General features: G+C 44.4%; 1 protein-coding gene across 1 annotated transcript; it reads right to left on the bottom strand.

The window, feature by feature from the left end:
* Positions 1-27,105: 27,105 nt before the first annotated feature.
* Positions 27,106-62,903, bottom strand: LOC311235197 (DNA excision repair protein ERCC-6-like). Its single transcript, XM_084322569.1, has 3 exons — positions 62,730-62,903; positions 47,225-47,269; positions 27,106-31,298 (listed from the first exon to the last, which is right to left on the bottom strand). The coding sequence occupies exons 1-3, from the start codon at positions 62,789-62,791 to the stop codon at positions 27,770-27,772; spliced, it is 3,636 nt and encodes a 1,211-aa protein (XP_084178695.1). The 5' UTR covers positions 62,792-62,903; the 3' UTR covers positions 27,106-27,769.
* Between the last annotated feature and the right edge of the window lie 9,186 nt (positions 62,904-72,089).

Genomic DNA, 72,089 nt, shown 5'->3' with positions numbered 1-72,089 from the left:
ACTGCTACTGCACTATCTCGCGTACGTGCACGCGTACTGAATAAACCACAAATGTACCTCTAATACCAGTATTAGTCTGACCACACCCCTCATCAGCTTACCTTCATAAGCAGGTGTGTGGTCACCTGCTCTCCTCCTTCTCGCTTTCACCACAAGGAAGAGGTGCCTCGGTAGATCCCCACACTTGACACCATGATGGAAGAAATTGGATTAGGAACAGCTTGGGAAACAAGGATACGTTGACATCATATCTTTATTTTCTCTCTCACTATTTTCGAGAAAATACGGCGATATTGTCTTCGTACTGGAGTGTCTAGAAGATGATGATCATTCTACAAACCCTCCACCGGTTTTCGTATTGGGAGCACGCCGCTGCATGCTTCTCAACTGCAGTTCCTTGCTGTGTTTGTTGGGGTGAAACCTGTCAGGCCGCAGCTGAACTGTCGGACATGCCGCTGTTGTGAGGAGCGGTGCGTTCCAGGTTGGGTGAGTAGTGTTTGCTGGCGGGCTCCACTTGTCTGTTAGTGCTATGGGGGCTACTTGACAAAGTTTATGGAAACCGGCCCCAGGCTAGGGTCCTTTGTTTAGCCGTCTAGGCGACAGAAGGCCTTGGTCTGGCGACCATTATAGTTTTAACTAGTGGGCCGCGACCATTGACACTGGTGATCCCTGTGTGTTCTGGACGAGTGGATTCTCTCTGTCACCGTGTTAAGACCCCATCTTTCATATCCAAATGAGAGTATTCCTTCACGAGGGGATATGTGCATGTAATGTGCGATAGCGGCAGATTCATGTTCAAAGTCAGCTATACAGGCCAGTTGGTACTGTGCTGATTCCGCCGGACGTGTTAATGTCACCGTTGTGAAGCGGTGTTGACGTCTTGTTTTCTCTTTTCTCTTAAAAAGTGAGGAGGGTTCAGAACGGCGGCCTGTCTGGGTGAGTGTTATGTCATTGTTTACATGTTCATAGCTTACGGTTAGCCGGTCGGTGGCCTGGCGCGGGGTAGCTTGGCTTCTCGCGCGCCGCCGGGAGCTCGCTCCTGATCGCGTGCGTCGTAGATCGGCGTCTCGCGAGCGGAAGCAATAGCACCCGAACGGTTGGAGCAGCCGTTAGCTTGATGCTATTCTGTTGAACGTGCTTTGATTTTAACATGTTTTACACTCTTGACCACGACGTCATCCTTGACAGGGGATGTTCGTCGACCCTGCCTGAGCCTAGACGGGGATTGCGTCAACAAAGAGGACTGTAGCGACTGGTGGAGCGGCGACGCTGCCCGGATCGAACAACACGGGACGGCTGTGTTCTACGGTGGCTTGTGACTGCACTTCGCTGATCTGCGTTCCGGGCAGGTACGGGGTTGGCCAGACCTCATAACACGTCTTCTGGTTTTACCTTGCTAAATGTATTGTGAATAACGGTGTTTTTTCCCAAAACGTGTGTTGTTGCAATGCATTTGAGATACGTTGCGGGTTGTGTGTGAGCTGTTTTTGTCACTGGCAGTTAGCTTCTCCGTGCAGGTCGTGATGTATTGATCTGGTTGTTGTGTGAGAAACATCATGGTGTTTATGTGTACCGTGTACTCACTACTAAGGCAACTAACCTATGAAGCTATGCTTGGTGACGAGTGAGTAAAAGAATGTTCTTTCTCAGACTGTAATGACAATGAACAGTGAGTTCACACATTAACAGGTTTTCCTGTTTTAACTGGCCGTATTGAGGGTAAAATAGGAGGATTGTGTTTCCCCCCCCGGTTCCCTGGGGACTTTATCACCTCCTATCAGACATGTTGTGCATTAATTGTGTCTTTTGTGTGGTAGGGATACGATGTAACTCTCAGCTTGATTGCTGAGGTTGTGCTAAATCTGCTGGAGAAACTTATTTCCTAAAGGGAAATTGGTTTGGTTGCTGTCATGTGTGCTTAGCAAGGCCTGTGGTCGATACTAATCAAGAATGATGTATTCTCTCATTGTGAAAAAAACGGCGTTCCTCTGTTGAGTGTTTTTGCCATTTTTTGTAGGTGATGATGGGTTGTGTGTGTCATGTGACCTACAACTGGGTTGTACTGGCCACAGAAGCACATGTGTATGTTGGACCGGGGTTCTTAGAACCCTCTCTATTCTGTGTTTTTCCTTAGTAAAAATCAGATAGCAGGTTAGCTCGTGCGCTGTGTGGAGCTGTGAAACGCTTCATAGAGCTGACTATGACTGTGTCATATTCTCTTTTTGTCGTTACGTCGTATCATGGGTGTGGGGTCGTAAAGGGGTGAACTGGTAACCTTTCCTCTCCCCATTGTTCTGTCGGTCAGGGGTACACCCCCTGTCCTTCAAGGTTCCCGTCACGTGGCGGTTCGGCACGTTACGGGGGGGGGGGGGGGGGGGGGGAGGGAGTTCCTGGTCCCACGGCCTGGTATATTGGGCGTGTGCACCGCAGGAATTCCCCCGCCATAGAGTACGTCACTGTGCGCGTCTCTGTTGGTAGGACTTCCGTGTGCTGTTCAGGTCCATGTGATGGATCTGTTTTCAGGGGGGGTGGTCAGGGCTCCTCCTCACCAAGCGCCTACTCAGGCCTTCTGTGAGTTCGGACTCCTTCTTCCATGTGAGGAAGCCTCCATCAGAGTACAGAGCCTTCCTCCTCAGATTGTCAAAGTGAGTGGACCCTCTAGAAGGGTCCTTTTCTATTGTATGTATATTCGATTCAATTCGTTTATTGAGTGTGTATGGGTTCGGTGCCTCTTCCCCGGAGGCCCTAAAACCAGTTTTTTACATGGCTCAAGGTGCAATATATTCTTTTCAATCTGTACAGCTCGCGTGGGAAGTCTCTCTGGGGATCCCCGTCTCTTTCCTATGGGAGGGTGGTGGGATGTAAAAATGTGAACATTTTTTACCCCGGCTGTGTAGACTGGGATACATACTGTTGATGCTTCCTTCTTTCTATTCCAGAAGTGTTGGAGTTAGGGAGTGTCACACCCCTCTTGTCGTTCCCCTGGGCGCCTTGGGGATTCAATGACAGGTCTAAATAGCCTGTTCATTGATGGGGGTGTGTCCCGACGCACGTATAGTGCTAGCTTGCTGTAAACAGGCGATTGACTGGCACGCCTTAGTTGCTTGTGGTTGAAACAGCGTTTTTATAAAGCAACTGAGATGGGGGTTTTTCCTCTTCCGGCGACCACATCCCATGACCTGGGTGGGTTGTCGACGGATTCTCGTTCATGTCTGGGGGATGATGACGGGATGGATCTGAACATATGTAGTGGGGTCTCACGCCCTTGGGGTGGGCCACCAGGCGCGGTTCGTCCCGACGTCTGGGTGGCGCCTTCTTTTCATGTTAAGATCAACACGCATATCTGCCCTTCTCCTGGAGTAGGCATGTCGGCGTGGTTAGGGCACGGGACTGGTTCTGGTCACGCTGGTCCAGATCAGTTGAACCCGTTGTCCGCCGGGGATGCAGATCTGCTGTTCTGGTACCCTGAGGGACTTGGGCTTTTTTCAGGGGGAAAAATGCCAGGTCGGTCTGGGTGTCACAGGGTTAAGCGCTATGGAGACCCTGGTTGGGTATGTTTTTACTCAGCACTGTCGTCATGGCTTACAGCCATGCCATTCTGTACGCGCTCGATCTCGTCGGATCTCGGCCGCTACACAGGTTGGTCCTGGTTAGTACTTGGTTGGGAGACCGCCGGGGAATACCAGGTACGGTGTGCTTAGGGGCTGGTTCTCCATTATTTTTCGCTCCTCTCTCACGCATGGCGAAGAGGGGCCTGTGGGGGTGGTTTTTTGACCTCCTCTGGTGACCCTGTGCTTCCCGTACCGCCAGGCCCGGTCCGAAGTGATGTTTGCGACCCGTAGGCCTGGGTTAACCCTTTTTGGAAACTGAAACACTTGTACTGCGGTATAGCCGGTGTATACCCGCAGGTGTGTTTTGGAGTTTTTTCTTGAGGGGTTATAGGAACAACCACCGCATTGGGTAACACCGAGGTGGTTGATTCCCTGGTGTGTTGGAGCAGTGTCAACTCCCGGGTTCACCGTTTGAGGGTGCCCCTGCACGTTCATGACGTCTGCCAATCGTGTCAGCCTTCTCTGCCTCGACCCCTCTGGGTGGGGGTTGTTAAATGGAGGCTTGGTCATGCAACACCGCCAGCTTACGCTCCTTCCGCCGGGGCGGCTGTGTTCAGCTGTCCCCTCTGGCGCCTGTCTCGTCCGCAGTCTCCAGGCTAGGGTTAACAGCCTGTTGCCTGGTTTTTCCCCGGTGCGCTGCCTGCTTCCGTTGGTTAACCTTTTTTGTGTGCTTACGGCCATGCTGACTGCCTATTCTGCAGGGTCAGTGTGCCAGGCGGTGTACTATTGGGGGGACGGGGCCCGCTCGGCTTACGGCCATACCGACCTGAACACGCCCGGTCTCGTCCGATCTCGGAAGCTGGGCAGGTTCTGGCCTGGTTGGTTCCGCCTGGGAATACCAGGTGCAGTAACTGAGGGGCCTTTGTCCGAATACGCTGGCGATGTGGGGGGCGGGGCACTACGTGCCCACCTGGTGGGGTCTTGATGCTGGCATCATGGACTTCTCCGGGCCCCCATTCCAGGGAGTCCAGTCCTTTTGGTGGGTCTGGGTCTTCCTTCGTGCTCCGCTGCTACGGCCTTGCCACGGGGTTGGGTTTGCCCTTGACCCCGTGATTCTGGGGGCAGTAACGAGGTTGTTCCTCCGTTCGTTCCCGGGTGGCATGCGGGTTGTGCGTGTGTGTAGTCGTGGGGTCAAGCCACGGTCTGCTCACCCTGTGCGTTGAGTTGCTTGAGTGCCTCTTCGCACGGTCGGGTCCGTCGCCCTCCCGTGACGTCCCTAATAGGGGGGCTACCCTCCATTAGGGGGGGTCGGGGGGGCTCGGCCCTCCCTGTTCTGATGGTTTTGGGGGGCTGTCAGCGGGGTGTATTTGTCAGCCAAGTGGCTCCGCTTGGCCTCCCTTGTGCAGTAGCGATGCCAAGCTAAGCCACTAACGATACAGAACGTTAGGTTATGACTATAACCAAGTTCTGTTAGTTAGGGGCGATGCTTGGCATCGGACGCCGCTGCAGCCCTTGTCCTCACCTTGTGGTGAAAGCTTGGGAAGGAGGAGAGCAGGTGACCACACACCTGCTTATGAAGGTAAGCTGATGAGGGGTGTGGTCAGACTAATACTGGTATTAGAGGTACATTTGTGGTTTATTCAGTACGCGTGCACGTACGCGAGATAGTGCAGTAGCAGTAGCGATGCCAAGCATCGCCCCTAACTAACAGAACTTGGTTATAGTCATAACCTAACGTTAATTTCCTCATAGGGGCGTGTTTGTCACAGATGGATGAGAACAGTTTCATAAATAATTGTAAGGCATTCTCTGTACTCGTTAGTTCAGTCACATTATCCCATTGTATCTCGTTCAAGTCTTCAACAAACACATTTTCATTGAAATTATTGTACATTCTCTTGTATATAACTTTAGGCCCAGCTTTTGGCACCTTAGTTTTCCTTGCTACTGCAATGATGTTATGATCACTAAAGCCTACTGGCACAGATACTACTTTTGAACACATCTCCACAGAGTTTGTGAAAATGTGATCAATGCAAGTTGAAGATCTTCCTGTGCACCTGATGTTAACTCTGGTTGGTGCATTCACAATCTGTGATAGATTGCACACATTGGCCACATCACTTAATTTCTTTTTTAATGTACATGTTTTGGAGAACCAGTCAATATTAAGGTCTCCAACAAAATATATTTCTCTGTCAATATCAGTGACTATTTGTAGCATCTTGCATATATCTTCAAGGTACTGTATGTTTGAGCCCGGTGGTCTGTAGCAGCAGCCTATTAGAATTGGTTTAAGGTGAGGTAGATGAACCTGTAGCCATAGCATTTCCACACCAGGTGCACTTAGATCTATTCGTACTTTAACAGGTATATGTTCTTGAATATAAAAAGCAACACCTCCTCCATGCTTATTTCTATCAAGCCTGTATAAATTATACCCTTGTATTGCAACCTGATTGTCATCTATTGATGTGTCTAGATGTGTCTCAGATAGGGCTGTAATATGTAAAGCATTTTCAAATAGGACAGAACGTTAGGTTATGACTATAACCAAGTTCTGTTAGTTAGGGGCGATGCTTGGCATCACTACTGCACTATCTCGCGTACGTGCACGCGTACTGAATAAACCACAAATGTACCTCTAATACCAGTATTAGTCTGACCACACCCCTCATCAGCTTACCTTCATAAGCAGGTGTGTGGTCACCTGCTCTCCTCCTTCCCAAGCTTTCACCACAAGGTGAGGACAAGGGCTGCAGCGGCCGTCTGATGCCAAGCATCGCCCCTAACTAACAGAACTTGGTTATAGTCATAACCTAACGTTCTGTATCGTTAGTGGCTTAGCTTGGCATCACTACTGCACAAGGGAGGCCAAGCGGAGCCACTTGGCTGACAAATACACCCCGCTGACAGCCCCCCAAACCATCAGAACAGGGAGGGCCGAGCCCCCCCGACCCCCCCTAATGGAGGGTAGCCCCCCTATTAGGGACGTCACGGGAGGGCGACGGACCCGACCGTGCGAAGAGGCACTCAAGCAACTCAACGCACAGGGTGAGCAGACCGTGGCTTGACCCCACGACTACACACACGCACAACCCGCATGCCACCCGGGAACGAACGGAGGAACAACCTCGTTACTGCCCCCAGAATCACGGGGTCAAGGGCAAACCCAACCCCGTGGCAAGGCCGTAGCAGCGGAGCACGAAGGAAGACCCAGACCCACCAAAAGGACTGGACTCCCTAGAATGGGGGCCCGGAGAAGTCCATGATGCCAGCATCAAGACCCCACCAGGTGGGCACGTAGTGCCCCGCCCCCCACATCGCCAGCGTATTCGGACAAAGGCCCCTCAGTTACTGCACCTGGTATTCCCAGGCGGAACCAACCAGGCCAGAACCTGCCCAGCTTCCGAGATCGGACGAGATCGGGCGTGTTCAGGTCGGTATGGCCGTAAGCCGAACGGGCCCCGTCCCCCCAATAGTACACCGCCTGGCACACTGACCCTGCAGAACAGGCAGTCAGCATGGCCGTAAGCACACAAAAAAGGTTAACCAACGGAAGCAGGCAGCGCACCGGGGAAAAACCAGGCAACAGGCTGTTAACCCTAGCCTGGAGACTGCGGACGAGACAGGCGCCAGAGGGGACAGCTGAACACAGCCGCCCCGGCGGAAGGAGCGTAAGCTGGCGGTGTTGCATGACCAAGCCTCCATTTAACAACCCCCACCCAGAGGGGTCGAGGCAGAGAAGGCTGACACGATTGGCAGACGTCATGAACGTGCAGGGGCACCCTCAAACGGTGAACCCGGGAGTTGACACTGCTCCAACACACCAGGGAACCAACCACCTCGGTGTTACCCAATGCGGTGGTTGTTCCTATAACCCCTCAAGAAAAAACTCCAAAACACACCTGCGGGTATACACCGGCTATACCGCAGTACAAGTGTTTCAGTTTCCAAAAAGGGTTAACCCAGGCCTACGGGTCGCAAACATCACTTCGGACCGGGCCTGGCGGTACGGGAAGCACAGGGTCACCAGAGGAGGTCAAAAAACCACCCCCACAGGCCCCTCTTCGCCATGCGTGAGAGAGGAGCGAAAAATAATGGAGAACCAGCCCCTAAGCACACCGTACCCGGTATTCCCCGGCGGTCTCCCAACCAAGTACTAACCAGGACCAACCTGTGTAGCGGCCGAGATCCGACGAGATCGAGCGCGTACAGAATGGCATGGCTGTAAGCCATGACGACAGTGCTGAGTAAAAACATACCCAACCAGGGTCTCCATAGCGCTTAACCCTGAGACACCCAGACCGACCTGGCATTTTTCCCCCTGAAAAAAGCCCAAGTCCCTCAGGGTACCAGAACAGCAGATCTGCATCCCCGGCGGACAACGGGTTCAACTGATCTGGACCAGCGTGACCAGAACCAGTCCCGTGCCCTAACCACGCCGACATGCCTACTCCAGGAGAAGGGCAGATATGCGTGTTGATCTTAACATGAAAAGAAGGCGCCACCCAGACGTTCGGACGAACCGCGCCGGTGGCCCACCCCAAGGGCGTGAGACCCCACTACATATGTTCAGATCCATCCCGTCATCATCCCCCAGACATGAACGAGAATCCGTCGACAACCCACCCAGGTCATGGGATGTGGTCGTCGGAAGAGGAAAAACCCCCATCTCAGTTGCTTTATAAAAACGCTGTTTCAACCACAAGCAACCAAGGCGTGCCAGTCAATCGCCTGTTTACAGCGAGCTAGCACTATACGTGCGTCGGGACACACCCCCATCAATGAACAGGCTATTTAGACCTGTCATTGAATCCCCAAGGCGACCAGGGGAACGACAAGAGGGGTGTGACACTCCCTAACTCCAACACTTCTGGAATAGAAAGAAGGAAGCATCAACAGTATGTATCCCAGTCTACACAGCCGGGGTAAAAAATGTTCACATTTTCACATCCCACCACCCTCCCATAGGAAAGAGACGGGGATCCCCAGAGAGACTTCCCACGCGAGCTGTACAGATTGAAAAGAATATATTGCACCTTGAGCCATGTAAAAAACTGGTTTTAGGGCCTCCGGGGAAGAGGCACTGAACCCATACACACTCAATAAACGAATTGAATCGAATATACATACAATAGAAAAGGACCCTTCTAGAGGGTCCACTCACTTTGACAATCTGAGGAGGAAGGCTCTGTACTCTGATGGAGGCTTCCTCACATGGAAGAAAGAGTCCGAACTCACAGAAGGCCTGAATAGGCGCTTGGTGAGGAGGAGCCCTGACCACCCCCCCTGAAAACAGATCCATCACATGGACCTGAACAGCACACGGAAGTCCTACCAACAGAGACGCGCACGGTGACGTACTCTATGGCGGGGGAATTCCTGCGGTGCACACGCCCAATATACCAGGCCGTGGGACCAGGAACTCCCTCCCCCCCCCCCCCCCCCCCCCCCGTAACGTGCCGAACCGCCACGTGACGGGAACCTTGAAGGACAGGGGGTGTACCCCTGACCGACAGAACAATGGGGAGAGGAAAGGTTACCAGTTCACCCCTTTACGACCCCACACCCATGATACGACGTAACGACAAAAAGAGAATATGACACAGTCATAGTCAGCTCTATGAAGCGTTTCACAGCTCCACAAAGCGCATGAGCTAACCTGCTATCTGATTTTTACTAAGGAAAAACACAGAATAGAGAGGGCTCTAAGAACCCCGGTCCAACATACACATGTGCTTCTGTGGCCAGTACAACCCAGTTGTAGGTCACATGACACACACAACCCATCATCACCTACAAAAAATGGCAAAAAACACTCAACAGAGGAACGCCGTTTTTTTCACAATGAGAGAATACATCATTCTTGATTAGTATCGACCACAGGCCTTGCTAAGCACACATGACAGCAACCAAACCAATTTCCCTTTAGGAAATAAGTTTCTCCAGCAGATCTAGCACAACCTCAGCAATCAAGCTAAGAGTTACATCGTATCCCTACCACACAAAAGACACAATTAATGCACAACATGTCTGATAGGAGGTGATAAAGTCCCCAGGGAACCGGGGGGGGAAACACAATCCTCCTATTTTACCCTCAATACGGCCAGTTAAAACAGGAAAACCTGTTAATGTGTGAACTCACTGTTCATTGTCATTACAGTCTGAGAAAGAACATTCTTTTACTCACTTGTCACCAAGCATAGCTTCATAGGTTAGTTGCCTTAGTAGTGAGTACACGGTACACATAAACACCATGATGTTTCTCACACAACAACCAGATCAATACATCACGATCTGCACGGAGAAGCTAACCGCCAGTGACAAAAACAGCTCACACATAACCCGCAACGTATCCCAAATGCATTGCAACAACACACGTTTTGGGAAAAAACACCGTTATTCACAATACATTTAGCAAAGTAAAACCAGAAGACGTGTTATGAGGTCTGGCCAACCCCGTACCTACCCGGAACGCAGATCAGCGAAGTGCAGTCACAAGACACCGTAGAACACAGCCGTCCTGTGTTGTTCGATCCGGGCAGCGTCGCCGCTCCAACCAGTCGCTACAGTCCTCTTTGTTGACGCAATCCCCGTCCAGGCTCGGGCAGGGTCGACGAACATCCCCTGTCAAGGATGACGTCGTGGTCAAGAGTGTAAAACATGTTAAAATCAAAGCACGTTCAACAGAATAGCATCAAGCTAACGGCCGCTCCAACCGTTCGGGTGCTATTGCTTCCGCTCGCGAGACGCCGATCTAACGACGCACGCGATCAGAAGCGAGCTCCCGGCGGCGCGCGAGAAGCCAAGCTACCCCGCGCCAGGCCACTGACCGGCTAACCGTAAGCTATGAACATGTAAACAATGACATAACACTCACCCAGACAGGCCGCCGTTCTGAACCCCTCCTCACTTTTTAAGAGAAAAGAGAAAACAAGACGTCAACACCGCTTCACAACGGTGACATTACCACGTCCGGCGGAATCAGCACAGTACCAACTGGCCTGTATAGCTGACTTTGAACATGAATCTGCCGCTATCGCACATTACATGCACATATCCCCTCGTGAAGGAATACTCTCATTTGGATATGAAAGATGGGGTCTTAACACGGTGACAGAGAGAATCCACTCGTCCAGAACACACAGGGATCACCAGTGTCAATGGTCGCGGCCCACTAGTTAAAACTATAATGGTCTCCAGACCAAGGCCTCCTGTCGCCTAGGCGGCTAAACAAAGGACCCTAGCCTGGGGCCGGTTTCCATAAACTTTGTCAAGTAGCCCCCATAGCACTAACAGACAAGTGGAGCCCGCCAGCAAACACTACTCACCCAACCTGGAACGCACCGCTCCTCACAACAGCGGCATGTCCGACAGTTCAGCTGTGGCCTGACAGGTTTCACCCCAACAAACACAGCAAGGAACTGCAGTTGAGAAGCATGCAGCGGCGTGCTCCCAATACGAAAACCGGCGGAGGGTTTTTAGAATGATCATCATCTTCTAGACACTCCAGTACGAAGACAATATCGCCGTATTTTCTCGAAAATAGTGAGAGAGAAAATAAAGATATGATGTCAACGTATCCTTGTTTCCCAAGCTGTTCCTAATCCAATTTCTTCCATCATGGTGTCAAGTGTGGGGATCTACCGAGGCACCTCTTCCTTGTGGTGAAAGCGAGAAGGAGGAGAGCAGGTGACCACACACCTGCTTATGAAGGTAAGCTGATGAGGGGTGTGGTCAGACTAATACTGGTATTAGAGGTACATTTGTGGTTTATTCAGTACGCGTGCACGTACGCGAGATAGTGCAGTAGTGATGCCAAGCTAAGCCACTAACGATACAGAACTCAGTTCTTGTACCTTGTTTTTTAGACTACAAATATTTAGATGGGCAATTCTTAGTCCCTTCTTCGGTAGTTGTAAAGTCATTATGACATTATGATGGATGATCACTCTTCGGTCTTGAACCCTGTGGAAGGTCCACTTGATCAGGGGCAGGGACCCCCAGAGTTGACTGGGTGGGCACTCTGTTCCTCTGATGTCGCCTGGGGCTTACTGAGCGCCCCTCCTGTCACACCATGTTCACCTGCTGGTGGCCTGCTGGCCATCTCTGGCATGGCACCTGCTTTGGTTGAGACTTGGAGGCTTTGTTGTTGGCCAGGTGGCTGTTGAATATCTTCCTGGTCATCAGCCCGCTTCTTTACTGGTGGGCTGGTCCCAGATTCTGAGCTTAGTGATCCAATTTCCCTCTGTCGCTTCGCGCTTATGTCCTTTGCAGGTTGGAAATAAGATCGAATTGATGATGGGTCAACTTCTTTCTTACTTCCAGAAGAGTTGGGTCGTTGACGGGTTGTCCTGGTGTTCTCTTTGACAGGTTTGTCCTGACTCTCTTCATGTCCTTTCATTGCTCTCTTGGTCTCCTTCTTTTTCTTATTCTTCTGTTTGTTTTTCTTCTTGGTCACGTCTGTAGCTACAGTAGGGACCTCATCTCCTTTCCCCTCCAATATACAAGGCCGTGGGACCAGGAACCCCCCCCCCCCCCCCCCCGTAACGTGCCGAAACGCCACGTGACGGGAACCTTGAAGGACAGGGGGTGTACCCCTGACCGACAGAAACAAGGGGGAGAGGAAAGGTTACCAGTTCACCCCTTTACGACCCCACACCCATGATACGATGTAATGACAAAAAGAGAATATGACACAGTCATAGTCAGCTCTATGAAGCGTTTGACAGCTCCACACAGCGCATGAGCTAACCTGCTATCTGATTTTTACTAAGGAAAAACACAGAATAGAGAGGGCTCTAAGAGCCCCGGTCCAACATACACATGTGCTTCTGTGGCCAGTCCAACCCAGTTGTAGGTCACAAGACACACACAACCCATCATCACCTACAAAAAATGGCAAAAACACTCAACAGAGGAACGCCGTTTTTCACAATGAGAGAATACATCATTCTCGATTAGTATCGGCCACAGGCCTTGCTAAGCACACACGACAGCGACCAAACCATTTTCTTTTAGGAAAATAAAGTTTCTCCAGCAGTTTTAGCACAACCTCAGCAATCAAGCTAAGGGTTACATCGCATCCCTACCACACAAAAGACACAATTAGTGCACAAACATGTCTGATAGGAGGATGAAAAAGTCCCCAGGGAACCGGGGGGAAACACAATCCTCTTATTTCACCCTCAATACGGCCAGTTAAAACAGGAAAACCTGTTAATATGTGAACACACTGTTCATTGTCATCACAGGCTGAGAAAAGAACATTCTTTTACTCACTTGTCACCAAGCATAGCTTCATAGGTTAGTTACCTTAGTTGTGAGTACACGGTACATATAAACACCATGATGTTTCTCACACAACAACCAGATCATTACATCCCGATTTGCACGGAGAAGCTAACTGCCAGTGACAAAAACAGCTCACACATAACCCGCAACGTATCCTAAATGCATTGCAGCAACACACGTTTTGGGAAAAACATCGTTATTCACAATACATTTAGAAAAGTAAAACCAGAAGACGTGTTATAAGGTCTGGTCAAACCTGTTCCTACCCGGAACGCAGATCAGCGAAGTGCAGTCACAGACACCGTAGGAACACAGCCGCTCCTGTGTTGTTCGAACTGGGCAGCGTCGCCGCTCCAACCCGCACTACAGTCCTCTTTGTTGATGCAACCTTGCCGTCCTGGCTCAGGGCAGGGTCGACGAAACATCCCCTGTCAAGGATGACGTCGTAGTCAAGAGTGTAAAACATGTTAAATACAAAGCACGTTCAACAGAATAGCATCAAGCTAACGGCCGCTCCAACCGTTCGGGCGCTACTGCTCCTGCTCGCGAGACGCCGAGCTAACGGCGCACGCGACCAGAAGCGAGCTCACGGCGGCGCGCGAGAAGCCAAAGCTACCCCGCGCCAGGCCATGGCCTATAGCAGCAAGCTAACGTTACCTAGCGATCACGACATGCTAGCACCGAAGCTAACAGCTGACTGGCTAACAGTAGGCCCACTAAACAGGCCATGCAGCGATCCCAGCAGGCTAACGCAGCAGTTAACAGCTGACTGGCTAACCGTAAGCTAAGCAGCTATCACCTGAACATGTAAACAATGACATAACACTCACCCAGACAGGCCGCCGTTCTGAACCTCTCCTCACTTTTTAAGAGAAAAGAGAAAACAAGATGTCAACACCGCTTCACAACGGTGATTTTACCAACACCCGACGGAATCAGCACAATACCAACTGGCCTGTGTAGCTGACTTGAACACGGATCTGCCGCTATCGCACATCCACATGCACATATCCCCTCGTGAAGGAATACTCTCATTTGGATATGAAAGATGGGGCCTTAACACGGTGACAGAGAGAATCCACTCGTCCAGAACACACAGGGATCACCAGTGTTAATGGTCGCGGCCCACTAGTTAAAACTATAATGGTCTTCAGACCAAGGCCTTCTGTCGCCTAGGTGGCTGAACAAAGGACCCTAGCCTGGGGCCGGTTTCCATAAACATTGTCATGTAGCCCCCATAGCACTAACAGACAAGTGGAGCCTGCCAGCAAAACACTACTCACCCAACCTGGAACGCACCGCTTCTCACAACAGCGGCATGTCCGACAGTTCAGCTGTGGCCTGACAGGTTTCACCCCAACAAACACAGCAAGGAACTGCAGTTGAGAAGCATGCAGCGGCGTGCTCCCAATACGAAAACCGGTGGAGGATTTTTAGAATGATCAACATCTTCCAGACACTCCAGTACGAAGACAATATCGCCGTATTTTCTCGAAAATAGTGAGAGAGAAAATAAAGATATGATGTCAACGTATCCTTGTTTCCCAAAGCTGCTCCTAATCCTTTCCATCATGGTGTCAAGTGTGGGGATCTACCGAGGCACTTCTTCCTTGTGGTGAAAGCGAGAAGGAGGCGAGTGGGTGGCCCCACCCCTGCTTATATGGGTAAGCTGATAGGGGTGTGGTCAGACGAATATTGGGATTAAAGGTACATTGTGGTCTTTATTCAGTGCGCGTGCACATATGCGAGATAGTGCAGAGAGCGATGCCGAGCGAGAGCGATACGATACAGAACTCCTATATCTATATGAATTGAAAATGGGGGACCCTGATGGAAACAAGACAAACGTCTTTCTCAGGTCTGCATCCCCTTAACAATTGTATGTATTGAGCCGTACTGTATTGTACCCATTCTGCAATCTGTTAAATAAAGTTTTCATTCATTCATTCATTCTCCCTCTCCACGTTGCGTCCGTTCACCTCCACCACGTCTGGCCCGAGCCCGCTGGCACCACCTGGTGGACGGAACACAGAGCTGCACTCAGAGCTGATTGATTGATTGATTGATTGATTGAAAATGTTATTAACAGATTGCAGAATGGGTACAATACAGTACGGCTCAATACACACAATTGTTAAGGGGATGCAGACCAGAGAAAGACTTTCGCCTTGTTTACATCAGGGTCCCCCATTTTCAATTCATAGTGACATTTATGACATATACGACATACAGGAGATGTATATCATGACATACATGACATACAGGTATATAGTACTGTTACATTTGACACACAAGATATGCAAATATACAGTACTTTAAACAGAGATCCTAACAGAAAATATATACACCGCTCATTTACATTTAGTCATTTAGCTGAACGTTTTTATCCAAGTCAGCAGGAAGGATGAATGAATGAATGAATGAATGAATGAATGAAATGAATGAATGAATGAATGAATGAAAACTTTATTTAACAGATTGCAGAATGGGTACAATACAGTACGGAAGGGTACAACTCTTACAGCTGAGTAACAATGTTCATCAAACAGTGCTGAAACTTGGGTGCTGCAGTGTTGAGTGCATAGTAGTAAACGTACGTAGTAGAAAAGACTCACACACATCCCAAGTATAGTCACGGGTGCTCGACTCAAATAGATATGTAAAGTTGTGGAAAAAAAAGTCGGCACACCGTCTGCCGTGTTCCCAAGTTTAATATACTGTGGCCTTTGTCAAGTCAAATAATTGATGGCAATGAAAACCTGACTTGTGTACTGTAAAACCCAATACAAATATTGTTTAAAATAAAAAAAACAAGAGCAAGACGCTTAACCCCTAACTGCTCCCGATGAGCAGGTTGGCACCTTGCGTGGTCGCCTCTGCCGTCGGTGTGTGAATGTGGAGGAACAAAAATTGTAAAGCGCTTTGGATAAAAGCTGCTCTATAAATGCACCATTTACGATTTAATGTATATATTCATTATGACGTTAGATCATTCTTGGTATAAAAGTAGTGATGCACGATATATCGGCCGATATATCGTCGACACACTTCTTGCATGTTTTGGCCTTAAATAGTTTCAAAATATCAGTCATTTCTGAAAATAAGTTACAAAAGTAAAAAAAATTATGCGTTTTGGAAAATAGCTCTTTATTTGATTATCATAAAAAAGTGTTTTCTATACAGAGATATCGACATCGGTAAATATCGGTATCGGCCAGAACAGCAATATTAATATCGGTTATCGGTATCGGCCACAATTTTCACATCGGTGCATCACTATATAAAAGGCATCCATTATAGATCCAGTATAACAGTATGGAGTAGGGATGCACCGATCCGATATTGATATCGGATATCGGCCCCGAAAATAGCTAGATCGGGTATCGGAGACACTTTAAATATATATATTTTTATTGTTTTTTATATGTTTATATTTAATTTAATAATAAATAACAATTCAGTACATTTATATCTATGTCAAGCCTGATGTTGCCTTGCACAAAAGAATGATCCCAGTCTCTTCCACACAGTGAGGCATACAGTTTATTAATTGAACAATGGGTATCGGATCGGTACTCGGTATCGGCCGATACCCAAAGCCCAGGTATATCGGTATCAGTATCGGGACTGAAAGAGTCGGATCGGTGCATCCCTATAGTATGGAGTACCTGGCTAATGAATGTCCCGGGCTCATCCTGAACACAGCCCAGGTGGAACCCGAACCCGGTCTCCTCTCGGTCCAGGACACAGAGTCTGGGACAGGGGAGGGAGACGTCCTCTCTGCCTCCGTGTCCGTTCTGGTCGTCCAGGCGGCGGGACACGGTCTTTACCCCGTCCTCTCTGCCTCCGTGTCCCTTCTGGTCGTCCAGGCGGCGGGACACGGTCTTTACCCCGTCCTCTCTGCCTCCGTGTCCCTTCTGGTCGTCCAGGCGGCGGGACACGGTCTTTACCCCGTCCTCTCTGCCTCCGTGTCCCGTCTGGTCGTCCAGGCGGTGGGACACGGTCTTTACCCCGTCCTCTCTGCCTCCGTGTCCCGTCTGGTCGTCCAGGCGGTGGGACACAGTCTTTACCCCGTCCTCTCTGCCTCCGTGTCCCTTCTGGTCGTCCAGGCGGCGGGACACAGTCTTTACCCCGTCCTCTCTGCCTCCGTGTCCCGTCTGGTCGTCCAGGCTGTGGGACACGGTCTTTACCTTGTCCTCTCTGCCTCCGTGTCCCTTCTGGTCGTCCAGGCGGTGGGACACGGTCTTTACCCCGTCCTCTCTGCCTCCGTGTCCCTTCTGGTCGTCCAGGCGGTGGGACACGGTCTTTACCCCGTCCTCTCTGCCTCCGTGTCCCTTCTGGTCGTCCAGGCGGTGGGACACGGTCTTCACCCCGTCCTCTCTGCCTCTGTGTCCCTTCTGGTCGTCCAGGCGGCGGGACACAGTCTTTACCCCGTCCTCTCTGCCTCCGTGTCCCTTCTGGTCGTCCAGGCGGTGGGACACGGTCTTTACCCCGTCCTCTCTGCCTCCGTGTCCCTTCTGGTCGTCCAGGCGGCGGGACACGGTCTTTACCCCGTCCTCTCTGCCTCCGTGTCCCTTCTGGTCGTCCAGGCGGTGGGACACGGTCTTTACCCCGTCCTCTCTGCCTCTGTGTCCCTTCTGGTCGTCCAGGCGGTGGGACACGGTCTTTACCCCGTCCTCTCTGCCTCCGTGTCCCTTCTGGTCGTCCAGGCGGCGGGACACGGTCTTTACCCCGTCCTCTCTGCCTCCGTGTCCCTTCTGGTCGTCCAGGCGGTGGGACACGGTCTTTACCCCGTCCTCTCTGCCTCTGTGTCCCTTCTGGTCGTCCAGGCGGTGGGACACGGTCTTTACCCCGTCCTCTCTGCCTCCGTGTCCCTTCTGGTCGTCCAGGCGGCGGGACACGGTCTTTACCCCGTCCTCTCTGCCTCCGTGTCCCTTCTGGTCGTCCAGGCGGCGGGACACGGTCTTTACCCCGTCCTCTCTGCCTCTGTGTCCCTTCTGGTCGTCCAGGCGGTGGGACACGGTCTTTACCCCGTCCTCTCTGCCTCCGTGTCCCTTCTGGTCGTCCAGGCGGCGGGACACGGTCTTTACCCCATCGTCCTTCTTTGGCAGGTAGACCTCATGGAACAACAGTGGAGATATGCCCAGCTATACAAGAGGAAGACAGGCGATCAGAGATGAGTTAGACATGTCCTGTTACTTAAACTACTACAGTAGGTAGAGATGTAATGTTATATAATATATTAGACATGTAATGTTATAATACTACAGTATGTTAGAGATGTAATGTTATACAATATATTAGAGATGTAATGTTATAAACGGGGCTACCGTGGACAGGGTGAGCAGCTTCAAGTACCTGGGGGTCCACATCTCAGAGGACCTGACATGGACAACACACATAGACGATAGCGGCACGGTGGTGTAGTGGTTAACACTGTCGCCTCACAGCAAGAAGGTCCAGGGTTCGATTCCCGCTTGGGGACCAGGTTTCCATGATGCCAGTTACCCAGGTGGGGTATCTCCCGGGCCTTTCTGTGTGGAGTTTGCATGTGCTCGCAAGGGTTTCCCCCCCGATAAGATAAACCCAATGGAAAAACATGCACAACAACAGATCGCTAACGCTGTGGCGTCCTTGACGAAGACGGACAGGAGCACTTGGATTGGTCCCCTGGCGCGGCTCACGTTGACGCCTGTCTGCTCCCGGCTGCCCTTGGGGGGGAAGGACGATGGTCGCGGCCAATCAGAGGAACCCGGAAACCGAATTCCGTTGCGGAAAGGATACACGCGGCTACCATATGTATGATTAGCAACAACACAGATTTGTATGGATTTTCAGTTTTTTTTTATTGAAAAAAATACAATCTTTTATTCAACTTCAGCCCTGATCATAACACCACATATTCATTTTATAATTCTAACCCTTTAAATGCCAGTGTGTGTGATGGCATATATTTGCAATATATCAAATGCAAAGTAGATTTTTCTGGGGGGGGTTATTACAGGCTAGCATGTGTCAATGATTAGCAGTTTGTGTGTGTGTGTGTGTGTGTGTGTGTGTGTGTGTGTGTGTGTGTGTGTGTGTGTGTGTGTGTGTGTGTGTGTGTGTGTGTGTGTGTGAGAGAGCAAGAGAGAGAGAGAGCTAGTTATCCAACTTGTGTGAGTTGCAGTGATCTTCTGGTTGTTCCCCACCTAGGTTATCCAACTATTGCGCTGGTGCAACTAGAAACACTGGCCTGGCCTGCTTCTAAGTTCAGTGGCCTGACTGCATTAAATCATCTGGCGATCCCGACCCTGCTATAGGCCACCAAGAGTTTCAGAGCTTGGGGGACGCCCCGGAAAAGACTGTCCCCCAAAACTGTGGAGGTGGACTTGGGGATGGAGAGAAGGATCTTAGATCTCAGGGACAAAGATCAGGGTCAGTATAGGTGTATTGGTAAATATTTAGAAAATGCATTTGTTATTAAGATAGAATATTCCTTTATTGACCCACTTGTGTTTATGTTTTTATTTTTATGTTTATTAGGATCCCCATTAGTCATCATCAACGTGTTGACTATTCTTCCTGGGCTCCTCACAGATACACATACAAATATGAAACATTCAGTATAAATCAGTTATATATCACATACATAATAATAAAAAAAATTAACAAAAGGTCATAGGTGAATCCATTTCACCATACCTTTAGAACAAAAACAAAGTAAACAGAAGAAGTTTGGATAACTGCAGCTACACTCATGCATGACATAATATTGATTTCCTTCCGGATTATGGCTCCTTTAAATTTCTTTTTGAAACTGTCCAATTGTTTTCCATCCGTTTGATATGTAATGGGATCCTATTCCAATATGTTATGGCTCAATGCATTGCAGTTTTCTTGAGAGTGTTGGTTCTAGGCAGAGGTAGGGTAAAGCGACTACTTGAAGCATGTCTGATATTATGGTCATGTCTATCATTTGCGGATAAAAGCATAGAATACAATTGAGTGGGTTTACCCAAGGTACATAAGTTGTTATATGTATGTTCTTTAAAAACCAAATCAAACTGCATGCTAGTCTCTCCTCCACCCTCATCCACGACAGTCTAGCATGCATTCCCTCCACACTATTCCTTATAGAGCAGTGAAGAGTGAGGCGGGCAGCTCTATTTTGAGTGAGGTGGAGTTTACTAAGCTCTTGCTTTGACGCGCGGCTAGACCAAATTGCTGGGCAGTAGTCAAGATGGGACAAGACTAAAGATTGTACTACCATTTTAATTGTTGTATTCGTTAGGAGGCAAGCATTTCTTCTAATTATGGAGATGTTTCTACTCATCCTTGTAACCATGTTATTAATCTGAGTAGATCATAATAGCGCCTCGTCAATAGTTACACCCAACAGTTTGTCCTCCTTCACTTGTTCAATACCAGTGTCTTGTAATGAGAGACTCAGTCTATGATCTGACCTTAAGGCATATTTAGAGCTGAGTATAAGACATTTTGTTTTTGAGTCTGTTTTCAGTTATCCAATTCGAAATCATAAATAATTCACTCTGAAGTATCTTATTCACTCGTTCTGTGCTCTCAGTGGATGCATATAGTTGTATCATCAGCATAAATCGCCATACCTGCACTTTTCGATACACAAGGCATATCGTTTACAAATATAGAGTGAAGGAGGGGTCCAAGACAACTTCCTTGGGGAATACCACACTGGAGTGTTACCATATTTGACATGGAACCATTAAATATAACACATTGTTGTCTATTAGACAAGTAGCTTCTCATCCAGTCCATGGCAGTGTCTTCAAACCCATGTGTATCATTTCAATAATAATAGGTCATGATCTATGATGTCGAAAGCTGCACTGAAATCCAAGAGCACTGTACCCACAACTAACTTCCTATCGATCAGTTGTAGCCAGCTATCTGTAAGAGATGTTAAAGCAGTTCCTGTAGAGTATCCTACTTTGTATGCATGCTGGAAATCAGAATTAATGTTTTCGTTGAAATACTTTTGAATCGGCTTGAAAACAATTCCTTCCAATAACTTACCTATTACTGGTAAAATACTAATAGGCCTACTGTTTGAACCTGTACATGGCTCTTTACAGTTCTTAGTGGAGTTACTTTAGCTATTTTCCAAAGCTGAGGAAAGACCCTCTCTTCAAAACATAAATTAAATATACGGGATAGTGGCTTAGCCACACATTTAGCAGACATTTGTAGTAGTTTTCCATTCAGATTATCAACACTGCACGGTTTATCTGGTTTAAGTATAGGAGGAGCTTTTCAATTATTATCATTTGGACTTGTGCTCCTGAATTTAAATAGGCATTTCTTGTCATACATAATGTTTTTTAATTACAGAGTCTGACAGCTTACCACTCATTGGCAAGATTTGATTTCTAATTGTGTTTACCTTGGAAACAAAGTAGTTGTTGAAATGGGTTGCAATGTCAAATGGTTTAGTGATGAATATACCATCTGACTCAACAAATGATGGCGTTTTGCCCATTTTATTTCTACCCATAGCTTCATTCAACGTTTTCCATAGTCTCTTACTGTCCCCTTTACACTCCTCCAATCTGGTTTGATAATGTTTTTTCTTCTGCCTATTCATTTTGGTTATTTTGTTTCTCAATGAGCGGTAAACTTGCCAATCTTCTGGATTATCTAATGCAATAGCTACTGTTTTCAGCCGGTCTCTTTCTCTTTTGATTGCTCTGACGGAGAGCTTCTTTACAGGAGCGGGTGACGTGGTGCTGGTCAGAGACATCTGTAAATAATTCCATAAACTTCTCTAATGCAGCCTCTGTATGCATCATATCTAGCACAGTATTTCATAGTAAATTTTTTACATCATTAATAAACTCATGCTCAGAAAATGTCTTATATATTCTTTTATTAATTATTTTGGATCCTACTTAGGAACCTTCGTCTTTAAGGTTAATGCAATAATGTTGTGGTCACTGAAGCCCACAGGCTCAGATACAACTTTTGAAAAAATGTCTGGGGCGTTCGTAAAACAATAGTCTATACAGGTCGATGAGACTGATCCTGCACGATTATTAATTCTTGTTGGTACATCATTTGAAACAAATACAGCGGCCGCATCATTCAGTTTCTTCTTCGGTGTACAACTACCAATCAATATTCATATCTCCTATAACATACAGATTTCATTATCTCCGTCGGTTACATTCTGCAGCATTGTACATATATTGTCTAAGTATACAATGCTAGAGCCTGGTGGCCTATAGGCTATAGCAACAGCATATCGGCAATGGTTTCAAATAAGGCATGTGAACTTGTAGCCATAAGGCCTCCACCCCTGTAATACTTAAGTCCTTTCTTACTTTAACCTGTTCCACCCCAGGTGAAAATCAGTAAAAATGTATACCTAGGTAAATGGAATATTGCTCCACTTCTACAAGGGCTATTTGCATATTCTTGGTATCTAGGAACATCTATGGACCTCAATGAATGTATTCTCAGTGTCAGAAATATTGTGTCTATTACTAGGCTTGCTTAAATTCTGATGAAACAAAGGAAAATATGAATTATGATTTTTCTTTTCATCTTTGACAGTGAATAAAACCATGATAATAATGACCAAACTTAATTCATTAATAACATTCAGTACCCTCTTGAGATCATGTGTACAAAAGATCTAAGGAAATTAATAAAGGGAATATGATCAAATTGAAGGTTTTGTATATACAGTACTGAATTCTCCCATCCGGACCAATGCAATTTGAAATATTATTATAGAATATATGCTTATACATTACCTTATTATAGCCAATTCGCACATTTATATATATATACATATAGTATCTTTCAAATGGCCGAGTTCAATTTGGATATAGTATCACCAGGCGTGCATAATAACATATACTGATATTTAATGTAATCGACTGTACTTTTTTATTTCTCCCACAGTGTAATCATTTTGTAACTAATTTCAGATCTAATTATTCCTACATGATTACAATAGTGTGGAGAAACTGACTGCGTTTCAATATTTGTCAAAAACGTTACCTTTTGTAGCTTATTATCGCGAATCATAACAATTATTGATATGATTAATTCAGAACGCCGAACTTTGAACGACCATAGCGGACCACAGGAAGTGTATTCCAACACTGGCAGATAGCTAGCGAGGTCCTCTTGAAAATGGCCGCAAAAAGATTCCAATTCCGATCGTTCAACATGTTCATTTCCGCTTCCGGGTCAAAAACGCGAGTTGAAAATAAAAACTTAAAATGATATAAACTAACTTTTAACCTATTGCTAAACTATTGCCAACCTAACGTTTTACATTCTACATGTATTTGTGACATAGTAGTGATAATAATACTTGAAAACGTTTGATTTTAAAAACGTTAATTTATTGCATCACTCATAAAAATATTAATATATGATAATAATGTCAAAAAGGGGTCGGTACCGTCCCCGTGGGGTGGAACAGGCCGGGATATGATTTTGGACATAGAGAGCAATGCCCCCTCCATATTTGTCTCTCTCTAATCTAAAAATATTATATCCTTGTATATTCAGTGTGTATCCTCTATTATTTCATCTATCTCTGAAATGGCCATTATGTGTAAGCTGTTATCTAGAATTATAGAGCTCAGCTCGTGCACCTTATTCTTCAAGCTACAAATATTAAAATGAGCAAGTCTTGGACCCTTTTTAGGTATTTTTAAGTGACATTGTCATGATTTAGAAATTAAATGAAAAAAGATAATAAGATTAAAAACTGGAAAACCTTATTCCTCAGACTACACACAGCATTCAAATTAGCAAGTAACATTCCCTTCTTTGGCAGATTAACATAATGTGACACTATTGTCATGTGTTCATAATTAGGTCATAACAGACATATACCTTTCAAAAGTCAGTGATTCTATTATGCTCTGGGGTGCGAATTATCAGCTTGTCATGCCTGAGAAAGGCAATCTCACCCCCCTCCCGGGCTTCCCTCAATTTAGAGAGTAGCTCTTTCCTTTTCATTCTGACTGCGTCAGTGTAATCTTCATTAATGTAGATGTTTGTATTTTGTCTCTCCAAAACCACTGATCTGTCCTTGAACCTCAAGAACTTCACCACTATGGGCAGGGACGTGCACAGGACTTTAGAGGGGCAGGTGCTCAAAGGCTGAAAAGGGCACTATACCTGTGTGTGATTTAACCGAGCGCGCGTAGCGCGTGAGCCCGATTTTTAAGGGCCCTTTTTATGCTTTTTGTGGTGTTTTGGTGATCAAATATTGAACTATAATAATCAGTGCAGGAGCTCACTTATCCTTGAAAGACACTTTTATCACTGACTTAAAAGGCCAATACATCTCCACAAATGTTCAGGGGGGAGGGAATAAGTGCTTACCCTACAGACCCCAAGAAGTGCTGTATATTCTGTATTGTTTAATATAAATGCATTTTTTATTCCAATCCCGATTTGTATTAGAGATTCCCAAATCCCATCGGACTTGACTTCTTCGTGTCCCTCAATGAGTGTAATACCAGGATTCAACTGTATGCGCCACAGCGGTTTCTATCATCATCACCACCCACACTATGCATAAAATATAGGTCCGCGAAGAGGCACGCTGAGGAGGCCGTGCAAACTGCAATGGAATATGGGGCATCGCTCTCTCTTTACCTAATATTTTGATTCTATCCTGACATTTTTCAGTTGGAAGGGCGGTCTATATGCGTAACGGCAAAAACAAATTAAAATATTTTTATTTTTTTTAAATGGCACTTTTTTTTTATGAGGCTCAAAAAGGCAGGTGCTCAAGCACCCCTTGGGCTCTATGTGTGCACGTGCCTGACTATGGGTCTGGTTCTGGTGTTGTGAGCGGCTGGCTTCCCAGTGCGGTGAGCTCGCTCAATCTCGATGCCTCGTTGAAGCTTGAGCTCGTCCACAAGAACGTCCTTCACCTTTTCCTCGGTTTGCGCCCAGGTCTCCTCACCGATGCCGTCAAGAACCAAAATTGCTCCTTCTCGATTGTCCTTCTGCATATTCCATTTAGTCAGTGACAGCTGACAGGCCGTCACTATTTCTCAAGATGTCGGCTTGCATAGACTTACAATATGTACTGTTTCACATTGAGTTTTCATATATCTATATCCTTTTGAGTAAATTGAAGAATCTATTGGTAAAGATTTAGAAAATGCATTTGTTATTAAGATAGAATATTCATTTATTGACCTGCTTGTGTTGCATGAGTCATAACAGCAACACATTTCTGTTGATTTGGCTGCTCTCCAGTATCTTGATTTGAAATGCTGTAGTGACAAGGTTAACCCTTTCACTACCACACTACAAAAAGGTTAACCCTTTCACTACCACACTACAGAAGGCTAACTGTCGTTGCATGCCGTTCCACCAGGTCTTGAGCAGGAGCACACACATGCACGGATTTGTGCACACAAGAATGCGTTCCACTCGACTGTGCGCCAAGTACCCACCTGGCTACTTTGTATAACAATAGCTCAGGTAAATGTCAGGTGTGTTCAAATACATACAGTTGGACCATTCACACAACCTGTGAATGAAATGTGTTCCATTCCAAGCGGCAATTAGGCATCGTCTTTATTCTCGTGTTTGACCTAGGCCCCGCCTTGCTCTGTTCATATGCTGCTTAAATCGGCTGTCTTTAACCTGAATTTGCAAGGCAATATTTACAAAAACTAAACTAAAACTAGTAATTTCCTATACAAACATGTTTCCTACTAGTGATGCACATAATAATCAAAATAAGCGGGAGCGTGCATGCACGTGACGTCATTAAAACATAGTGCAACCAGAGATAAAATCACCACTGCCCGTCTGCAGGGGCGGGGCTACTTGGGCTCAAGCCCCGAATGTTTTCTGAAAAGCCCAGAATCTATTAAAAAAATATATATATATATTATAATTTTTTTTGGACAATTAATCATTGTTACATGAAAATATGTTTGCACCAGATTTAGCAGAAGCTAATTTCCATCTGTAGTCTATCCAGCTGCTAACTGTATTTGAGTGAGTTAAGTCTTGGTGTTATGGTAGACTCAGACCTAAGCTTTAAATCACAATCAACAAATTGACAAAAACATAATTCTTCCACCTTAGAAACATAGCTTTTGAGATCTAAGACCCATCCCCAGTGATAACACAGGCTGCCGGCATGTCTTTATGAATGGAAATATCGAATAAAAGAAACAACAATGAAAACCCGACTATACTCTGGTTTTCGGGGGTCCTGGCGCTCAACGTTCGGCGAGTTAACCCTAGATCTTAGATCCTAATATGAAAAACGATGTGATTTAATGTTCTATGTCTTACCTTGACTTTGTCTATTTTACTGCTATCTATTTTATACTTTATGTCTACACTTTATGCATTGCTCTTGATCTGCCAATGTTGTGCTCATCTTTTTGTACTGCTGTGAAGCACTTTGAGCTGCAATTCTTGTATGAAAAGTGCTATACAAACAGTGTATTATTATTATAAATTATTATAGTTTGCTTCATTAATTAAAGGGTGTGAATTTAAGTGTTCTCTAGTGCCTTTTGTCTGCTTTAAGGTGGTGGTATAAGTTAAAGGTTGTGGTGTCGAAGTAAAAAAAATCTATCTGGGCTAAGCCCCGGATCTCCTACAATCCTAAATCCGCCCCTGCCCGTCTGTAGTGTGGTAGTGAAAGGTTAACCTTCGGTAGTGTGGTAGTGAAAGGGTTAAAGGGCAGCCATTTCATTGTTCTGAAGTATAAAAGTGCTACAACATGTTTCACCCAATATGGATGTAAAGCCCTCATATTATAGCTGAAAGTGTTTAAAGTTTTGTTGCATTTGTAAAATATAAAGTACATGTACATTACAGTGAAATGCTTGGTTCTGTACGAGCCTCCTGAGATTGTGCTGTGTACAATAAAAAAAGGCCGAACACTATAAAGAATAGACAATATACAAAACTAACATGTACAAAATGCAAAAACGAGGTAGTGCAAATCTTTTAGGAATAAATAGATCAAATATGGTGTAATGTTGTGTGTACTTGTTTCAAAGTAGAGTACGGTGTCAAAACAACGGTTTCACTCTACTCAGACTTACCGACTGCACTGTAGATGGACCCTTATGTGGAGTGAAACTTTTAATTATTATTTCATCAGGAACACATGCATTTTCCCGTACACAGCATGTGATGCAATTGCCCATCGAGTCATACTAAAGGTGAATACAGACATACTGGTACCATGGGTCAAATATACAAAAGGGACACAAAATAGAATCACTTGTTTACAATAAGAATTTATTAGAAATAACAATGTTTTACAAGTAACATTTCTGTATTATAAAGTTGATAAATCTTGTGATCTATGCAACAAAAAAGAGATACATATTATGCATATTTTCAACAATTCTATATGACTTGCATACGTTTTTGAAAAGAAAATATTATATTTAGGCTAGATAATTATTATAGATAAATAAACCTTTAGAAACTAGGCGGTACATTAGTTAAGCAGTGTTCCTGGCTCCAATAAGCGCAGCTAATTGGTCCCATTGTAACATCGAAGGATAAGCTATTCTGAACAGGGACCTATTTTGCCCTTCTTTCCCCTTTACAACAGATCAACTGAACATGTGACTTACATAGGCCTAAGTAAAAGACATTTTTCAAGATTTTTTATTTTTTTTTGCAAAGACAACAAAATATCCTATTTTATCATGTTCCATTTTAACTTCAGAACAAAATCAAAACAATGGAAAAACAGTCTGGATAAATTGGATATTAAATGATTGAATGATACACATGGTATAATAGCCTATATCTTTGCTGATAAAAGTTCTGTGTTGCTCTTAAGTCTCCTCAAATTCCTTCGCCGTATGAATCCCACCTTCCTGGCAACTTAACCACAGAAGCTTCTTTTGAAAGAACCAGAAAAGGCCCGGATCTCAGTTCTTTGTTCTCTGACTTAGCTGACGGTAGAGTTGTATCGTCATGAGCTGGATCTCAGGATCACCACTGGAGATGTCAATTGCTCTCAAAAAGAGGTCCAGGGCATCATGGAGTTTCCCTTCCCCATAGCACTGTTTTCCTCGTTTGACAAGGGATTCATAGCTCCCATCTTCTGCTGCAGAGAGGAGCTTGCTGCTATTGACATCTTTCACTTGATCTGAACCCGTGTTGTTAACTGCGTCAGTTGTAGATTCCTCCAGCTCACTATCTGCCTCCTCTCCTAATTCCATTTCAGAGGCCGAAGGCACAGAGTCATTGGAGTCATATGCGCTCTCTTCTTCCTCGCTCTCTGCGTCCCGCATTTCCCCACTGGGCTCCTCTTCACGAGGAGAGACATTGTTCATGTCCTCTGAAACATCATCATCCATGCCCTCTAAAACCTCATCTTCGACGTCTTCGTCGAGGTTCTCAATCATGGACATCACGAGGGAGCGTCTTGAGGCCACGGAGGTGTTCCCTCCAAAGCTTTTCCTGGCCTTGGATGGAAGGGGTCCAGATCGAACTGATTTTGGAGTGGAAGCGGCTCCCAGTCCTTTGAAAGTGTCATCAAGTTCATTCGCCATCGACTGTGGCCTGTCGTCGTCCTCCTCCTCCTCACTATCGTAAATCAGTGCTGGTCTCTTCTTTTTAGTAGTGGTAAACGAGTCGTCGTCAGAGACGTCCTGTTCAGTGACACAGGAGGCACTGGCACTTTGCACACATTCTCCAACGCTTTTCACAAAGAGTGCTTCGTCTACATTGAAACTCCCTTCCATCTGTAGCTTCAATAATAAGTGACTCTCCTGGGCATGGGTTTCCTGTTCTGTGATGATCTCGTCATCTTGGAACATGTCAGTCTCACTGTCCTCCAGCTGCAAATTGAAGTTCCCGTTGAAGGAATTATTCTTTGAATGTTGTGGTCCTTCAATCACCTCTTGAACAGAGGCATCAGCTGCCTCAACATCGCTCAGTACTTCCTCTAAAAACTTGCCCACGGGAGCACCACTAAAATCACCAGATCCAGGTTGGGTCAGGTCCACCAGCTCAAGTGACGTGTTGAGCTCGTCATCATGGTTGTGAAAGGAAGGGCTGGGCTTTTCCTTTTTCGGCCTCTTCTCAACAGCTAAGGTAACATAGTCACCCACTGCCGAAAACGATGTTTCCATCACCTCTTGTACAGATTCATCAGCTGCCTCAACATCACTTGGTGCTTCCTCGTTAGACTTGCCCACTAGATCACTAGATCCAGGTTGGGTCAGGTCCACCAGCTCAAGTGACGTGTTGAGCTTGTCATAGTGGTTGTGAAAGGAAGGGCTGGGCTTTTCCTTTTTCTGCCTCTTCTCATTCGACCTCCCCGTGTTGTCTTGAGCCGGTTGTCTCAGCCATGCTGGTTCTGCGCTGGATGCCATGTTATCGGCAAGTTGCATTTTTAACTCGGACTCCATCTTCATCAGCTCTTGAGCTTTCTGAACCCTTTGCTCAATGTATTGGTGAGACTGCTGATCTTCGGGGTCGTCTTCATGGTTGTTTACTTCCATGGAGAACATCAGGTCATGATCGGAGATCCCAAACATTTCCATGGTGTGAAGGTAGGCGATGTGTTCATCTAATTCAGGATCAGTCAGTCTGTGCCTCGAGTGCAGTGACTGCAGCTGTAGCTGTGTTGACGAGGATCGTGTGTCCTGTACTGTGAAGAGCTCTTTTAGCTCTTGCTTGCTGAAATACCTGAATGGATTCTTCTTGTCTCCAGTGGTCTGCCTAATCAGGGAGTCTTTGAACACCTGCCGCCTGTATATTTTCTCCTCCACAGTCCCACATGTGATCAGTCTGTATATGACAACATTTTGCGTCTGTCCGATGCGATAAGCCCTGTCGACGGCCTGGGCGTCTGTGGCCGGATTCCAGCTAGGGTCGAAGATCACAACTCTGTCTGCTGCGGTCAGTGTGATGCCGACCCCACCTACTTGGGTAGTCAGGAGGAAGACCGAATACCGCTTGTCCGTCTGGAAGCGTGAGATGCGCTTCTCCCTCTCGGCAAGTTGAGTTATTGTGCCGTCAAGCCTCACAGTCTTGAAACCTCTGTTCTTCAGGACACGCTCAAGTATGTCAAGGATCATCCTGAAATGTGCAAAAACAAGCACGCGGTGACCTTCTTCTCTGAGTCTTTCAAGAAGTGCAATGAGAAATACAAGCTTCCCAGACTCTGATATCAGGGTTTCATCAGGTACGTTGGCAATGCTGTTTTTAGCAAGCTCATTCTCATCATCTTGGAGGTCTGTGGATGCCTTTTTGTCAAGGCCTAAGTGGGCGATGGCTGCCTGAGACAAGAGCCTTGGGTGGTCACACAGTTTCTTCAAGACGTTCAGTTCTGCAAGAGGTGACTTGGTGGTCATCAGCAGCTCCTTGATGTGGTCCAATGAAATAAACTGCTGGTAAAAGTCTTCCTGAACTGGGCTTAAGTATGTCCAGACAATTAGGTCATTCTTCCTTGTGAGGTCTGGCATTTCTGCACCAGCACCCTTTGAATAATTTGGGGCTTCTTTTTTCATCTGCACATCTGCTTTTGTCCTCCTGAGGAAGTATGGCTTTATTATCGCCGTCAGGTTCTCGGACATCTTGAATCCCAGAGCTTTCTCTCCTGGAGTTGCATCCTTCTCCCTTGCACGTGTGATGGGGTTCTCATACTCTGTTTTGAAAGTCTTCGACGTGCCAAGAAGTGCTCCTTGGCAGGCAAAATCAAAGAGAGCCCACAATTCTCTCAGGTTATTCTGTACAGGGGTGCCTGTGAGAAGAACACGGTTGTTGGATGGTATGGCGGCGGCACTTTTGGCTGTTTTCGTCGAAGAAGACTTTATCTTGTGCGCCTCATCCAGGATCACATAGTCCCATGTGAATTCCTGTCCATTGTAAGATGCAAGCTGCTGCCAGTTGTTGATCAGCATTTGGTATGTAGTGATGATCACACCACCTCTCCGCTGAATCTTCTCCAAGTTGCCATTTCGCTGTGTTTTGCTGATGCCGTGAAACTCTTTGACCCTCATTCCGGGAGTCCATTTGGCGAACTCTTTGGTCCAGGTTTGAATGAGTGAGGTTGGCATGACAAGCAGAGTACGTTTAACATGGTCAGCGTCGTACATGCCAGAGAGGAATGATATCACCTGGATCGTTTTGCCAAGACCCATGTCATCAGCTAGGATGCCCCCTTTACGGCCATCTCTGTACAGGCTGTACAAAAAGGCCACTCCTTCTATCTGGTGATCGTACAGGTTGCCATACAGTTTCTTGTAAAGCATGAGGCCACTTTTGTTGACATCAACAAACTCATCATCATCACTCTCAGAGTCTTGCTGTGCTATAATTTCCTCAAGTTTCTTTATTCTACTTTTCACTTTCTCGTTTGGGAAACTCTTGTGAGCCAGTTTGAAGAGTTCCAGCGCTTTAGAGATGTTTCCTTGTCTGGAAGCATCTTTTCCATCCTTGATGTACCTGTAAAAGAAAAAAGGACATGTCAGTAATGTAAGATAATGTAACCCAAAACCAAAAGGTACTTAAAAGTACTTTCGACTTTCATTTTTCCCAGAGCCAATAATATTATAGAATAGATGATTGACGTTTGGTTGCCTGCTAATGTGAACGATAAGAGTAAACGAACTCACTAGCCGCTAGGGCTGATCCATGATGACAGAAATCATAATTATTTTGATTGATATTTAAATCACAATTATTAACACTTTGGGTGCCTAGAAACGATTTACAACGTCTTTCCCGGCCATGCTCAAGGTGCCGAGGACGCTGTACAGCGTCTTTGATCTGTTTACATCTTTTTTCGATTTTCCCCGTCTGAACTTCACCGCCGAGCTTTTGGAAGAAAATTTTAACCGGAAACTGCATTTCCTCTCAAATTTCACTAGGTGGCAGTGTCCCCCTATTTTCTAACACTATCACAATAGGGGGAATATTGTACCCCACAATGAATCTGGCATTTGATTGGCCAGCATACCTGGCCAATGTAACCACAGGTATAAAACGTTAGCGCGATCCCAGAATCTACGAGGTTTTGGAGGAGAGAGAGAGAGAGAGATAGATAGAGCGATAGAGAGAGAGAGAGAGATTGAGAGAGAGATTTGAATTGAGATCAGCCTATAGTCTATATTTATAGTGTTATACAGTATAGTGGTAGTATCAGACTAATTGTAAGGTTTCAGCTGTGCTTTAGAAAGTACTTAGTCGTGCTAAGTAGTAGTACTATTCGAGGGATTAGTGTGTAGTCTAGGTAGTATATTTCAGTAGTAGTAATAGTAGTTTGATCAGTTAGTAGTTTCATTTAGATTATTAGATCAGTATGAAGAGACGTAGTGTAGGAAAGCGAGGGGACAATCCGGCGGCGGGTCGCTTTGTTCAGACGAAGCTGGCGTTTGGACCCGCGGTTGTTCAAGCAGCAGCAGCACCAACAGCACCAACGTCTTTGGTAGCTCCGATCGGAGAGAGCCGTGAGACCGTTGCTGGGCCCAGTAACGCGTCTCGCCCCGGGACCGGGAGCGGCTCTACCCGACGCAGTTCGAGGAAGAGGAAGGCTGCCGCTGTGGTCATAGCTTCTTCATGCGAGTCAGGGGACAGCGATTCGACCGCCCACGAATCTGATGGGAGCGCCGATTGGGAACCACCAGGTAATTACACGGTCTTATATATATATATATATATATATATGTGTGTGTGTGAAACGTGTATTTGATGATTTACATACTGTGACTATGTAACGTTAGTTCGACAAACCAATGGCGATATGCATGTGATTGTGTGTGTGTGTGAAACGTGTATTTGATGATTTACATACTGTGACTATGTAACGTTAGTTCGACAAACCAACGCCGGCGATATGCATGTGATTGTGTGTGTGTGAAACGTGTATTTGATGATTTACCTACCGCTTATTCTGTGACTATGTAACGTTAGTTTGCCAAACCTAACGCTGATATGAATTTATTATATTCTAGCTCCGGAATCATCTGACGATGATCTCGGCTTGGGTCGGAGGTATGAGTCTGATTCATCGCACGATTCAGACGTGGGAGTCGGACACGGTGGTGGTCGACGGGGCAACGGTACGTCATGTTTACTAATGCAATGTGAATATTGTTTTGTGCATGTTCAAATCGATAGTTGAATGATATAGGATATAGTAGGGATGTAGTACAGGCCACGCGACCATGTGCTACAGTTAGGTTGTCTTGTGTGCGTGTGTGTGTGTGTGTGCATGTGCACGCCCTTTGAAGTGGCTCTTTGAAGTGTGTAGCTATCATGTAAGTGATAATAGTTGCATGCTGGGCATGATACGACGTGGTGGTGGTGGTCGACGTGGTAATTGGTATGTTGCAATGTGAATATTGTTTTGTGCATGTTCAAATCGATAGTTGAATGATATAGGATATAGTAGGCATGTAGTACAGGCCACGCTACCATGTGCTACAGTTAGGTTGTCTTGTGTGCGTGTGTGTGTGTGTGTGTGCATGTGCACGCCCTTTGAAGTGGCTCTTTGAAGTGTGTAGCTATCATGTAAGTGATAATAGTTGCATGCTGGGCATGATACGACGTGGTGGTGGTGGTCGACGTGGTAATTGGTATGTTGCAATGTGAATATTGTTTTGTGCATGTTCAAATCGATAGTTGAATGATATAGGATATAGTAGGCATGTAGTACAGGCCACGCTACCATGTGCTACAGTTAGGTTGTCTTGTGTGCGTGTGTGTGTGTGTGTGCATGTGCACGCCCTTTGAAGTGGCTCTTTGAAGTGTGTAGCTATCATGTAAGTGATAATAGTTGCATGCTGGGCATGATACGACGTGGTGGTGGTGGTCGACGTGGTAATTGGTATGTTGCAATGTGAATATTGTTTTGTGCATGTTCAAATCGATAGTTGAATGATATAGGATATAGTAGGCATGTACAGGCCACTACATTTAGTTACATGGATGTGTGTGTGTGTGTGTGTGTAGATGCCTCACCCCATGCCATTTGATGTGTGTGTGTATGTGTGTGTGTGTGTGTGCAGTGTGTGTACACACACACACACACACAAGATCAAAAGACATGCATCCTCTCCAACACCTTTGAACTTCGCAGTACATGGTGAGGCCTCTATATGCAAATTCCATTGATTACAGCACACACATACACAATGGCATGGGCACATGGCGAGGCCTATATTTAAATGCATGGTTGTGTAGCATATGTAAAATTCCATTGATTACAACACACACACATGTACATGCTTTGATGGCCGCTGATTTATTTTGTGTTCACACAGCAGAACACTCCGAAACCGAATCCGGGGCCAATACACCAACATGCTTGGGTATGTACTAACTACATTTATGTATGTGTAAATGTATTACTATTGTGTTTTGTGAGACTTACTTACTGAATGAATTTAATCCAATTCAGATTCTGGCGCAGACCCTGCAGATAGTGATGCTGAGACTGGCAACGACATAGGATCACATTCTACTCCTGCAGGTAATTGTACATGGTGGTGACTGGCTGCTGCTAGAGCCTGGGCCTGGTGGTAGCTGGCTGCTGCTAGAGCCTGGGCCTGGTGGTGACTGGCTGCTGCTAGAGCCTGGGCCTGGTGGTGACTGGCTGCTGCAGGGCCTGGGCCTGGTGGTGACTGGCTGCTGCAGGGCCTGGGCCTGGTGGTGACTGGCTGCTGCAGGGCCTGGTCTGGTGGTGATGGTGGTAAATACAATGACAATGCGTTGCCCTAGTGTAATGTATTACATCATGTGATTCTAGAACTGGATGCTAGTCTGGACATGCCGGAACCTGTTGCAGGGCGGAAACGCACATCTAAGAGCGGTAAGTTGGCCTCACTCTGCACACCACTTCCAGCTCTGACCTCTGACCCCCACACCACGTCCAGCTCTGACATCTGAACCCCACACACACTCACTCATTCACTCACACAGTTTGTAACTACGTGGCATATGAATGTCTACAGTAGGGGTGTTATAGTATATTTGTATAATTGACAGGTCGTGGAGGAGCGAAGAGCAGGGCTGCGATCCGTCAGGAAGAGGAGAATGCCTGGTCTCGTGAGGGCTGGGTGCCTCAAAGGATCCCCTTCACAGCCCAACCGGGGTTGCTCCAGGACGCCAAGGCACTCAGATCTTACCGGCCTGCGAAATGGATGGATCTGTTCCTGACAGATGCTTTTCTGAACTCTATTGTTGCCCAGTCCAACCTCTACGCTGAGCAGTCCATTGCCCGGCTGGACCCCACGCTAACCAGTAGCAGGGCACTGCTTTGGAAGCCCCTCACATTGAAGGAGCTGAAGAAGTTCCTCGGACTCCATTTCCTTAGCAGTGTCCTGCGGAAGCCTCGCGTGGACCAGATGTGGACCACTGACGACATGATGTACACACCGTACTACTCTGATACCATGCCACGCAACAGGTTCCAATTGATCTGGCGATTCCTCCACTTTGCGGACAATACTTCCCTGGAGGTTAGAGACAAATTGTGCAAAGTACGCCCTGTAGTCGACCATGTAAACGCGAGGTGCAAGGAGCTGTACCAGCCTGAACGCGAGCTCGCCATTGACGAGGGGGTGATGGCATGGCGAGGCCGCCTGACCTTCCGGGTCTACAACCCCAACAAGCCCACCCGCTATGGCATCAAGTCCTACTTCCTGTGCGAATCACGCACAGGATATTGCTTTTCATTTAAGCCATATTGTCGGGAAGGCTCGCTCCTGGGGGACACGGTCGTCGGTCTGCTTGGACGTCTGTCTGGGGCCGGCTATACGCTCTTCATGGACAACTTCTACAACTCGGTACGTATGTCCGCCAGGCTCCGACAGTTGAGGACCGACGTCTGTGGTACCCTCAGGAAGCACCGGGGCGAGCCAGCCATCATCAAGAACATTACCAAACGTGACATCGGTGTGGGGGAGCGCATTGCGGTCAACAACAAGGAGGTCCTGATCGTGGCATGGCGCGATAAGAGAATCGTGAAGACCATCAGCAGCTTCCACGAGGACACCATGGAAAAGGCGATGGTGTGGAAGAAGCAGAAGAAGGGCAAAGCGCTGAGGGTGGAGATGCTCAAGCCATCATCAATCCTGGAGTACAATAAATTCATGAACGGCGTCGATCAGCTGGATCAGAATATATCGTACTATCCGGTTACACGTAAGACTGGAAAGTGGACCAAAAAGTTTGTGATGTATCTGATCCAAATATGTATCTTCAACGCGTTTGTCTTGTACAAAAAAAAGCACCCACAAGGGCATTACTCCAACCTCTTCCGGTTCACCAGGGCTGTGGCGCGGACCTACACAGACGGTAAGGAGAAGAAGATTCCTGGGGTGACAGCGGAGATGGAGGCGGAGGCGGAGGCAGGGGAGGAGGCAGGGGAGGAGGCAGGGGAGGAGGCAGGGGGTGGGGATGAGGAGGAGGCAGGGGCTGAGCAGGTGGGGCGTGTCGACCCTAGGGCCCCACTGGGGGACCCGCAGAGCAGATTAGTGGGTGGCTTTGTGAAGCATGTAATGGTTGCATACAAAGCCACCCCGAAGAAAAAGCTACCGTGTAGGAAATGTCGTGTCTGCAGTAGGCGTGGCATCAGGAGTGAGACCAGATATTTTTGCACATCGTGCAAAGTCCCCCTGCATCGTGACAAATGCTTCGCTCTGTACCACACAAAGAGGGATTTCTCTAAATAGTTTCTTTATTAGTTGTCATACAGAAGTACAGACTACTTCTAAATAATCCGGCACACAGAAGTACAGATTACTTCTAAATAATCCATTATTGTGTGATACAGACAGAACCATGTGTACCGGTACATAGTATAGCTAGCTGAGTGTAGTATAGTATAGTGTAGTATAGTATAGTATAGTATATTGTAGTATAGTATAGTATAGTATAGTGTATGGGTAGTTGCACTGTTTTCTGTACAAGACAAATGCGTTGAACACATGTATTTGGGCCACGGTTGTCGATATTGCATAGGCATGTTTGGACCACTTGCAGATGAGACGTTATGTTAGCGATCTAGCTGTATCGACTCCATTCATAATTTGCATTGTGTGTGTATATAGTTTTTTTTTATTTATCTTTTCCCCCCCTCATTTTTACCGTTTGCACAGAACCAATGGTTGCTGACAGTCACCCAGTTTAAAAAAGTATATACTGTAGGTAACATACCACACTTTTCTAATGCAGTCCATTGGCCTATTATTTATATACTTTGGAAGCATGTATTGGATATTTTTTGGTCCACAGATCATCTGGCGCTTCATCCATTTATCAATGGACAATGCAGTCATCGATGCGAGAGACCAAGTAAGATATGCCCTGTAGTTCATGTGACGTGAATGTTACCAGCAAACTTCTAAATGCACTGAAACAATGGTTGGTTATCCTCCAGTGTTCACTTTTTATAAGGTATTGTCTTTGTAAATTACCATAATCCTATACTGTGAATGTTACCAACAAACTCCTAAATGCACTGACACAATGGTTGGTTATCATCAGCCAGTGTTCACTTTTTATAAGGTATTGTCTTGGTAAATTACCATAATCCTATACTGTGAATGTTACCAACAAACTCCTAAATGCACTGAAACAATGGTTGATTATCCTCCAGTGTTCACTTTTTATAAAGTATTGTATTGGTAAATTACCATAATCCTATACTGTGAATGTTACAAACAAACTCCTAAATGCACTGAAACAATGGTTGATTATCCTCCAGTGTTCACTTTTTATAAGGTATTGTCTTGGTAAATTACCATAATCCTATACTGTGAATGTTACCAACAAACTCCTAAATGCACTGAAACAATGGTTGATTATCCTCCAGTGTTCACTTTTTATAAGGTATTGTCTTGGTAAATTACCATAATCCTATACTGTGAATGTTACCAACAAACTCCTAAATGCACTGAAACAATGGTTGGTTATCATCACAGTGTTCACTTTTTATAAGGTATTGTCTTGGTAAATTACCATAATCCTATACTGTGAATGTTACCAACAAAATCCTAAATGCACTGAAACAATGGTTGGTTATCATCACAGTGTTCACTTTTTATAAGGTATTGTCTTGGTAAATTACCATAATCCTATACTGTGAATGTTACCAACAAACTCCTAAATGCACTGAAACAATGGTTGATTATCCTCCAGTGTTCACTTTTTACAAGGTATTGTATTGGTAAATTACCATAATCCTATACTGTGAATGTTACCAACAAACTCCTAAATGCACTGAAACAATGGTTGATTATCCTCCAGTGTTCACTTTTTATAAGGTATTGTCTTGGTAAATTACCATAATCCTATACTGTGAATGTTACCAACAAACTCCTAAATGCACTGACACAATGGTTGGTTATCATCAGCCAGTGTTCACTTTTTATAAGGTATTGTCTTGGTAAATTACCATAATCCTATACTGTGAATGTTACCAACAAACTCCTAAATGCACTGAAACAATGGTTGATTATCCTCCAGTGTTCACTTTTTATAAGGTATTGTATTGGTAAATTACCATAATCCTATACTGTGAATGTTACCAACAAACTCCTAAATGCACTGAAACAATGGTTGATTATCCTCCAGTGTTCACTTTTTATAAGGTATTGTCTTGGTAAATTACCATAATCCTATACTGTGAATGTTACCAACAAACTCCTAAATGCACTGAAACAATGGTTGATTATCCTCCAGTGTTCACTTTTTATAAGGTATTGTCTTGGTAAATTACCATAATCCTATACTGTGAATGTTACCAACAAACTCCTAAATGCACTGAAACAATGGTTGGTTATCATCACAGTGTTCACTTTTTATAAGGTATTGTCTTGGTAAATTACCATAATCCTATACTGTGAATGTTACCAACAAACTCCTAAATGCACTGAAACAATGGTTGATTATCCTCCAGTGTTCACTTTTTATAAGGTATTGTATTGGTAAATTACCATAATCCTATACTGTGAATGTTACCAACAAACTCCTAAATGCACTGAAACAATGGTTGATTATCCTCCAGTGTTCACTTTTTATAAGGTATTGTCTTGGTAAATTACCATAATCCTATACTGTGAATGTTACCAGCATATAATGCACAGCAACAATGGTTGGTACTGATGACTTGTCACCCAGTTTATTGAACATATTTTACAATAAAAATGTTCATGGCATCAAAGTTTCAAGTTTTTTGCATTGTAAAGTATTCTGTATTTTATAATAATGTTGTCTGGACCTACACCAGTAGTTATAAAACGTACTTGTTCATTAGCGCCAGGCATATCAATCAAATGACCAACAAAGTAATCAATCAATCAAACAAATCAATCTATGAATCAAACTATCAACAAAACAATCAAACATTCTATCAAGCAAATGACCAACAAAGTAATCAATCAATCAAACAAATCAATCTATGAATCAAACTATCAACAAAACAATCAAACATTCTATCAATCAAATGACCAACAAAGTAATCAATCAATCAAACCAATCAATCTATGAATCAAACTATCAACAAAACAATAAAACATTCTATCAAGCAAATTACCAACAAAACAATCAAACATTCTATCAATCAAATGACCAACAAAGTAATCAATCAATCAAACAAATCAATCTATGAATCAAACTATCAACAAAACAATCAAACATTCTATCAATCAAATGACCAACAAAGTAATCAATCAATCAAACCAATCAATCTATGAATCAAACTATCAACAAAACAATCAAACATTCTATCAGGCAAACTATCAACAAAACAATCAAACATTCTATCAATCAAATGACCAACAAAGTAATCAATCAATCAAACAAATCAATCTATGAATCAAACTATCAACAAAACAATCAAACATTCTATCAATCAAATGACCAACAAAGTAATCAATCAATCAAACCAATCAATCTATGAATCAAACTATCAACAAAACAATCAAACATTCTATCAATCAAATGACCAACAAAGTAATCAATCAATCAAACCAATCAATCTATGAATCAAACTATCAACAAAACAATCAAACATTCTATCAAGCAAACTATCAACAAAACAATCAAACATTCTATCAATCAAATGACCAACAAAGTAATCAACCAATCAAACAAATCAATCTATGAATCAAACTATCAACAAAACAATCAAACATTCTATCAATCAAATGACCAACAAAGTAATCAATCAATCAAACCAATCAATCTATGAATCAAACTATCAACAAAACAATCAAACATTCTATCAAGCAAATTACCAACAAAGTAATCAATCAATCAAACAAATCAATCTATGAATCAAACTATCAACAAAACAATCAAACATTCTATCAAGCAAACTATCAACAAAACAATCAAACATTCTATCAAGCAAACTATCAACAAAACAATCAAACATTCTATCAATCAAATGACCAACAAAGTAATCAATCAATCAAACAAATCAATCTATGAATCAAACTATCAACAAAACAATAAAACATTCTATCAATCAAACCAATAAAACAATCTGTCAAACAATCAATCAATCAAACCATCCATCCATCCATCCCAGTCTAAATTGCTTTATAACACGTTCAGTACCTATTATCCCCCCGCCGGCACACCTTTCATAAAAGTGCCTGTAACTTCTGTTCTAAATAATTTACCTCCACTTTTATCTTTTGTTGACGTTTTTTAACTTGTAATTGTGAACGAACGAAGACATGCAGAAACAAACGGTTTTTTGCATTGTGTACATCAACTTGTCGTCTTCAAATGAGCCCAACCATTTCCCCATAGTTATAATATAAAATATAGAAATAGCTCCGCTAAGATCATGAGATATGCTAGAATCGTCCAGGAATCCTGGCAACCCACAGTCATTTTCCGGATTTTTGGCCGGCACCCAAAGTGTTAAACACAATTACTCATTGATTTGAAAGGGATGAAAAATGGACAGACAAAAGACAGAGCGTGGCTAATAAGAACCAAGGAGGGTCAAATGGAGGAGAAGTCACAGCAATGTACTGCATCTAGAGATGTTCCGATACCATTTTTTCCTTCCCGATCCGATTCCGATACCTAAGCGTTGGGTATCGGCCGATACCGATACTGAGCCGATACCAGTGCATACATTTAAAAAAAATATATATTATATATATATATTTTTTTACAGCTACAGATACTGTTTTTTAGTAATAACTAGAAAGCAATGGTATTTATTCAACAACAGGTGATTGTATAGATTAGTATTAGTATCATTAACTATGCTCAATGAGTTCACCCACGGAAAGGTTGTTGGGACATTGTTTCCGCACGGACGTTATACGCTGTTGCACTTGCTATCCAGTCTGCAGAGGCTCTGGCTAGTAGTAGTGTGTATGTTGTGATTTTCGATGCAAAATAAATATTCAACATTCTCTTTTGAGACTCCGCCTCAGACTCTTATCCTTTGGCACTAAAAGCTAAACATTGTCACCGGTATGGCTGTCGGCAACATGTCATTAATTGCATGCGAGAGGTCGATCAGCGACGACACTTTAGGTTAGCCACGTTAGCGTGAGCTAACGTTAGATGGAAAGACAATGTAACGTTACTGCCAGTAACTTACTGGTGAAAGTGATTTACCTTGGAATACTCATTTGCCAACTTGCTGTACTTTGCTTGCAGGTCTGCAGCCATTATTGCTGGATTATGAATAGCCCCAACTTTAGCCACGGTAACATTAAGCTAGGGCTGGGCGATATGGCCTAAAAATAAAATCTCAGATACTTTTTTTTTTAAATCCGATTTACGATTTTCATCGATTAAAAAAGCCAAGGAAATCATTCAAATAACCTTTGTTTTTATTTGACACAAAAAAATGTATCAAACCAAGATGAATTTCCCTATTGGGATTGAAGTGCAAACCTAACTTTCACCAATCTTCACTTACAAAAATAATAATATATATATATATAAAAGGTTACTCTTGATCAAACAAATATGAATGTCCCTATTGGGATTAATAGTGCAATAACTAGCTTTTTCACCAAACTTCACTTAAAGGAAAACTCCAACATTTTGGGGAATTAGCTTATTTAACATCTTCCCTGGAGTTAGACAAGAAGATACATAAATTTTTTGTCTCTGTGCGTGCATTTAGCTTTGGGAACAGTCGCTCCGTTAGCATTGCTTAGCTTCATCACTGGAAGTGAGGGGGGGCCGGAGCCTGACGTTCCCTACAGGTTTGTTGATATTCTCATTCCTTCAAAGGATCCGAACCGATTGAAGTTTATGGATACCATGACTTAAAATCCTCTTACCTTGACGATTAAAAGCCTCCCCAATTTAGAAAACAGTAATCCAATGGCTGGTATTGATAATATAATACTAACTACTGCACGCTCGGAGCTAACCGGAGCTAACACAGAACAGGATGGTAAAGCAAATATAATGACTTCCTTTCTGGGGTTTTCAAAATAAAAGTGCGATGTTTATAGCAGCAGAAAACGTTTATTTTGTACATTATCCAACGTTAACACGAACCTAAACTAACTTTAGGTTAGTTGTAACGTTAGTTTAGGTTTGTGTTAACGTTAGATAATGTACAAAATAAACGTTTTCCGCTGCTATAAACATCGCACTTTTATTTTGAAAACCCCAGAAAGGAAGCCATTATATTTGCTTTACATCCTGTTCTGTGTTAGCTCAGGTTAGCTCCGAGCGTGCAGTAGTTAGTATTATATTATCAATACCAGCCATTGGATTACTGTTTTCTAAATTGGGGAGGCTTTTAATAGTCAAGGTAAGAGGATTTTAAGTCATGGTATCCATAAACTTCAATCGGTTCGGATCCTTTGAAGGAATGAGAATATCAACAAACCTGTAGGGAACGTCAGGCTCCGGCCCCCCCTCACTTCCAGTGATGAAGCTAAGCAATGCTAACGGAGCGACTGTTCCCAAAGCTAAATGCATGCACAGAGACAAAAAAGGTATGTATCTTCTTGTCTAACTCCAGGGAAGATGTTAAATAAGCTAATTTCCCAAAATGTTGGAGTTTTCCTTTTTAAAACAAATAAAAGGTGCCTCTTGATCATCAAACAATACAATTTCCATATTGAGAATAATAAAGTGCAAATCTAACTTTCACCAAACATCACTGTTTGTAAAATAAAAGGAGACTCTAAAAAAAAGTGTTTTATTTTATTTATTTTTATCGATTTTAATTGTTCAAAATCGTCCTAAATCATTCATTCGAATTAATCCATTAAATCGATTAATCGCCCAGCCCTACGTTAAGCTAAAACTAGCTTTTCGGTTAGCGCTTCAGCTAATACTAACACCAGCAAGCCCCGCTCTGCCGGGACGATGGCATTTAAGAAAGTATCTGCTGTTAAAATGACAAATGGCATGGACACTTTAATTCACGGTCGATTAAAAACATGTTTGTTTTATAATGCTCACTCTCAGCAGTGTTGTTGATAAATTACATCATATGGGATCGGAGGCTAGACTTTCGGTGCGATTCCAATACCAGCATTTTAGGCAGTATCGGAGGCATTTCCGATACTGGTATCGGTATCGGAACAACCCTAACTGCATCATAGTTCAAATGTAGCCGTGTTCTGAGCATGCTCCATACACCCATCTCCCATTGGATGGCTGACTAGTGACATCACCTAGATTTGACCCTCCTTGTTGAGAACCAAAGCAAGGTATACATGTGGGAGGCAGTGTTCATTTTTATTTTAGTCATGTCTCAAATGCTCTTTTTCATTTATCATATTTAGTCACCTTTATCTATTTTTCATCTAGTCAAGTTTTAGTCAACTAAGGGCGGTCAGGTGACGTAGCGGAGATTGCGCTCGTCACCAATGCATGAGGCTGCGGTCTCGACTCCCGGAGTCAGCATTGCCTCTGGCTTGGGCTGATCGCTATACTAACCCGTTTGGCTGGGTTAGGCCTTAGGGGGAGGGAAGTCACGGGTGGGGATCTGGCGTTGTGGACAGCAACGCCTACAGGTCCGGTCTGGGCGCTTGCTCAGCGGAGGCAGGACTTGATGGAGGCAGCGTGACCTCCCACGCGTTACACTTCACCAATGAGAGTCCTCGCTGCCAGGTGAAAAAAGAGGCACTGGCTGTCGCCGCGTGTATCGGAGGAAGCGTGCAGAGGACTTCAGGTTTCCCTTGTACCGACCAGTTGGAGAACATGAGCACAACCAACAGGTAGGGGAGGGGGGGAATTGGCACAACAACTAAATTGGGACGGAGAGAAAACAGAGAAAAATCGGAGAAAGAGAGGATACATTTTTTTTAAGTGTTAGTCAACTACAGGTCTGAGCATTTTAGTTTTAGTCTTTTTTGTTTAGTCTGGATTTAGTCTTGCCACTCAGTTACAAACTTACATCCTTAAGTTGGCGTGAGCTTTTTCTAAACAAAAACAAGCTAACGTTAGTGCTAGCTGGTTAGACTTATGTAAGCTATTTAATGCGTTTTATTGTGGTGGATCAACATAAACAATATTGTCCGTGCGGAACCCTTATCCTGAACACATAGTTCCGTCAGTGAACACGGAACTATGTGTTGGGGATAAGGGTTCCGACGGCCAATATTGTTTGTTACTTTCCTGTCGGCAAACGAGTTCCTGTTAGCTAGCAAGCGCTGACGACGTTGAAGTTGAATAAACGTTTAGCGTCGTCTTTCGACACCCCGCCTCCTATTGTTTCGGCGCTACACTATGTTATTATTGATGCTGATGTTATTAGGTGGAGTTGCGCGCCCTCTTGGGGTTTTGTTTTGGGGAAGAGTGGGACGCACGCATGTGACAGGTTGGTTGTTGTGGTTGTGGAAAGAGGAAGGTGAATAAAACCGTTATGTTGATGATCAGATATCAATTCTCCCGTGATTTTATTTTACTATAGTTTGAAAGTATAGGCGGACTATTCCTTGGTTACACCAAGACCCTGTTTCCCCGCCATTGTTCCATTAAACCCATGCCGTGTGCAGTTACTGCTATCTAGAATGCTGGCTAAGAACAAATAACGTGGGTGAGGAAATGAATCAAAGCGCTTGCGCTGCACACATGGGAAACGGAAATGCTACACTAATAATAACATGAATTATTCTAAAAGTTATAATTATTTTGTCTCGTCTTAAAATGAAGAGATTTCGGCAAGATTTTATTTTGTAAACTACATTTTGTGTTGTCGTTTTTAGTCAACAACATTGCATGAATCATTTAGTCACGTTAGTGTCACATGATCTCCATTAACATGACGTCTCGTTGTCGTCAGGGGAAAAAGCTTCGTTGATGACCATATTTACTTCATAATTTTCGTTGACTAGATGAACACTGGTGGGAGGAGAGGAAAGGGGAGTCAGTAAGGTTGTGTCATCAAGGCAAGTTTTTTCTTAGGTCGCTTTCACACAGGGGCTGTTTGGTCCGGACTTTCGGACCAGAATCCGATAGTCCGGTTTTTCGGGTTTGTGTGAATGCGTGTCGAACTCGGTTCGCGGACCAAACAGGCGAACTCTGGTCCGCCTGAAAACGTAGGTCTCGGTTCGGCTTCATCGAACCAAACGCGAACCAAATATAGGAAGTGATTATTATTACCACTGCTCGCAGCACTCACTGCAAAACAAGCACACTGCATCTAATCTCTCTATCTATCTATCTATATATCTATATATCTAACTGTGCATCTTGGGAAGAAGGAAGAAAAAACGCGGCTTATTATTATTACCGAGGCGCACGGCATTGGATCAATGGATCAATGCCACGTCAATACTATTATTACCTTACCACTGCTCGCAGCATTCATTCACTGCAAAACAACCACACTGCATCTATCTCTCTATCTATCTATCTATCTATCTATCTATCTATCTATCTATCTATCTATCTATCTATCTGTGCATCTTGGGAAGAAGGAAGAAAAAACGCGGCTTATTATATTATTAATAAAACAGCTACTTGTGGGCACTCATAAAAACAACGTGGTCTACAAGTTGTTTAGCGAGAGGATGGTGGTAATGTGCTTCAATAGAACAATGGATCAATGCCATGTCAAAACTCGGCTCCGCTGATCTGGAGGGCTCCGCAGTCCACACACAGACACACACACGCAGGGAGCGAAATTAACTTTTTGACTCACCGGCCAGTGGCGGGTAGATGGGAAGAGTCTACCCGCCAAGCATATTTCTTACCTGCCAAAATTTTTTTTATTACAAAAATATATATATATATTTTATATAAAAACATTTTTTTTAAATAAAATATATATTATATAATCATACTTGTAGTTGTATTATCTGCGAGACATCGCCACCACGCAATAAGTCAAAATGCTTGCTATCTGCAAACAGCTCCACTGTCTGTGTGTATACTTGAGTAGCCTCCAGCTCCAGCAAGGATTCTCCGGCCCTGCAGCTAGACCCTATATTCAGCTAGACCCTACATTCAGCATGCAAGGATTCTCCGGCGATGCAGCTGGACCTATTTATAACGTTACCGTTCTTTTGTCAAATCACATTCAACATGCCCTCAGCTAGAATACGCATTCAATCAATGTTATAAGACATTGATATCAGGAGCTATCTGTAGCTACTGCTAGCCCGGTAGATAACGTTAAGACAATTTAGTTTACTGGGACAGATGGATCAACGTGAGCTAGCTAAGCTAGCTAACGAGGGACCGGAGGTATTATGCACTCGAGTAGACTATTGCTGGAGCATTTGTTGATATCAGCAGCTATCAGTAGCTAGCCAGCTAGATACCGTTAGACAATGCCTCGTCATGTATTAAACTAAAAGTGAATAGTTGACTGGGTCATTGTTTAAACAGTAACGTTAGCTCTTGGAGGTCCGATATAGACTAGAGCAGATGGAAGTAAACAAGCCAAATGATAGCTTCCGATTGGTCATTTGCTTTTTTTCTCATGAAACCAGTTACGTCACTCTACTGTGATTGGACCGTTGACTTGAGTGCGATGTGGGACTTGTAGTTTTTTAACGATCTCGCGGCGGAGAAAAAAAAGACGAGCGGCTATAATCTGTACTCGCACAAGAGTATCGTTATGACGTTATGAACTACACGTCTACACGCCACACGGCGGGCAGCCCTCTAAGTGTCATGCGCCAAAGGTAAAAACAGCCCGCCTCTGGCGGGCGGCGGGCTTTAGTTTCGGTCCCTGCACACACGCGCGCGCACACACAGGCTCGCAGCCACACACACATTTCCACTGTCCAATAGACAAGCGCCCTTTTCGACCGCGTGACATTGTTCAGAAGGTTCGGTGCGCTGACAGATTTCTGTGTGAACGCAGGCGAACCAAATGAAGAATGCAACAATGTTGCAACTTCACCCCCAGAACCGCACCGAGTCCACCAAAACTATATGTGAAAGCGACCTTAGAGCCAACTTACCTTTGATACGCTTCCATCTTCACATCAGTATCAAGGGACAACGACCTGCAAAAACAAAGCACAAGTAAGATTATCACAACTAAGACCTAGTACAATACTATACACTATCACAACTAAGACCTAGTACAATACTATACACAATAAAGACCTAGTACAATACTATACACAATAAAGCCCTAGTACAATAATATACACAATACGTGTACCTGACAAATTGAACTGTTTGTATTACAGTCATATTCCAACTTAACTGAATGCACACGTGTGTGTGTGTGGACTACTGTACTATTACAGGTATTGAAATGAACAATGCAACTTCCTTATACAAAAAAATTGCATAATAAAATATCGATACTTGCGTCCTTGTACCGATACAGTATCGCCACGCAAAGTATCGCGATACTATATCGATATTTTTCCCCACCACTATTAAATACTATACACAATAAAGACCTAGTCCAATACTATACACCAGGGCTATTCAACTGGCGGCCCGCGGGCCAGATCCGGCCCGCGGGATGATTCTGACCGGCCCGCCAAAGATTACATGATAATAAAAAAAAAAATAAAAAAAAAAAAAATTTAAATTTAAATTTTAAATTTAAAAAAAAACTTTTTTCTTTTCATGTCAACGTTAACACGCACAATTGAGCCAAAAGTCACTCAATTAATGACAGATTTCATTGATAAATTGAGGGAAAACTTTGCAAGTCGATTTGATGATTTTTACATGTCCAGAGAATTGATGCATTTTGTGAGCAACCCATTTGCCAATGTAGCTGCTATTTCCACAAAAGGACAAGAGTTCCTTGCATCACTTCACATTGATGAAGGTCTCCTGCAACTTGAAATAATCGACATGCAAGCATCATCTGCTCTGAAGCAGGCACTTGAGAATTAATCCACCACAACATTTTGGATAAAGTCAAGACATTCCCCAAAATAAAAACACTGGCAATATCTGTGCTAACAATGTTTGGCTCAACATACACCTGTGAATCCAGTTTCTCTCACATGAATGCCATTAAAACAAGCAACGTGCCTCCTTGACAAATGAGCATTTGCATCAGTTTGCGGGTAGCCCTCACTTCCTATGAACCCTCTTTCTCTGCCATTGCCCAGTCAAAGAAGTGCAATCGCTCTCATTAGATGTGTGTATGTAGGCTAGGCCTGTCTGCCCCCCACCCCCCTGATGTTTGAGAGTTAACAATAAGTGCTAATAAGATGCTGTGATTTGCTGTTGTTGCACAGACATGAAGCACTTTTTCATAAGCTCAGCTGCACTATAAATGTGTTTTTTTGTTCAAGTGTTGATGTTAGAATGTTCAGATGCACATCATGCACTTGTTTCTTTTTTATTTTATTTTTATATTGAAATGTTGAAGAGGAGATGTTGCAGTTGTTGCACAGTCATAAATGAAGCACTTTTTGCAGGAGATGTTGCAGATGTGGCACATAAATGAAGCACTTTTTTTGAAAAGTATACTACTTTTGCAATGTAGTTAAATAAAAGTTGTGAAAATGTGGTTGCGTGTTGTGTCAAGTGTACATATATTCATAGCACGGGGAGGCGCCGTGGCAGTCCGGCCCCTGGCCCCTTGGGTTTCTGACAATGTGGCCCCCTGAACAATTTAGTTGAATAGCCCTGCTATACACAATAAAGACCTAGTAGTAGGCCTGCCGCGATAAGCAATAAATCGATTAATTGCCGCGATAATTAAAATTAATGCAATGATTTTGACGGGCGCGATTAATTGCTATTTGTTTTAATGAGGCGGAACCAGTGCCCCTTGTCAGTCACTGTCCGTGTTGGGAGGCGGGCCGCTGGCTTTACTACAGAGCAGAGAGCACAGCACAGGGGCTCCGTGGGGCAACACCACATAGCTTAACTACATTTCTCAATAGTGTTGCTCCTTTTAACCAAGTAGCGTTATTTGTAGTGTAACGTTAGCGTTTTAACGTTAGTAGCTAACGTTAAAACTAACTTAAAGTTAGTTGTTCACCAACAATCTCAACATTTGTTTATCATTAGCTCATGTCGATCTACTAGTAGCATCAGCAAGCTAACGTTAGCTGGCCCCAGTCCACTAGCAGCATGTCGATCTACCAGCAGCATCAGCAAGCTAACGTTAGCTGGCTCCAGTCCACTAGCAGCATGTCGAAGTAGTAGTAGCATCAGCAAGCTAACGTTAGCTGGCCCCAGTCCACTAGCAGCATGTCGAAGTAGTAGTAGCATCAGCAAGCTAACGTTAGCTGGCCCCAGTCCACCAGCAGCATCAGCAAGCTAGGATAATAACAACAATACTTCCGGTCCGGTCGGTGGGCTTCAAAATAAAAGTCTAAACACCGGAAAAGACGGAGCGGTGGGCTTCAAAATAAAGGTTTTGGGAAATAAATTTCAAAAAAAAAAAAATCTCTAACCGGTCGCAATAATATCGCTTATCGCGATATTTTCGGGGGCAATTAATCGCCCAGCAAAATTTGTTATCGTGGCAGGCCTACCTAGTAGTACAATACTATACACAAATAAAGACCTAGTACAATACACAACTACGTATAAACTCTGAACTCTGTTGCCTATACTCAAGGCTCTGTTGCATGTACTCAAGGCTCTGTTGCATGTTGTGTTCTTAGTGTATCTATCATTTATTTACATTTAGCTTCTGCACCTCTGTAGTCATCTACCCCACCTAGCATCCAAACGTTGGTATTGCACATTGAGGGTGGGGGGCGGGTACTTTTGAATCTCAGGTGGCTTAATGAGCAGGAAGAGAAGGCATAGAGACATGATCAAAACGTTTGGTGAAGGTGCCAGGTTATACATTTTTCTTTAAACCACATCAGTGTGAGAATTCAGTTATTTTTGAGTATTGAAATGTTTCTTTTGATGTTTTCTTTAGATTCTTCAAATAAACCTAAATCATAATACCTTGGATCTCGTTTTGGATTTTTTTGGAATGTGCGTGTTGAAGACACTACCTGGTTGACCAACAAGAAGCCATTATCAAGTTTCTTTAATAGTTGTCATACAGAAGTACAGAATACTTTTATACAAAATGCTTCTTACTGTTACGCTCCAGAGACTGTGCAAGACAAGATAAGTATGAAATAAAATAACATAGTATAGCATGTAAATTAGAAGTAAAAAAATTAGGTCACAGTGTTCAGTATAGACATATGTACAATGTTCGATGCAGAGTAGACGTAACTGAGTTACCATATAATATACAATACTGTGTAGTAGGGCTGGGCGATATAACGATAACGATAAATATCGCGATATATTTTAATAATCGATATCGAATATCGAAATAAAAAAAAAATCGCCTTTTTTTTTTTTTATAATTTTTTTTTTTTTTTACCTGCAACAGGGCAGTTTTAAAACCAGAGACAGTGGACAGACTTGTCTTTCTTGCCTGCAACTTAAAGTAATGGCTTTGCTTGTCCAAATGACAATACTGACCAAATTCAGATTTATTTTTCTCTTGTCCATTTATTTTGTTTGCTTTCTAATTTAAAATACATTTTGAAACCGTCTGTACACAGTAGGCTATGTGTGCTAGCAGAACTAGACTCCAGTCACGAGTCACAGTGCACATGTGCGGTGGTTTGTCCACCAAAAAAGCGCCAAAAGATCGAAAATAAACTAGCAGAGCCAGAACTGTTCAACTCCTCTGGAGCCACAGCCAGCAGAGAAGCCGGTTTACTTTAGCTTTTAAACCAGCTGCAGCCTGAGAACTGGAGTGTGAGGGGATGTAACACTAAAGATGGCGGCAATGACAAAGAATTGCTGCAAAATAAACATACATCTGTTGTTAAAAAAAAAAAAAAAAATTTATACTTATAACAATTCGATAATTATCAATATCGAGAAATAAAATAAAATTATCATATCGTTATCGCGATATGATTTTTTTCCATATCGCCCAGCCCTACTGTGTAGTGTACTAATATACAATACTATATAGTGCAAGGCAGAAGTAGGATGAGGTGCAATTTAGGTACAATTTACAGTAAGTGTACGAGTTGTAGTGCAAATCCTTTATCAATAAATATAAAGTGTGTTTGTGTGATCTAAAGTGTGGAGAGTGGGTGCTGCAGTGTGTTGTTTGTTTAAGTGAGTGTGTGGGTGTGTGTGCTGTGTGCATTTGATGGTTGTTGCATAGTGTTTATTGTTCGTTTAGCAGCCTGATGGCCTGGGGATAGAAGCTTCTTCTGAGTCTTTCTGTGCTCGCCTTAAGACTCCGGTATCGCTTGCCTGACCGCAGCAGTTCAAAGAGGCAGTTGTTCGGGTGGCTCGAGTCCTTAATAATTCTCTTAGCCTTCCCCTTGCACCGCTTGTTGTAAATGTTCTGGAGGGTGGGAAGCCCCCCTCCAATTGTGCGTTCGGCTGAACGTGTCACTCTTTGTAGTCTGCTACGGTCTTGTGCAGTGCTATTCCCAAACCAGGAGGTGATGTTGCCAGTCAGGATGCTCTCTATTGTACATGAGTAGAAGTTCCTAAGGATCTTCTGACTGACTTGGAACTTCCTTAGGCGCCTGAGGAAGTAGAGGCGTTGTCGTGCCTTCTTCACAACACTGTCAATGTGTGTGGTCCATGTCAAATCCTCGGATATGTGGGCTCCGAGGTACTTGAAACTGTTCACTCTCTCAACCGGTGCCCCGTCGATGCTGAGGGGGCTGTAGTCCTTGACCCCCGACCTCCTGAAGTCCACAATCATCTCTTTTGTTTTGCTGACGTTCAGGGAGAGGCAGTTCTCCTGACACCACTGTGACAGGTTCTCTACCTCTTCCAGGTAGGCCCTTTCGTCGTTGGCAGAGATCAGGCCCACCACTACTGTGTCATCAGCAAATTTGATGATGGTGTTGTTGTTCCGCTGTGCTACGCAGTCATGCGTGTACAGGGAGTAGAGGAGGGGACTCAGAACACAGCCCTGGGGGGCCCCTATGTTGAGCATGATGGATGAGGAGGTGCAGTTGCCTGCTCTCACCACCTGGGGTCTGCCCGTCAGGAAGTCCAAGACCCACTGGCAGAGGTCATAGTTCAAGTCCAGGTCCCTGAGCTTGGCTATGAGTTTGGAGGGGACTATGGTATTGAATGCTGAGCTGTAGTCGATGAACAGCATTCTCACATAGTTCCCCTGCCTCTTGTCCAGGTGTGATGCTGCTGTGTGCAGCACATGGGCTATGGCGTCCTCCGTGGACCTGTTGGGGCGATATGCAAATTGCAGAGGGTCCAGGTTGATGGGGAGGGAGGAACAGATGTAGCCCTTCACTAGCTTCTCAAAGCACTTCATGGCTATGGAGGTGAGGGCTACAGGGCGGTAGTCGTTGAGGCAAGCGGGCGTAGATTTTTTGGGTACAGGGATGATGGTGGACTTCTTCAGACAGGTGGGGATGATTATGCACTCAACCTACACTGAACAGAGTGTTGCTTATACTCAAGGCTCTGTTGCTTATACTCAACCTACACTGTATGAACAGAGTGTTGCTTATACTCAATCCATACTTATCTGTCTACACCTGTTTTACCCTGTATTCATAACTACCTTCATTATACCACTACTCCAAATATATAATCTATCTTTATAACTATATAATAACAATGTACAATAACACTATATACATTTATCTATATATATCTATATATATGGGGGGGTTCGAGCTGAGCATATGTGTAGGTTTTTTTTTAGATAACAGGTATTATGGGTATATCTTATATAAGACAACTAACTAAAAGGTGATCTCATTGGATGTGCCCTGACAATTAATGCTTGTATATCTTATCGTATATGTTTGTTTAAAAAAGAATAAAAAAATAAAATACAAAATATATCTATATATATATATTTATATCTATATCTATATATATATATATTATCCATAGTTAAACAACTGGCTGGTACGGTTTATTATCATAGTAGTGTATGTTCATACTTACAGTACCACTGTATGTATAGTAATGCTGACGCTGTACATCATTAGCTTAGCATATTCACATGTTGTACAGTACTGCATAAGGCAATGCACTTTACTGCTACTCTGAAGTTCTGGTTAGGTGCCACTGCCAACCAAACCTCATTTCGTTGTAACTTGAATGCCATCTGATTTCCGCACAGGGATGAATAAAGGATTATCTAATTTTAAGACTCGAACTTGTGACACCATCAAGCATAACGTCTGGCCATGGGCGGAGTTTATGGGGGTGCATTGCACCCCCTGGTGGCCGGGGGTGAAATTGCTTAAAAAAAAAAAAAAAAAAAAAAAAAAAAATAAAGATTATTTTTATTTTAATAAAATTATAATAATTGTGAGAAACAAATCTGAATTCTATTATGTTTTGTTTTACAATACATTCATTTTATAGTAGTAATCATGTCACATTATAAGGCGAACCTTCTGTAGTGTGGCCAAGCACCAAGCAGCAGCAGCAGAATGCCCCGGCGCGATAGATTGTAACACTTGTACAAAGCCACTTATTCTGAGATGATAATTAATGTATCTGGATAACCAATGCACGGATTTTGTCGAGGCAGGTAGCGTTATTTCGGGAAAATTGATATCTATAGTCTGGTATATTTTTCGTCCACGAAAAATGGAGGCTGTAATAATAATTATTGCTCGAGACCGAGAGTCTCTATGAATAATAATAATTAGAGCCTCCATTTTTCAAGTCAGTTAAAAATGATCCCCCGTAGTGCTGTGTGTGTGTGCTGCTGTACTACCTAAATAAAATAAAAAATTAGGGGTTAGGGCGGGTATCGTTCGCCACGCAGTCGCACCCCCTGGCGTGAACTTCAAACTACGCCTATGCGTCTGGCGCTGCTAATTATTTATTTATTTGTATATACCCACAAGCTTTAATATATAGTAGTGCTCTCTCAGTTCTGAAACAATATCTTAATATCATCCATCTCAACAATTCTGAAAAAAGGGGCGTCCGTGGTTCCCTCTGTGGCGGCTAGGTGAATGCATTTGTTTGAATTTCTATTGCCTATATTTACATATTTGCATACATTACGTCCGGCTCTTTTGGCTCGGCTCTCTTTAGAAGAGAGTCATTAGGCGTGTTCGAGATGGATTTCGGTTCGCCTCGAAAGTAGACGAGAGTAGCCGAGTGAAGCCGGGGGAGGAGTTAAAAAGGCGGACACTTCCGATTTCACGAGAGCCTCTCGCCTAGTCTCGCATGGCAGATACGCTTTCACGTCACCACACACACATTACACACCTGTCCAGCTCATTATAATGCGATGGCCGTGTGCAAAATTAGATCAGATTCAAATGTACAGCACACCATATACTGCTATAGTGGAATATACTATTCATATACCATAATGTATACCATCTTGTTGCACGCTCCTGGCCGCACGCACACACAACACACTGCTGAATAATTCTGTTTTGCATCAATATATATATGTATACTGTGTAGAGGCAAAACTGAATTATATATACAGTATTGAGGCAAAACAGATGACGCATGTGTCTGTATGTGTGTGTGTCTGACAGCTTGAAGTTGATCATGATGATATGATGATTGATAACGCATAACATAATAAAGTTTTCAATCAATCAATCAATCAATCAATCAAACGTCTCATAACTCCCTGGCTGTCACGTGGCTGGTGACTGACAACTTTTCTGAGCCAATAGGCGCTTTGCGCGACCGTAGTAAGTCGCTTGAGTTGAAACTGTGTGTGTGTGTGTGTGTGTGTCAGGGTTTCCGTTAGAATTTTTTTTTGCAGGTCTGAGTGTCCGGTAGATTTCAATCTACCGGACAAATGGGATAAATTCCGGTCAGAGTTTATTGAGCTTAAAAACAATTGATAGGCCTATATAAAGAATGACATCATCAAGGCATTTATAATATTTTAACTTAAAACTAGACTACTTTTGCGTATATACAGTCATTAATATATTCCAAATAAAATAAGTCCCTCGAGACTGCGTGCTGCTGCCGACTTGAGGTGTCGGTGGGCAGTCTGCCCGACCTTAATAAACAGCAGTCTGTTATAATCACATTTTTATGAGCTAACGAATTCCGTTATATTGGACATTTGTATTAATTATATCAAGCGAAGAACTGAGAAATTTTGCAGAGAGACGGCAACATTATCGTGGGTTTGCGCCGTGATGTATATCTCCACCTCCCAACGACTTGGTGCTGCTCATAATGTCCGGTGAAAATAATTCCCTCTAAGCACAATTTGATTATTTGAATTGTATTAAAATAGGCTAAAATTAAATAGCCTATGCGATGAACGAAACAATCATTACATTTGTCGTTGCTTCACCAAGCAGCCGGTCAATGACATCCTGTGTCAGCGAGCTGGCAGCTGATATATTTACGTGAAGCATGGAGCAGGAGCAGACAGAGCAGAGCAGCGGTGTCAGCAGCGCCCCCACCCAACAGCTGAATTGCCAATGGCTGAATTGGAGTACTGCACCCTGCCAAGCCATGCTTCACGTAAATATATCAGCTGCCAGCTCGCTGACACAGGATGTCATTGACCGGCTGCTTGGTGAAGCAACGACAAATGTAATGATTGTTTCGTTCATCGCATAGGCTATTTAATTTTAGCCTATTTTAATACAATTCAAATAATCTAATTGTGTTTAGAGGGAATTATTTTCACCGGACATTATGACCGGAGAGATTAGATATGTCGGACTTCACCAGATTTTGCCGGTCAAATACCGGTAATTACCGGCTAACGGAAACGCTGGTGTGTGTCACGTGTCCGTTCTAATGTTTACAAACAAACAATGAACCTTTAAATGTAAATGAGATGCGCTCTGCTCACAAGGTCAAGTTTGTAACATGAGACGCACATGAGGTCTTACATCACCCGTTCTTTAGCCTACAAGAAAACCCTGCAATCGCGTTTTTGATTGTGCTCTGATATTTTACTATTTCGCATTTGATTTGACCAAATATGTGGAGGCATATTCCCTGCAACAGGTTCAAAGATAACTTCACATTTATTGGCAATTCGTTTCCTTATATCGCTTCCTCCAGGGTTCCAACTTGTGTTGACAAAATGCAACCCTGCTCAGCGCTAGAGGATTCTAGAGGAGAATCAGCGCTCTCTCTCTAGACTAGAAAGGTGCACTCAGTAGAGCACAGATGTCCGCCAGGGCGGCAGCCACACATAATAATAATAGATTGGATTTGTAATGCACTTTTTGTTCACTGGGATCCCAAAGTGCTACACTACATGGTTAAAACAGTTAAAAAAATAGAAATAAAATTGTTATTAGTAAAACAAATAAAATAAAATACAGAATAAAAATAAGATAAAAATAGAACATAGTTCATTAAAAACATAGTAGAAACAGACAATTTAAAAACAAAAGCGCAATAAAATTAAAAAGCTAACAGTCAAAGGCCTTTTTGAACAGGTAGGTTTTCAGGCCTGCCTTCTCCCTCTATCTATCTATCTATCTATCTATCTATCTATCTATCTATCTATCTACCTCTCTCTCTCTCTGTTCAATGATTTAAAGTGGCCAAACGTTACAATATAAATACTAATTGGATTTTTGGCTGGTAAAAAATCTGCCCGGCTGGTAGTTTTTAAAATCTACCAGCCAAATGGCTGGTAAGTCAAAAGGTTAAGTTTGTTCCCTGAATACAGTATTGAGGCAAAACAGACGACGCATGTGTACACATGTCTGACAGCTAGGGATGGGTACCTTTCACATTTGAACCGATACCGGTACCTGTGAATAGATACCGGTACCCAACGGTACCTATTTTCGGTACTTTAGTCTCAAGAAATGTAATTTACCTACCTCAGTCGTAAAAAAAATATCCAAACTTCAAATAACTACAATTTCGACAGTTTTTGGCTTGTCATTGCTCCGACTGCTTTGTTGTTGAATCAAGTCAAATCCTAGGTAAGCATATATTGTGCGTGTGAACGTTGACATGAAAAGAAAAAAGGTAAAAAAAAAAAAAAAAAAGTAAAAAAAAAAATTTAGAATTTTTTTTTCTCTCCGGTTTCTCACTTGATTCGATACTCGGTAGTACCGACGTGTTTCGGTTCGGTACCTCAAAAGTACCGAATTCGGTACCCATCCCTACTGACAGCTTGAAGTTTATCATGATGATAACGCATAACATAATAAAGTGTTCAATCAATCAAACGTCTCATAACTCCCTGCTGTCACTTCTGAGCCAATAGGCGATTTGCGCATTTGACCGTAGCAAGTCGCTTCCCAGCCGGGAGCAGCCACGGCGGGTGGCGTGTATCACTTCCGCAACGGATTTAGTCGGATTTCGGTTTCCGGGTTCGCCTGATTGGCCGCGACGGCCACGTGACACGCGTGGCACGCCCACGCGGCAGCGTTGCCGCTGTGAATCAGAGCAATATTGTCGCGCCATCTTCTGAGTGCAGACGCGCTGCTGTTTAATCACTTTTCCCACTTCAATGACAGAGCTGCTGTTTAATGCTCACTTTTCCCACTTCAATGACAGAGCTGCTGTTTAATGCTCACTTTTCCCACTTCAATGTCAGAGCTGCTGTTTAATAATATTATCGCGTTGTGGAAAGCAAGATGAGAGAGCGTAGATTTCAGTGTGTATCATTTAATCATTTAACATTTGACAGGCATACATTGTTGTCATACAGAAGTACAGTACAGCTCAATACACAATTGTTAAGGGGATGCAGACCAGAGAAAGACTTTAGTCTCGTTTACATCAGGGTCCCCCATTTTCAATTCATAGTGACATATTAGCCCCTTTCGTGACTTTCGGTTTGCAAGCCTGGGGCTTTTGTGACCGCAGTCACTTATTTTTACGGCGCGATTACCCAGTAAAGAAACAACCAAGCGTGATCGCGGGGCTCGGAGTGTGTCAAAAATACATCAGATCTGAATTTCAAAGATACCCAGCGTACAATATGGGTCTAACACAGCTTCACGATGGGGTCTGGAAGCTCGGAGTTGCTAATAAACAGTTTAAAACATTGTTGGGAAACACAAGTGGTACTCACAGCGAACTCTGGCAGCAAGATGGCGTCTTCTCCTTCTGCAACTTTCCTTGTCGCATGCCTGGTGCGTTTAGCAATCACTGCGCTCCCTATCGGTCCCTGTTGGTCATTATTACCTATAGGCCATTACAGGGTAGAATCTGCTGAGTGCGTCTCCTGTGTATTGTTGTAATGACCAACAGGGACCAATAGGGAGCGCAGTGATCGCTGGACGCACCAGCCATTTTGCCAAGGTTCGCTCTGTGAGTACACTCGTTTTATGAAAATGATTTACATAATTTTCCCAATATTGTCACAAGGAAAGATGAAATTACCTACCTGGGTTCCATCCTAGAGGCTAATCTTTCCTGTGACAAAATGGCATCCAATGTAATAAAAAAAGTCAACCAACGAACTCGTTTGTACCGGATCTCCTCTCTGGTAAACAAGAATACCCTGAAGACTCTAGCAGGAGCACTCATTCAAGGGTACTACGACTATGCTTGCACCTCATGGTACCAAAGCACCTCAAAGGCACTAAAAAACAAATTACAAACATCTCAAAACAAGCTAGTCAGACTACTGCTTGACCTGACTCCTAGAACCCACCTCACCCCTGGGCCCTGCCCACTTTGACAACCTAGGATGGCTTAGAGTAGACGACAGAGTAAGGCTGTCTTAAATGCTTCGAAGCTTCGAACGTTCGATTCGATGGCACAAGCTTCGAACATTAAAAAAAAAATCGAAGTTAAAAAAAAATCAAAAAAATTCAAGAAAATTCAAAAAAAAATCATTTTTTTTTTTACTTCGATTTGTGTGTGTGTGTAGGTGTGTGTGTGTGTGTGTGTGTGTGTGTGTGTGTGTGTGTGTGTGTGTGTGAACTACCCATCCCAGTTAGGACAGCTGAATCCCGTCCAATCTTTCACCGTCGACTAAAGACTCACTTCTTCAACCATTATCTGAAATGATAAAAAAAAAAAAAAAAAATCTAACCGTGACTAACCTTACTGTCATGCACTTGTCCTAATAAACTAACCTACACTGTAACACGCAACACTTTGATGAACATTGTTACTCAGCTGATAGAGTTGTACCCTTCTTGCTGTCTTGTCGTACAGAACTTGTAAGTCGCTTTGGATAAAAGCGTCAGCTAAATGACTAAATGTAAGTGTGTGTGTGTGTGTGTGTGTGTGTGTGTGTGTGTGTGTGTGTGTGTGTGTGTGTGTGTGTGTGTAGGTGTGTGTGTAGGTGTGTGTGTGTGTGTGTGTGTGCGCGCACCTTGTAGAATTCCACACATAAGAAAGAAAGATACTGGGATGAATAAACAAAATAGGAAATAAAATGTAGAAATGCATGCAATACATAAATAAATATGAATCTCCATATATGAAATATAACATTTAGATAAGGTGCTACTGAGATGTTTTGGTGAGTTCTTTGTTTTTTTGTGGAAGTTGCCCTTCTTAAAAATGCATGAACATTCACTGATAATTGGTCTGTAGTGGAGTCTACAAGGTCTACATTGCCGGACCATGTAGAATCCAGACCTTGTAGACTGACATAATTCTGTGCATAGTTTAGTCTACACAGGCCATATTTCAAATAATCAAAATCTTACTTCATTCATCTTAAACATTCTTGATTTGGGGGATTGGTAGTTCCCATGAAATCTGAAGTTGTTCAAACGACAACAGCGATCCACCTTGAATTAAATCACACAGCCGAGTGAAACCTTGTTGGATGCGTCAGTCACGAAAGGGGCTACTTAATTAATTAATCCAACCCACTTTATTTATAGAGCACATTTAAAAACAACAACGTTTACGAAAGTGCTGTACAAGTCCCACAACATAAGATTAAAAAAAAAAAAAAAAAAAAAAAATCGAAGCTTCGAATTAAAATCGAAGCTCGGCCCCGAAGCTTCGATTGCCAAAAAAAGCTTCGAAGGTCAGCCCTAACTTGCAATGGGCCTGGTCTACAAGATACACTACGCGACCAAGGTACCCATGTACATGTCAAAATACTTCCCAAAGGTCAGTGAATACCACGATCACAACACCAGAGGGAGCTCCACAAATCATGTTAAACCCAGATTCGGCTCAAACAAGGGACTAAACACGTTTCGCAATTATGCCACATCAATGTGGAACGCCCTACCCAAAGCTGTAAAGGAATGTGAATCACTACCCACTTTCAAAAACACTCTCAAAAAACACCTACGTGAGACAGCAATTCGAAACTGGCCCCTACAAATGTCCTAACCTAGTTGTACAGTAAATGACCAAGTAAGGCTTTGTCAGTATTCCAATGTACAGTGTAAAATGTGTGTGTGTCCCCTACCCAACCCCACCCCCCACCTCCAATGTACAGCCCCCACCCACCCAACCGCACCCCACCCACCCAACCTCCTCCAATGTACAGTTTCTACGTCAAATGTATATTAGGGGTGGGAATCACCAGTTTCATCATGATACGATACGATATCGATTCTTTGGACAACGATACGATATTTGCCGATATCACAAAGTCTCTCACGATACAATACGATTACCGGTAGATTAGATTCAGGTGCCTGCAATCGATGAGATGATATCATATGCCCATTTAACACAATCAGTAACATTTAGATCAACTAAAAAAAAGGTAACGAAAATATCATTTGACATTTGTATTTTTGAGCTCTTCCAGACATTTAAAGGAAAATCAATCTATTGTTTTTAATACAAATAGACCTCCTGTTCACTGTAAAGTGCCACGTTTTGATATATTGAGCTTTAAACTTTAAGCTCCATTTTTTGGAACTCACAACCTAAAACCCCTCCCTACCTCCCTCTCCCAAACCGTTCCTACAACAATTTGTTGATGTTGCATGATCATGTATAGGCCTACATTTATTATGTATTATATTGTTTATGTTTAAATAACATTTAAACATCAAACTCCTCTGACCTCATCTGGTCTTTCCAAAGACACGCGCACACACACACACAGAAGGGGAGAATGCTATGCTGTAACGTCTACTCTACACACACGGAGCTACTGCTGTTGTTCTTGGGCGGATATGAGACTCGCCACAGGATTTTCAAAATAAGAGTATCGATATGAATCGATCTTATTACATTGCATCGATCCGATTCGATCGTTGATAATTACATCGATGTATCGATCTGGATCGATGTATCGTCCCACCCCTAATGTATATACACTCTTTTTCTGGACACTTTTGTATCACAAACAGTACTGTATTTGCAAATCTGATATGTCATAAATGTATAGATGTAGCAGTACTGTCTATCTGTATGTCATGTATGTCATATATGTTATGATGAATTGAAAATGGGGGACCCTGATGTAAACAAGACGAAAGTCTTTCTCTGGTCTGCATCCCCTTAACAATTGTATGTATTGAGCTGTACTGTACCCATTCTGCAATCTGTTAATAAACGTTTCAATCAATCAATCAAGTACTACAGTGATGCCTTCTACTACTATGAATTGAAAATGGGGGACCCTGATGTAAACAAGACACACGTCTTTCTCTGGTCTGCATACCCCCCCCCCCCCCCCAATGTACAGTAAATGACCAAGTATGGTCTTGTCAATATTCCAATGTACAGTGTTGCTTGTTCAGTTGTACAGTGTCCCCCACCCACCCCCCCCCCCCCCCAACCACCTCCAATGTACAGTTTCTACGTAAAATGTATATACTCTCTTTTCTGGACTCTTTTCGTATCACAAACAGTACTGTATTTGCAAATCTGGTATGTCATAAATGTATAGATGTAGCAGTACTGTCTGTATGTCATATATGTTATGATGAATTGAAAATGGGGGACCCTGATGTAAACAAGACGAAAGTCTTTCTCTGGTCTGCATCCCCTTAACAATTGTATGTATTGAGCTGTACTGTACTGTACCCATTCTGCAATCTGTTAATAAAGTTTTCAATCAATCAATCAATCAATTAAAAATGTTTATCAGCAACTCCGAGCTTCCAGACTTGATTGATTGATTGAAAAGTTTATTAACAGATTGCAGAATGGGTACAGTACAGTACAGCTCAATACATACAATTGTTAAGGGGATGCAGACCAGAGAAAGACTTTAGTCTTGTTTACATCAGGGTCCCCCATTTTCAATTCATCATAGACCCCATCGTGAAGCTGTGTTAGACCCATATTGTACGCTGGGTATCTTTGAAATTCAGATCTGATGTATTTTTGACACACTCCGAGCCCCGCGATCACGCCTGGTTGTTTCTTTACTGGGTAATCGCGCCGTAAAAATAAGTGACTGCTGTCACAAAAGCCCCAGGCTTGCAAACCGAAAGTCACGAAAGGGGCTAAGTGACATATATGACACAGATAGACAGTACTGCTACATCTATACATTTATGACATACCAGATTTACAAATACAGTACTGTTTGTGATACAAAAAGATTAAAAAAAGAGAGTATATACATTTGACGAAGAAACTGTACATTGGAGGAGGTTGGGTAGGGGTGGGGTCGTGTTAATCGTTACTTACTTTTCCAGTTTCTCTGAGATCTCCGTAATTCCATGCTGCCCGTCATTCTGTGAGACCTCCATCTGCGGTAAACTGTTAACACCAACCGAAAAAATACTCGTCGTCGTCGCCCGGTAGCCCGGTAGGTCGGTAACGTTATTATGTGGAGTAGCGTCCTTAACCCGGTAACGTCAACATAACTAACTACAGACTGGTCGCGCCGGTCCAGAGATTCAAACGAACTGTTGATGACGCGTCATCTGAATAGACACCTAACTCCTCCCACCACACACTTCCATCCAATCACGGAGCACGCTGCGCTCACGTAACTTTTCTGTCCAATCGAGAACAACAAGGAAGACCTCAGAGGCGTCTCTACCATAGATATACACTAGAACACTAGCTGCACAGACAAAGATACTCATAACTCGCTGAAATATTGACGGATTTACAAACGGTTTGGTTTATTACAAGCATTATTAACGTGGCTATGATTCAAGCGGTTTGTAAAAAAAAAAACATCTTTAATTTTTTTTTTTATAAGTATGCAGTATCATAACTACATCTTTGATGTTTATAGCAAACCAACCCGTTTGTAAATCCGTCAATATTTCAGCGAGTTATGAGTATTTTTGTCTGTGCAGCTCACTCACTCTCACTCAAGGCTGACCTGGGCAAGATGGCGGCGGTTCAGTGACGCTGGTGACTCCGCCTTAAGCTATCTAGTGTTATATATCTATGGTCTGAGCTACATTTCGTAGCTCCAGTTCTGCAGACCCCTCTCTGATTGGTTGAGCGAAGCCCCTCTCTGATTGGTTTAGCTCGTCACGCGGTAAAAGGCGTATGTAATGTTATCAGCTCAAGAAGATAAAAAGAAATGTACTACCAGATTCGCGTATAACGTTATTTCGCGTGACTTCGCGGTTTATTCATAACGTTATGCACATTTCACAACACAGCCAGCTGTCAGAAACTGTACATTGTAACGTTATAGGTTTATTCACATAACGTTATTCACACAGCCAGCTGTACTGTACATTGTAACGTTTATTCACATAACGTTATTTCACGTGACCCGTTCAACTTGTTTACACTCCCCACTTACTGTACAATGTAACATTTAGATTAACCCAGTTAATGCTTTAGACAGTTACAATGTAACATTTAGATTAACACAGTTAATGCCTAACTGTACTGTCTATCTGTATGTCATATATGTTACGATGAATTGAAAATGGGGGACCCTGATGTAAACAAGACGAAAGTCTTTCTCTGGGGTCTGCATCCCCTTAACAATTGTATGTATATTGAGCTGTACTGTACTGTAGGCCTACTGTACCCATTCTGGAATCTGTTAATAAAGTTTTCAATCAATTCAATCAATCAATCAATAACTAGACAGTTACAATATAACATTTAGATTAACACAGTTAATGCCTAACTAGACAGTTACAATATAACATTTAGATTAATTAACCCAGTTAATGCCTTAAGAGAGAGAGGCTGGTGGTCAAGTCAAGTCAAGAGTTTTATTTGTCACAAGTTGTTTATTTGCATACAAGTTTACAATGAAATGCGGGTGGTCTTGCCCGCAACGATGTGCATAATACAATAGTAATAACATATAATAGAATCCAATAGAACGACATTGTGCAATAAAACAAGTAAACAGAGTAGGGCATATCGGTATATGTACATACGTTATTTAGGTCCTGTCAATAGAACGACATTGTGCAATAAAACAAGTAAACAGAGTAGGGCATATCGGTATATGTACATAAGTTATTTAGGTCCTGTCAATAGAACGACATTGTGCAATAATGCAGACCCCAGAGAAAGACTTTCGTCTTGTTTACATCAGGGTCCCCCATTTTCAATTCATCGTAACATATATGACATACAGATAGACAGTACAGTTAGGCATTAACTGTGTTAATCTAAATGTTACATTGTAACTGTCTAAAGCATTAACGTTAGGTTATGACTATAACCAAGTTCTGTTAGTTAGGGGCGATGCTTGGCATCGCCTTCTGCACTATCTCGCGTACGTGCACGCGTACTGAATAAACCACAAATGTACCTCTAATACCAGTATTAGTCTGACCACACCCCTCATCAGCTTACCTTCATAAGCAGGTGTGTGGTCACCTGCTCTCCTCCTTCCCAAGCTTTCACCACAAGGTGAGGACAAGGGCTGCAGCGGCGTCCGATGCCAAGCATCGCCCCTAACTAACAGAACTTGGTTATAGTCATAACCTAACGTTCTGTATCGTTAGTGGCTTAGCTTGGCATCGCCTTCTGCACAAGGGAGGCCAAGCGGAGCCACTTGGCTGACAAATACACCCCGCTGACAGCCCCCCAAAACCATCAGAACAGGGAGGGCCGAGCCCCCCCGACCCCCCCTAATGGAGGGTAGCCCCCCTATTAGGGACGTCACGGGAGGGCGACGGACCCGACCGTGCGAAGAGGCACTCAAGCAACTCAACGCACAGGGTGAGCAGACCGTGGCTTGACCCCACGACTACACACACGCACAACCCGCATGCCACCCGGGAACGAACGGAGGAACAACCTCGTTACTGCCCCCAGAATCACGGGGTCAAGGGCAAACCCAACCCCGTGGCAAGGCCGTAGCAGCGGAGCACGAAGGAAGACCCAGACCCACCAAAAGGACTGGACTCCCCGGAATGGGGGCCCGGAGAAGTCCATGATGCCAGCATCAAGACCCCACCAGGTGGGCACGTAGTGCCCCGCCCCCCACATCGCCAGCGTATTCGGACAAAGGCCCCTCAGTTACTGCACCTGGTATTCCCAGGCGGAACCAACCAGGCCAGAACCTGCCCAGCTTCCGAGATCGGACGAGACCGGGCGTGTTCAGGTCGGTATGGCCGTAAGCCGAGCGGGCCCCGTCCCCCCAATAGTACACCGCCTGGCACACTGACCCTGCAGAATAGGCAGTCAGCATGGCCGTAAGCACACAAAAAAGGTTAACCAACGGAAGCAGGCAGCGCACCGGGGAAAAACCAGGCAACAGGCTGTTAACCCTAGCCTGGAGACTGCGGACGAGACAGGCGCCAGAGGGGACAGCTGAACACAGCCGCCCCGGCGGAAGGAGCGTAAGCTGGCGGTGTTGCATGACCAAGCCTCCATTTAACAACCCCCACCCAGAGGGGTCGAGGCAGAGAAGGCTGACACGATTGGCAGACGTCATGAACGTGCAGGGGCACCCTCAAACGGTGAACCCGGGAGTTGACACTGCTCCAACACACCAGGGAATCAACCACCTCGGTGTTACCCAATGCGGTGGTTGTTCCTATAACCCCTCAAGAAAAAACTCCAAAACACACCTGCGGGTATACACCGGCTATACCGCAGTACAAGTGTTTCAGTTTCCAAAAAGGGTTAACCCAGGCCTACGGGTCGCAAACATCACTTCGGACCGGGCCTGGCGGTACGGGAAGCACAGGGTCACCAGAGGAGGTCAAAAAACCACCCCCACAGGCCCCTCTTCGCCATGCGTGAGAGAGGAGCGAAAAATAATGGAGAACCAGCCCCTAAGCACACCGTACCTGGTATTCCCCGGCGGTCTCCCAACCAAGTACTAACCAGGACCAACCTGTGTAGCGGCCGAGATCCGACGAGATCGAGCGCGTACAGAATGGCATGGCTGTAAGCCATGACGACAGTGCTGAGTAAAAACATACCCAACCAGGGTCTCCATAGCGCTTAACCCTGTGACACCCAGACCGACCTGGCATTTTTCCCCCTGAAAAAAGCCCAAGTCCCTCAGGGTACCAGAACAGCAGATCTGCATCCCCGGCGGACAACGGGTTCAACTGATCTGGACCAGCGTGACCAGAACCAGTCCCGTGCCCTAACCACGCCGACATGCCTACTCCAGGAGAAGGGCAGATATGCGTGTTGATCTTAACATGAAAAGAAGGCGCCACCCAGACGTCGGGACGAACCGCGCCTGGTGGCCCACCCCAAGGGCGTGAGACCCCACTACATATGTTCAGATCCATCCCGTCATCATCCCCCAGACATGAACGAGAATCCGTCGACAACCCACCCAGGTCATGGGATGTGGTCGCCGGAAGAGGAAAAACCCCCATCCCAGTTGCTTTATAAAAACGCTGTTTCAACCACAAGCAACTAAGGCGTGCCAGTCAATCGCCTGTTTACAGCGAGCTAGCACTATACGTGCGTCGGGACACACCCCCATCAATGAACAGGCTATTTAGACCTGTCATTGAATCCCCAAGGCGCCCAGGGGAACGACAAGAGGGGTGTGACACTCCCTAACTCCAACACTTCTGGAATAGAAAGAAGGAAGCATCAACAGTATGTATCCCAGTCTACACAGCCGGGGTAAAAAATGTTCACATTTTTACATCCCACCACCCTCCCATAGGAAAGAGACGGGGATCCCCAGAGAGACTTCCCACGCGAGCTGTACAGATTGAAAAGAATATATTGCACCTTGAGCCATGTAAAAAACTGGTTTTAGGGCCTCCGGGGAAGAGGCACCGAACCCATACACACTCAATAAACGAATTGAATCGAATATACATACAATAGAAAAGGACCCTTCTAGAGGGTCCACTCACTTTGACAATCTGAGGAGGAAGGCTCTGTACTCTGATGGAGGCTTCCTCACATGGAAGAAGGAGTCCGAACTCACAGAAGGCCTGAGTAGGCGCTTGGTGAGGAGGAGCCCTGACCACCCCCCCTGAAAACAGATCCATCACATGGACCTGAACAGCACACGGAAGTCCTACCAACAGAGACGCGCACGGTGACGTACTCTATGGTGGGGGAATTCCTGCGGTGCACACGCCCAATATACCAGGCCGTGGGACCAGGAACTCCCTCCCCCCCCCCCCCCCCCCCCCGTAACGTGCCGAACCGCCACGTGACGGGAACCTTGAAGGACAGGGGGTGTACCCCTGACCGACAGAACAATGGGGAGAGGAAAGGTTACCAGTTCACCCCTTTACGACCCCACACCCATGATACGACGTAACGACAAAAAGAGAATATGACACAGTCATAGTCAGCTCTATGAAGCGTTTCACAGCTCCACACAGCGCACGAGCTAACCTGCTATCTGATTTTTACTAAGGAAAAACACAGAAAAGAGAGGGCTCTAAGAACCCCGGTCCAACATACACATGTGCTTCTGTGGCCAGTACAACCCAGTTGTAGGTCACATGACACACACAACCCATCATCACCTACAAAAAAATGGCAAAAACACTCAACAGAGGAACGCCGTTTTTTTCACAATGAGAGAATACATCATTCTTGATTAGTATCGACCACAGGCCTTGCTAAGCACACATGACAGCAACCAAACCAATTTCCCTTTAGGAAATAAGTTTCTCCAGCAGATTTAGCACAACCTCAGCAATCAAGCTGAGAGTTACATCGTATCCCTACCACACAAAAGACACAATTAATGCACAACATGTCTGATAGGAGGTGATAAAGTCCCCAGGGAACCGGGGGGGGAAACACAATCCTCCTATTTCACCCTCAATACGGCCAGTTAAAACAGGAAAACCTGTTAATGTGTGAACTCACTGTTCATTGTCATTACAGTCTGAGAAAGAACATTCTTCTACTCACTCGTCACCAAGCATAGCTTCATAGGTTAGTTGCCTTAGTAGTGAGTACACGGTACACATAAACACCATGATGTTTCTCACACAACAACCAGATCAACACATCACGATCTGCACGGAGAAGCTAACTGCCAGTGACAAAAACAGCTCACACACAACCCGCAACGTATCTCAAATGCATTGCAACAACACACGTTTTGGGAAAAAACACCGTTATTCACAATACATTCAGCAAGGTAAAACCAGAAGACGTGTTTATGAGGTCTGGCCAACCCCGTACCTGCCCGGAACGCAGATCAGCGAAGTGCAGTCACAAGCCACCGTAGAACACAGCCGTCCCGTGTTGTTCGATCCGGGCAGCGTCGCCGCTCCACCAGTCGCTACAGTCCTCTTTGTTGACGCAATCCCCGTCTAGGCTCAGGCAGGGTCGACGAACATCCCCTGTCAAGGATGACGTCGTGGTCAAGAGTGTAAAACATGTTAAAAATCAAAGCACGTTCAACAGAATAGCATCAAGCTAACGGCTGCTCCAACCGTTCGGGTGCTATCGCTTCCGCTCGCGAGACGCCGATCTACGACGCACGCGATCAGGAGCGAGCTCCCGGCGGCGCGCGAAAAGCCAAGCTACCCCGCGCCAGGCCACCGACCGGCTAACCGTAAGCTATGAACATGTAAACAATGACATAACACTCACCCAGACAGGCCGCCGTTCTGAACCCTCCTCACTTTTTAAGAGAAAAGAGAAAACAAGACGTCAACACCGCTTCACAACGGTGACAATAACACGTCCGGCGGAATCAGCACAGTACCAACTGGCCTGTATAGCTGACTTTGAACATGAATCTGCCGCTATCGCACATTACATGCACATATCCCCTCGTGAAGGAATACTCTCATTTGGATATGAAAGATGGGGTCTTAACACGGTGACAGAGAGAATCCACTCGTCCAGAACACACAGGGATCACCAGTGTCAATGGTCGCGGCCCACTAGTTAAAACTATAATGGTCGCCAGACCAAGGCCTTCTGTCGCCTAGACGGCTAAACAAAGGACCCTAGCCTGGGGCCGGTTTCCATAAACTTTGTCAAGTAGCCCCCATAGCACTAACAGACAAGTGGAGCCCGCCAGCAAACACTACTCACCCAACCTGGAACGCACCGCTCCTCACAACAGCGGCATGTCCGACAGTTCAGCTGTGGCCTGACAGGTTTCACCCCAACAAACACAGCAAGGAACTGCAGTTGAGAAGCATGCAGCGGCGTGCTCCCAATACGAAAACCGGTGGAGGGTTTGTAGAATGATCATCATCTTCTAGACACTCCAGTACGAAGACAATATCGCCGTATTTTCTCGAAAATAGTGAGAGAGAAAATAAAGATATGATGTCAACGTATCCTTGTTTCCCAAGCTGTTCCTAATCCAATTTCTTCCATCATGGTGTCAAGTGTGGGGATCTACCGAGGCACCTCTTCCTTGTGGTGAAAGCGAGAAGGAGGAGAGCAGGTGACCACACACCTGCTTATGAAGGTAAGCTGATGAGGGGTGTGGTCAGACTAATACTGGTATTAGAGGTACATTTGTGGTTTATTCAGTACGCGTGCACATACGCGAGATAGTGCAGAAGGCGATGCCAAGCTAAGCCACTAACGATACAGAACTGGGTTCATCTAAATGTTACATTGTACAGTAAGTGGGGAGTGTAAACAAGTTGAACGCGTCACGTGAAATAACGTTATGTGAATAAACCTATAACGTTACAATGTACAGTACAGCTGGCTGTGTTGTTCAAGTTCAAGTTCAAGTTCTTTAATAGTTGTCATACAGAAGTACAGAATACTTTCATACAAAATGCTTCTTACTGTTACGCTCCAGAGACTGTGCTAGACAAGATAGTATCAAATAACATAATAACATAATATAGCATGAATTTAGAAGAAGAAAATGAGGTCACAGTGTTCGGTATAGACATATGTACAATGTTCTGAGTTACCATATAATATACAATACACAATACTATGCAGTGTACTAATGTACAGTACAGTATCTAGTGCAAAGCAGAAATGGGATGAGGTACAATTTTAGGTACAATTTACAGTAAGGTGTACGAGTTGTAGTGCAATCCTTCATCCATAAATATAAAGTGTGGGGAGTGGGTGCTACAGTGTGTTTGTTTAAAGTGGGTGTGTGCTATAAAGTGTGTGGAGTGGGTGCTACAGTGTGTTTGTTTAAAGTGAGTGTGTGCGTGTGGATGTGTGTGCTATGTGCGTTTGGTGGTTGTTGTTGTGTAGTGTTCATTCATTGTTCGTTTAGCAGCCTGATGGCCTGGGGATAGAAGCTACTTCTGAGTCTTTCTGTGCTCGCCTTGAGACTCCTGTATCGCTTGCCTGACCGCAGCAGTTCGAAGAGGCAGTTGTTCGGGTGACTGGAGTCTTTAATGATTCTCTTAGCCTTGCCCTTGCAACGCTTGTAGTAAATGTTCTGGAGGGTGGGGAGCCCCCCTCCAATTGTGCGTTCGGCTGAACGTGTCACTCTTTGTAGTCTGCTTTGGTCTTTTGCAGTGCTATTCCCAAACCAGGAGGTGATGTTGCCGGTCAAGATGCTCTCTATTGTACATGAGTAGAAGTTCTTAAGGATCTTCTGGCTGACTTGGAACTTCCTTAGGCGCCTGAGGAAGTAGAGGCGTTGTCGTGCCTTCTTCACCACACTGTTAATGTGTGTGGTCCATGTCAAGTCCTCGGATATGTAGGCTCCGAGGTACTTGAAGCTGTTGACTCTCTCAACCGGTGCCCCGTCGATGCTGAGGGGGCTGTAGTCCTTGACCCCCGACCTCCTGAAGTCCACAATCATCTCCTTTGTTTTGCTGACGTTCAGGGAGAGGCTGTTTTCCTGGCACCATCCCGCCAGGACCTTGACCTCTTCCAGGTAGGCCCTCTCGTCGTTGGCAGAGATCAGGCCCACCACCACTGTGTCGTCAGCAAATTTGACGATTGTATTGCTACTCCGCTGAGCCACACAGTCCTGTGTGTACAGGGAGTAGAGGAGGGGACTCAGAACACAGCCCTGGGGGGCCCCTATGTTGAGGGTGATGGATGAGGAGGTGCAGTTGCCTGCTCTCACCACCTGGGGTCTGCCAGTCAGGAAGTCCAAGACCCACTGGCAGAGGTCATAGCCCAAGCCCAGGTCCCTGAGCTTGGCTATGAGTATGGAGGGGACTATGGTATTGAATGCCGAGCTGTAGTCGATGAATAGCATTCTCACATAGTTCCCCTGCCTCTTGTCCAGGTGTGATGCTGCTGTGTGCAGCACATGGGATATGGCGTCCTCCGTGGACCTGTTGGGGCGGTATGCAAATTGCAGGGGGTCCATGTTGATGGGGAGGGAGGAGCAGATGTAGCCCTTTACTAGCTTCTCAAAGCACTTCATGGCTATGGAGGTGAGAGCTACAGGGCGGTAGTCGTTGAGGCAAGCAGGCTTGGATTTTTTGGGTACAGGGATAATAGTGGACTTCTTCAGGCAGGTGGGGATGACAGCCTGTTCTAATAACGTTATGTGAATAAACCTATAACGTTACAATGTACAGTTTCTGACAGCTGGCTGTGTTGTGAAATGTGCATAACGTTATGAATAAACCGCGAAGTCACGCGAAATAACGCGAATCTGGTAGTACATTTCTTTTTATCTTCTTGAGCTGATAACATTACATCCGCCTTTTACCGCGTGACGAGCTAAACCAATCAGAGAGGGGCTTCGCT

The sequence above is a fragment of the Notolepis coatsorum genome, assembly GCF_963971535.1.
Source record: "Notolepis coatsorum genome assembly, chromosome: 10".
Classification (NCBI taxonomy): domain Eukaryota; kingdom Metazoa; phylum Chordata; class Actinopteri; order Aulopiformes; family Paralepididae; genus Notolepis; species Notolepis coatsorum.
Note: the sequence above shows the minus strand (reverse complement) of the source record. Positions and strands in the feature narration are given on the sequence as shown.

What these genes read in the sequence shown, in the direction of transcription:
- LOC311235197 (XM_084322569.1), bottom strand. Translation starts at nt 62,791, where the DNA reads ATGGAGGTCTCACAGAATGACGGGCAGCATGGAATTACGGAGATCTCA. An exon ending in ATCTCAGAGAAACTGGAAAA is followed by an intron (nt 47,270 to 62,729) that starts GTAAGTAACGAT and finishes TTGTTTTTGCAG; the next exon opens with GTCGTTGTCCCTTGATACTG. An exon ending in AAGATGGAAGCGTATCAAAG is followed by an intron (nt 31,299 to 47,224) that starts GTAAGTTGGCTC and finishes TTTCTTTTACAG; the next exon opens with GTACATCAAGGATGGAAAAG.